General features: G+C 38.9%; 4 protein-coding genes across 9 annotated transcripts; all 4 read left to right on the top strand.

The window, feature by feature from the left end:
• Positions 1–2,634: 2,634 nt before the first annotated feature.
• On the top strand, positions 2,635–5,841 carry LOC148195764 (uncharacterized). The gene is made up of 4 exons (XM_088095284.1): positions 2,635–3,946; positions 4,169–4,548; positions 5,044–5,307; positions 5,593–5,841. Exons 1-4 carry the CDS (start codon positions 2,635–2,637, stop codon positions 5,839–5,841), a joined length of 2,205 nt encoding a protein of 734 aa, XP_087951410.1.
• Positions 5,842–31,166: 25,325 nt separating this feature from the next.
• Positions 31,167–38,967, top strand: LOC124835326 (nucleobase-ascorbate transporter 1). 4 transcript variants are annotated; one of them, XM_047310238.2, is made up of 14 exons: positions 31,176–31,322; positions 32,934–33,031; positions 33,286–33,462; positions 35,073–35,173; positions 35,251–35,326; positions 35,784–35,843; positions 35,931–36,118; positions 36,203–36,299; positions 36,595–36,681; positions 37,448–37,506; positions 37,605–37,696; positions 37,872–37,949; positions 38,023–38,183; positions 38,473–38,967. In XM_047310238.2, the coding sequence occupies exons 1-14, from the start codon at positions 31,247–31,249 to the stop codon at positions 38,683–38,685; spliced, it is 1,563 nt and encodes a 520-aa protein (XP_047166194.1). In that variant the 5' UTR covers positions 31,176–31,246; the 3' UTR covers positions 38,686–38,967. The 4 variants fall into 4 exon arrangements, with proteins under 4 accessions (XP_087950235.1, XP_047166193.1, XP_047166194.1 ...); XM_088094109.1 differs by lacking the exon at positions 37,448–37,506 and having other exon boundaries at positions 31,167–31,322; positions 38,473–38,614; XM_047310237.2 differs by having other exon boundaries at positions 31,172–31,322; positions 35,931–36,299.
• Positions 38,968–51,188: 12,221 nt separating this feature from the next.
• On the top strand, positions 51,189–52,056 carry LOC148195763 (uncharacterized). Of its 2 annotated transcripts, XM_088094122.1 has the most exons (5): positions 51,189–51,338; positions 51,417–51,521; positions 51,623–51,671; positions 51,752–51,847; positions 51,936–52,056. In XM_088094122.1, exons 1-5 carry the CDS (start codon positions 51,211–51,213, stop codon positions 52,023–52,025), a joined length of 468 nt encoding a protein of 155 aa, XP_087950248.1. In that variant the 5' UTR covers positions 51,189–51,210; the 3' UTR covers positions 52,026–52,056. The 2 variants fall into 2 exon arrangements, 1 of the variants encoding a protein (XP_087950248.1); XR_015780685.1 differs by having other exon boundaries at positions 51,625–51,847.
• Positions 52,057–63,684: 11,628 nt separating this feature from the next.
• Positions 63,685–70,335, top strand: LOC124840746 (G1/S-specific cyclin-E protein). 2 transcript variants are annotated; one of them, XM_047316862.2, is made up of 10 exons: positions 63,685–63,977; positions 64,103–64,227; positions 65,060–65,201; positions 65,281–65,562; positions 65,647–65,797; positions 66,468–67,472; positions 67,601–67,839; positions 67,932–68,005; positions 69,509–69,617; positions 70,039–70,335. In XM_047316862.2, exons 2-10 carry the CDS (start codon positions 64,172–64,174, stop codon positions 70,060–70,062), a joined length of 2,082 nt encoding a protein of 693 aa, XP_047172818.1. In that variant the 5' UTR covers positions 63,685–63,977; positions 64,103–64,171; the 3' UTR covers positions 70,063–70,335. The 2 variants fall into 2 exon arrangements, with proteins under 2 accessions (XP_047172818.1, XP_087950842.1); XM_088094716.1 differs by having other exon boundaries at positions 63,685–64,227; positions 65,647–65,794.
• Positions 70,336–72,089: the final 1,754 nt, after the last annotated feature.

Raw genomic sequence — 72,089 nt, 5'->3', positions numbered from 1 at the left:
ATTTCACAAAACTGGATTTCCTAGAATTCTCTCTCTTACCTGCACCACTCATCCTCTTCCTCAGAACTCAGATCCTTCATCTTCTCCAACCTCTCTCTAGAAACCTTAAAACTTCTCTCTACTGTTACTCATTCATCTTTTCTTCGTTTAACATTCAGAACCGTAGGAACGTTCCTTACGCCGTGAACTTCATTTTGGTCCGAACAACTTCAGATTCTGTTGACGGTAAGATTTCCAACTCATAAGCTCGTTTCTGGAATTCCTTCGAACCCAGATTCAGTTACATACAAGGGCTTAAGTTGATATCGTTTACGTTTCTTTGGTTAGGCTTAGTTGAAGAGAATAATAAAGATCTTGGAGGGTAGAAAACCATAAGTTGGGCAAGTCCAAGTGATACTTTTAGAACGAACACTGCTATCCAGGTAAGGGAAGCTTATATGTTTAATTTATACTGCATGTTGTATGATCTGAGTTGTATGTATGAAGTTTGAGCTGTTATGAACGTTCTCTGATATCGGATATGATTTCTGGGTTGTTGAACTGTATGTTGGTTTGATACGTATGAATGATGGATGAATATTGTAATGTATGAGTTATTAATATGTTGATTGTTGAATGTGAATTAATCTGGAAGTGAAAGTTATAAAGTTCATAGACTTGAGAATCCTTTGAAGTATAAAGTATATGTTAAAATGTTGAAATCTGGAAATTTGTTAAGTTTGAGAAATCTGAAACTTAAATCATCCCCTTTGATAAATGACGCTCGTCATCGTACGGACTTAGACCGTTCGGTTTCCCTTAAAATAACTTAGAATGGAATTCTTTCATTTGGAAAGAATTCTGCTCGAGAACGAGCGTCCCCATTTGGATGTCTGAGCGTTCGTTCAGCTCAACTGTTTATAAATATTTGAAACTTTATAAATACGTAACGCTCGGTCTTTAACCGAAGCGTTCGCCCTTATAGCGTTCGGCCTTCTGTCGAGCGTTCGTCTTTGATAGCGTTCGACCTTAAGTCGAGCGTTCGTTTTCGATAGCGTTCGGCCTTAAGTCGAGCGTTCGTCTTTGATAGCGTTCGGCCTTATGTCGAGCGTTCGTCCTTAAATGCGTTCGGCCTTATGTCGAGCGTTCGTCCTAAAATAGCGCTCGGTCTTATAACGAGTGTTCGTTCTAAATTGCGCAATGTCTCAGACCAAGCGTTCGTTCTAATTGAATAATCATTTGATAAAACAGCGTTCGTCCAAAGTATTAAATATTCAATTTTCTTTACGTTCGTTCAATTCCTGGCAGTGGTTTTCATATGCAAGTCTCTTCAAAAATAATTCTAAGTGTTCTTGATCCTCCATTGTGCATTAAATCTGGTGCGAGTTTTTATCCCAAATATTTTTCTAAGTACCAGTACACTTCAAAGTTGAGTCAGTTCATTTAATTGGTCAAACAGAAAGTTCGTTCGTTATATATTTTTACTGATTATCCAGTACTGTATTTGAACGTTCGTCCTATTTTCTTCAAAGGACTGAACGTTCGTCCTTTTGTACTCTTAAAGTTAAAGATGAGATTGATTATGAATTATGATAAATTACAGTGCGAACGTTATATTAAGTGATTTTATGATTATGGAATTTGAACGAGCGTTCCAAGGAGGAACGTCTCAGATATGTGGAATATTGAATTGGTAAAGTATGACTATGGTTAGCTAATGCTGGCTTGGTCCATCCTGATATTCCGTGATGCTCATCTTCACGTAGAAGGGAGTAGTCATGTGTGGGAATGGCAGGAGGTCTTTCGTATCCCTCACTTAGCAGGGGCGAAGGATTAACCTCGAGTGGCAGCTGTTGAGGGTATCCCAGTTACTACATCACTCGGGTGCAAGGACGCCTGTAGCTACATGGTTCATACAGTCCGGACAGTCGTCTATTATATACTTAAAAATTACTATGTTGGATTATGTTCAATTGTATGTTATGCGTGTGCATTGAAATGTTGAACGTGTATGTTGGATGTATGAATTAAATGTTATAAGCTTACCCTTTCGTTTTCCTTGTGTTGTCAATTGTCCATGTACGTTCGTCCTGTTTTGCAATGATCATCCGTTGTGGATGTGAGCAGATGGTGGTACGTCTCTGGAAGAAATACTGGAAGAAGAAAATTTGGAAGAGGCGAATCTAGTGGGAGTAGAAGTGAAGGCCGAGCCTTAGAGCGCTCGATAAATTAGAATTATGAATTGTTAGCTTAGTTGGACGTTCGGCTAAATATTTTGTAAAGCCGTTCGTCCTAATTATCCCTGAACCCTATTTTGAGCGTACGCTATTTGTATCTAAAACCGTTCGTTATTTAGCGCTCGTTGTTTTGAGTTGTATATTGAAACTCTGCAACCTTAAGTCGTTTGGCTTTTGAACTTGGTTTAATGTAAAGACTGCTTATTTACTGTTAATTGTAATTAATTCTAAATTATGGTAATTACTATATTTTGGGATGTTACATTAGTGGTATCAGAGCAGTTTTGTTCTATAAAAAGGACACTGTAGGATATGGGTGCACTGTGTTTTTGCTGTGTGCTTATTATATGTTTAGTGAGTTATTGTTTTTAACTCTTGAACAATTCTAACGCTCGTTTTCTGATGAACCAGAGAACCTATGGCGCCTAGACTTCCTCCTCCCCCACCGCCGAATGATACTGACGCGTCCAACAACGCTAGGCTGTTGGAATCCGTGATAGATAGGTTGCAACAGCAGAATAATACTCTGATGGAACAGAACGCCACTCTGATGCAGCAAAATCAGAACGCCATGCAGATTATGGAGGCCGCTCGCGCCAGTTCGGAAGCCACGCAGAGGCAATTGATGGACATTCTTGCTGCTACCAGAGGCACGCCAGGAGCGTCCTCTTCCAATGCCACCCAGCCCACTACGGAATGGAGTTTGGAAAGTTTTCTACAACATCATCCTGCCAAGTTCAATGGAAAGGGACTTCCGGATGCAGCGGATCAATGGCTAAGGGACATGGAGAGGATTTATGATGCCAAAAGGTGCCCAGACGACAACCGTTTGGCATTTACGGAATATTTATTAACTGGTGAAGCTAGCCACTGGTGGACGAGCGCAAAAGCGCTCTTGACGGACGCCCAAACTCCCATCACTTGGGAAGTGTTTAGGAATAAATTTTATGAAGAATACTTTCCAGATAGCGTTCGGTTTGCAAAAGAAGTAGAGTTTCTCCAATTGGTCCAAGGAGGGATGTCTGTTTCTGAATATACGAACAAGTTCAAACACTTGGTTCGTTTCAACACAATGGCCACAAATGAAGAGTGGCAGTGCCGGAAGTTTGAAAACGGACTGCGGAGTGACTTGAAGGTATTGATTTCAAGCTTGTGCATACGAACGTTTTCTGCCATGGTGGAGAGGGCCAAGGTGTTGGAGAAGAACATGGCCGAGGCGGAAAAGCACAAGAAGCAACATCAGGGTGTAAGGGGACCAATCGTAGCAAGGAATAATACCAGTCAGAGGAGATTCCCTTACGCTCGTCCAAATCAACTCACGAACGCAAGCGGATCGCAAGCATTGGTTCCTGCCGGACAGTATGGGCAGCAAGGTGGTATTACTTGTTTTCAGTGTGGAGGGCCGCATTACCGTTCGTCATGCCCTCAGTTGGTGGGTGGAAAACATTGCACTCGTTGCGGAAGGAATGGACATGTAGCGAACGAGTGCAACTCTGGAGGTCGAGCAGTAATGAGGCCACCAAATGCTGGAAGGAATCAGCCGAGAGGGGGACGAGCTCAAGCAGTGGGACGAGTGTATGCGATCACTGGAGCGGAGGCAGCGAGCTCAGGTACGCTCGTCACTGGTACCTGCTTACTTCATGGAATATCTTGCTGTGTGTTGTATGACTCGGGAGCAACCCACTCCTTCATCTCGAAGGCGTGCGTTGAAAAACTGGGGTTAGCAGCGAGTGAGATGCAGTTTGACCTGGTGGTGTCAACACCAGCAGCTGGTGAAGTTAGGACGTCTACCATGTGCGTTAGATGTCCTATTGAGTTAGAAGGGCGTAGATACAAGGTGAATCTCATCTGTTTGCCTCTCAAAGATTTAGAGGTAATTTTGGGAATGGATTGGCTGAATACCAATCGCATTCTCATAGATTGTGGAGCTAAAGAGTTAATTTTTCCTGAAGAAGACGAAGAGGATTTGGGTGTGACGCTCGGTCAGTTGAAAGAAGATATTATGGAGGGCGCTGCTTGTTTCCTCATCATGACGCATGAAGACCAAGAGCTGGGAAAGTTGAGGCAAGAACGAACGTCCGTTATTGGCAGAAAAGAACGAACGTTCGTTATTGGCAGTAAGGAACGAACGTCCATTTTGGAGGAGTTTCAGGACGTTTTTCCAGAGGAAATACCTGGGTTACCTCCTGTTCGGGAAGTTGAATTCACCATTGATTTGGTGACGACAGCCGCCCCTATCTCAGTTCAACCATACCGGATGGCGCCTGCAGAGTTGGTTGAACTTAAAAAGCAGATCGAAGAGTTGATGGAGAAGCAGTTTATTAGACCGAGCGTATCACCATGGGGAGCGCCTGTGCTTTTGGTGAAAAAGAAGGATGGCAGCTCTCGGTTGTGCATAGATTACAGACAATTGAACAAGCTGACCATCAAAAACAAGTACCCGTTGCCAAGAATTGATGATTTGTTGGATCAACTGCATGGGGCAACGGTATTTTCAAAGATAGACTTGCGTTCGGGATATCATCAGATTAGGGTGAAAGAGGACGACATTCAGAAGACAGCGTTTAGGTCTCGTTATGGACACTACGAGTATGTAGTGATGCCATTTGGAGTGACGAACGCTCCTGCAGTGTTCATGGATTATATGAACCGCATCTTCAGACCTTACTTGGACCAGTTTGTGGTCGTTTTCATAGATGATATTCTCATCTACTCTAAGACACAAGCCGAGCATGAAGAACACTTGAGGGCAGTGCTGAGCGTGTTGAGAGAAAAGGAGTTGTATGCAAAACTGTCCAAGTGTGAATTTTGGATGAATGAAGTACAGTTTTTGGGCCATGTGGTCTCGGCTGAAGGTATTTCAATGGATCCTTCTAAGGTGAGAGCAGTGTTGGATTGGAAGAGCCCGCGTTCGGTCACAGAAGTGAGAAGTTTTGTTGGACTTGCTGGCTACTACAGACGCTTCATAGAGGGATTCGCCAAGATAGTGGCTCCGCTTACCCAATTGACTAGAAAGGATCAGCCGTTCGCCTGGACTGATCTGTGTGAGGAGCGTTTCCAGGAGCTGAAGGAAAAACTGACGAGCGCTCCAGTTTTGATAATTCCAGACACGACCAAACCCTTTGAAGTGTACTGTGACGCGTCCCATCAAGGGTTGGGCTGTGTGCTTATGCAAGAGAGACGAGCGGTAGCATACGCGTCTCGTCAGTTGAAGATTCATGAACGCAACTATCCAACGCACGACCTGGAATTGGCAGCGGTCGTTTTTGCACTGAAAATTTGGAGGCATTATCTTTACGGATCAACGTTCCAAGTCTTCAGTGATCACAAGAGCCTCAAATATTTATTTGATCAAAAGGAGTTGAATATGAGACAGCGGAGGTGGCTCGAATTCCTAAAGGATTATGAGTTCGAATTGCTTTATCACCCTGGTAAAGCGAACGTTGTGGCGGATGCTCTGAGTAGGAAGACGTTTCACGTCTCGGTAATGATGGTTAAAGAGCTAAGTTTAGTGGAGAGTTTTAGAGACCTAAGGTTGCAGTTCGAGTTGGAGCCGAAGAGTATTAAATGCTGCACCTTGAGGATATCAAGTGATGTGTTCGACCGAATCCGGATGAAACAATGAGAGGATGAAGAATTGATGAAGATTTTAAGCGCGCTCGGTACGGATCAAGCCAAGCATTTCAATGCCGGAACGGACGGCATGTTACGTTACATGGGACGGACGTGCATTCCCAATGATGGCGAGCTGAAGAGGATTATCTTGGAGGAAGGACATCATAGTCGTCTCAGCATACACCCTGGTATGACTAAGATGTACCAAGATCTTAGACGCTCGTTCTGGTGGCCTGGAATGAAGAGTGATGTCGCTCGTTTTGTGGCATCTTGCTTGACCTGTCAACGTGCAAAGGCTGAACACCAACGACCAGGCGGCTTGCTTCAACCATTGGAAATTCCAGAGTGGAAGTGGGACAGCATTTCTATGGATTTCGTGACCCATCTACCACGTACGGTTCGAAATCATGATTCAATCTGGGTAATCGTGGACAGATTAACAAAGAGCGCCCACTTCCTAGCAGTGAACTTGAAGATGTCAATGACAAATTTGGCTAAGTTGTACATCAAGGAGATCGTTCGTCTTCATGGAGTGCCTTCAAGCATAATTTCTGACCGAGACCCGAGATTCACATCTCGGTTTTGGCGATCGTTACAAGGCGAGTTGGGAAGCAAACTGCAGATGAGTTCAGCGTATCATCCTCAAACGGACGGTCAGTCCGAACGTACCATCCAGACGCTGGAAGATTTACTGAGGACGTGCGTCCTAGATCACTTGGGCGCCTGGGATGAAATACTGCCGCTAGTGGAGTTCACGTACAACAACAGTTTTCAAGCTAGCATTGGTATGGCGCCGTTTGAAGCTCTCTATGGAAGGAAATGCCGAACGCCACTTTGCTGGTTCCAGGAAGGAGAGAACGTGCTAACTGGACCTGAGCTCATCCAGCAAACGACTGACAAAGTGAAGTTGATCCAGGAGAGATTGAAGACGTCCCTGAGTAGGCAAAAATCTTATGCGGATAGAAGAAGGAGGCCATTGGAGTTTGCTGCAGGGGATCACGTATTCTTGAGACTCAACCCAATTACTGGAGTAGGCAGAGTCGTTCGTCCAAAGAAGCTGTCGCCAAAGTTCATAGGACCGTACCAGATTTTGAGGAAAATTGGACCAGTAGCTTATGAATTAGCATTGCCACCTCAACTATCAAATCTACATCCGGTCTTCCATGTGTCTCAACTCAGAAAGTATATAGCCAACCCTTCTCATGTATTAGAACTGGAAGACATTCACCTACAACCGGATCGAACGCTGGAGTTGCAACCAGTTCGTGTTGAGAACGTTCGCACAAGGTTACACAAAGGGAAGGACGTTCGTTTAGTAAAGATAGTGTGGGACGCTAAGACTGGTGACTCAACTTGGGAAGTAGAGAGTGCGATGAGAGACTTGTATCCACACCTATTCACGGGTAAGTTATAAATTTTCGAGGACGAAAATTTTTGTAGTTAGGGAGAATGTGAGACCCTGAAAATTACTCTGTAAATTACCTGTCACATCACCATTAATACACCCCTCAATCCATGCTTATCTCATTTTAAAACCCATTTCCAAATCTGATAAACTCTCTGACATACACTGAAACCACGCCCATCATTCTCTGAAAACGCACATGGCTTCACATGCACACACGCCACGTGTTGCAGAAGAAGCTTCCAGTTCAGAATTTAGTGGGCACGTGTCAGCTTGGGGTACGTTCGCTCAAACGAACGTGAATTTCACAAAACTGGATTTCCTAGAATTCTCTCTCTTACCTGCACCACTCATCCTCTTCCTCAGAACTCAGATCCTTCATCTTCTCCAACCTCTCTCTAGAAACCTTAAAACTTCTCTCTACTGTTACTCATTCATCTCTTCTTCGTTTAACATTCAGAACCGTAGGAACGTTCCTTACGCCGTGAACTTCATTTTGGTCCGAACAACTTCAGATTCTGTTGACGGTAAGATTTCCAACTCATAAGCTCGTTTCTGGAATTCCTTCGAACCCAGATTCAGTTACATACAAGGGCTTAAGTTGATATCGTTTACGTTTCTTTGGTTAGGCTTAGTTGAAGAGAATAATAAAGATCTTGGAGGGTAGAAAACCATAAGTTGGGCAAGTCCAAGTGATACTTTTAGAACGAACACTGCTATCCAGGTAAGGGAAGCTTATATGTTTAATTTATACTGCATGTTGTATGATCTGAGTTGTATGTATGAAGTTTGAGCTGTTATGAACGTTCTCTGATATCGGATATGATTTCTGGGTTGTTGAACTGTATGTTGGTTTGATACGTATGAATGATGGATGAATATTGTAATGTATGAGTTATTAATATGTTGATTGTTGAATGTGAATTAATCTGGAAGTGAAAGTTATAAAGTTCATAGACTTGAGAATCCTTTGAAGTATAAAGTATATGTTAAAATGTTGAAATCTGGAAATTTGTTAAGTTTGAGAAATCTGAAACTTAAATCATCCCCTTTGATAAATGACGCTCGTCATCGTACGGACTTAGACCGTTCGGTTTCCCTTAAAATAACTTAGAATGGAATTCTTTCATTTGGAAAGAATTCTGCTCGAGAACGAGCGTCCCCATTTGGATGTCTGAGCGTTCGTTCAGCTCAGCTGTTTATAAATATTTGAAACTTTATAAATACGTAACGCTCGGTCTTTAACCGAAGCGTTCGCCCTTATAGCGTTCGGCCTTCTGTCGAGCGTTCGTCTTTGATAGCGTTCGACCTTAAGTCGAGCGTTCGTTTTCGATAGCGTTCGGCCTTAAGTCGAGCGTTCGTCTTTGATAGCGTTCGGCCTTATGTCGAGCGTTCGTCCTTAAATGCGTTCGGCCTTATGTCGAGCGTTCGTCCTAAAATAGCGCTCGGTCTTATAACGAGTGTTCGTTCTAAATTGCGCAATGTCTCAGACCAAGCGTTCGTTCTAATTGAATAATCATTTGATAAAACAGCGTTCGTCCAAAGTATTAAATATTCAATTTTCTTTACGTTCGTTCAATTCCTGGCAGTGGTTTTCATATGCAAGTCTCTTCAAAAATAATTCTAAGTGTTCTTGATCCTCCATTGTGCATTAAATCTGGTGCGAGTTTTTATCCCAAATATTTTTCTAAGTACCAGTACACTTCAAAGTTGAGTCAGTTCATTTAATTGGTCAAACAGAAAGTTCGTTCGTTATATATTTTTACTGATTATCCAGTACTGTATTTGAACGTTCGTCCTATTTTCTTCAAAGGACTGAACGTTCGTCCTTTTGTACTCTTAAAGTTAAAGATGAGATTGATTATGAATTATGATAAATTACAGTGCGAACGTTATATTAAGTGATTTTATGATTATGGAATTTGAACGAGCGTTCCAAGGAGGAACGTCTCAGATATGTGGAATATTGAATTGGTAAAGTATGACTATGGTTAGCTAATGCTGGCTTGGTCCATCCTGATATTCCGTGATGCTCATCTTCACGTAGAAGGGAGTAGTCATGTGTGGGAATGGCAGGAGGTCTTTCGTATCCCTCACTTAGCAGGGGCGAAGGATTAACCTCGAGTGGCAGCTGTTGAGGGTATCCCAGTTACTACATCACTCGGGTGCAAGGACGCCTGTAGCTACATGGTTCATACAGTCCGGACAGTCGTCTATTATATACTTATAAATTACTATGTTGGATTATGTTCAATTGTATGTTATGCGTGTGCATTGAAATGTTGAACGTGTATGTTGGATGTATGAATTAAATGTTATAAGCTTACCCTTTCGTTTTCCTTGTGTTGTCAATTGTCCATGTACGTTCGTCCTGTTTTGCAATGATCATCCGGTGTGGATGTGAGCAGATGGTGGTACGTCTCTGGAAGAAATACTGGAAGAAGAAAATTTGGAAGAGGCGAATCTAGTGGGAGTAGAAGTGAAGGTCGAGCCTTAGAGCGCTCGATAAATTAGAATTATGAATTGTTAGCTTAGTTGGACGTTCGGCTAAATATTTTGTAAAGCCGTTCGTCCTAATTATCCCTGAACCCTATTTTGAGCGTACGTTATTTGTATCTAAAACCGTTCGTTATTTAGCGCTCGTTGTTTTGAGTTGTATATTGAAACTCTGCAACCTTAAGCCGTTTGGCTTTTGAACTTGGTTTAATGTAAAGACTGCTTATTTACTGTTAATTGTAATTAATTCTAAATTATGGTAATTACTATATTTTGGGATGTTACAGAAATTACTTATTTTATTGATTATTTGAAAACATATTAAATTATTTATTTTATAGGAATATAATAAATAAATAAACTATAATTATCATATTAATATAAACGATATTAAGCATAAATACAAATGCCAAAATTTATTAAGATGGAAATCTTAATATATTTTTAATTTAAAATATATGAAACCTAATATTTTGTTATATTATCCCCATTGTATTTATTACCGTCTAAATTTTAGATTGTTAAAGAGTATGCAAAAGCAAATTCTGACAAGAAATTCAACGAATATCGTTATAGGGGAATAATAGGAATATCCAGTTATTAAAGAAAAAAAGACTTCAATTTTAGTACATTTTCCTCGAAGTTGAACATTTGGTGTCATTTTCCGGTGCTAAGAAGTAAGAGCACGTTATGTGGTGTGGACTTTTCAAAACTAGAAACGCGATTTTGAGCTCACCGGTGACTTCCAACCTGCCGTTTCATATTTTTCTTCCCAAACTATTTCTTCTTCTTTTGATGTGACGGATAAAATGAAGTCACTTCCAACCTGCCGTTTCATATTTTTCTTCCCCAACTATTTCTTCTTCTTTTGATGTAACGGATAAAATGAAGTCATTTGAACTATAAGTTTTTGACTGCCCATACCTATCCGTGTTTGGATTTGAAGAAAGATATAAAGGAATATCTACCGTAATGACCGGACGGTCTACATAGACATAATCGTTCGGTCACCAAAGAGATAATTGACCGATATGGACGGTCGGTTTCATAAGCACACACAAATAATGATTAAGGAGATTAAGGCAAATTACGAATTAAGCCTACCGGATCAGGATTGGGTTGAGATTAAAACATCGCTAATTCTAGGCCCACGCCAGAAAACTATAAATGTAAGTCAAAGGTACTGCCATTGTTACATTGGATAACCGGACGATTCGATTACTGACTTTGGCATCGGAGTATCTTTAACAGGTACACACCGGTCAAAATAGCGAACCAAAAACACAATGAGCAGGACCGGACGGCGAGGAAGGACAAATTGTGAAGGTGTTTAGTGACTCAGTCCCATAACCGAAACATTTTGGCGCCCACCGTGGGACCGAGTTTCTTCATTGACCCAATGGTGACCACGAGAAATATGAGTGTTGACGATCCAGTAGAGATGATTCGAATGTTGCAATAGAAGATGGAGGAGATGCAGCAGCGTCGCGAAGCGGAACTCATAGCAGTAAGGGCTGAATGTTTGACGCGAATTGCCCAGGAGAAGAAATCGGGAGCAAAAGAGAAGGAGGGAGAGCAGCGGGATAAGGAGCGCAGGAAGGTTATTGTGGAAGATAAAATCGAGCGTAGCGGCTCGCCGGATGAAACGTGGAAACCGACTGAGTAGGAAGTCGAAGGAAGTAAGGCTAAATCCGTTCATGCGGAGAGCGCCGCAACGAACAAGCAACTTGCAATAAAGACTGAGAGCTCATCCACTTTGCTCCCTTTCGTCTAGGCGATCATGGACGTCCACATATCAGAACAGTTCGTTCTGCCCCAATTCAAGATATACGACGGACAACGAACCCGGAGGCCCACATTAAGACCTTTTCCAACACAATGGCATTTCGCACGGGCAACGATATCATCAGGTGCCGAGCATTTTCTCTCTCACTGGAGGGGGAGGCGCTCGAATGGTTCAATTCAATTCCCCCAAACTCCATAGAGAATTTTGCGGGACTACAATGCATGTTCAACCTTCAATTCACAAGTAGTAGTACCCAGGACTTGACTATCTTCGAATTGGTCAACCTGAGGCAACGGAAGGAGGAAACCTTAAAAGCGTTCATGAATCGCTATCAGAAGACCGTTCGGCGGGTGAAGGGCTTAAGCCCGGAACTCGCCCTTCAATACGTCTTGCCTGCCCTCAAGCCTGGGCCTTTCAAAGATAGTGTTTGTCGACGAGCCCCTAAAGCCATGGAGGAGCTGCGAGAGAGAGCAGCCGACGAGATTAGGGTTGAAGACATGAAACAGTCGTATAAGAAAGAGGGTCAAGAAGTCAAGGGGATAAGAGTGACAGAACGAGGTTGGACGGTCGAGTCGGAAAACCTAGGGAGTACAAACAAAGAGAACCCAGGGGACCGCGTTTTCAGCAGTACACCCCGCCGAATGCCTCGCGAGCGAGGATATTTCAAGAGGCCTTGAACGCTGAGTTAATCAGAGAACTGAAGAAACGACCCACATCGTCTAGTGCGGACAACAACAAACACAGCTTATACCACAAGAACATGGGTCACACTACGGAAGAGTGTTTGACCCTGAAGGATAAGATCGAAGAGTTAATCTGAGCGGGACAGTTAAAGAAATATGTGAAGACTGATCGTCCCGAGGTACCACAACAGCGACCAAGGAGTCCCTGACGTACGAGTCCCCGAAGATCGGACAGAAGTGAAAGATCGAGGCATGGACGGACAGACCGTGCTCAGACCGAAAGGCGGCGAAGCCGCAGTAGGAGTCACGATCGTCCCCTCGAGGACATATTAGGGGGTTTCGCGGGAGGAGGGTCCTCATCGTCCGCACGGAAACGGCATGTACGGGCCTTGCAGTCCGTTCACGCGGTAGATAGGCCACGGAGAACGATGTCGCCCATAACTTTCTCAGACCAAGACTTTCACGCCCCCGACCCCGACCCCGACCCCGACCAGGATGATCCTATGGTAGTGATTGCGAAAATTGCACGCTACAGTGTCAGCAAGGTGTTGGTCGATCAGGGAAGCTCGGTGAACATCCTTTACTGGAAAACATTCTAGAAGATGGATATCTCGGATGACCTTATCGTCCCCTATAATGAACAGATAATGGGCTTCGCGGGTGAAAGGGTAGACACTCGAGGCTATGTAGATTTGCACACCTGCCTAGGGACCAGACGAGACAGCGAAGAGAAGAGGATCAGATATCTGTTGGTGGAAGCCAACACTTCTTACAACGTGCTTCTGGGCCGACCCTGTCTGAACGCCTTTGGCACGATTGTGTCGACCCCCACCTCACGATGAAGTACCCGTCTAAACGTGGAACGATTTGCACTGTCCGGCGGATCAGAGGACAACAAGAGAATGTTATGCGGCCGACTTAAAGCTTCATACCCGAACAGTCAAGCGAAAGGCAACTGGGTCGGAGGTGGCTATGGCGGACCTCGACCCGAGAACGAATATAGAGGACCAGCTCGAGCCGTTGGGGGACACACTACCGGTTCTAGTGGGAAAAGAAAGTTCCCAAACCACAACCATGGCAGGGAGACTAGACCCGGAGATGGAGAGGGAAATTAGGTCCTTCCTGTGGAGTAATAGGGACCTATTCGCATGTACAACCGCTGACATGCCGGGAATCCACCCGTCCATTATCACACACAAGGTGTCATTGTTTAAGGAAGCCAGGCCGATCACTAGAAGAAGAGAAGAATGGGGGAGGAGAAAAGGAGAGCGGTAGAGGTTGAGGTAGGCAAACTAAAGGAGGCCGGATTTGTTAGGGAGGTGACGTACACCACCTGGCTCGCCAACATGGTCATGGTGAAGAAGTCAAATGGAAAATGGCGCATGTGCATCGATTACATCGACCTAAATAAAAGTCTGCCCCAAGGACTCCCATCCTTTGCCCAACATCGACGCCCTCGTCGATGGGGCGTTCAGCCACAAGATGTTAAGTTTTTTGGATGCATACTCTGGATATAACTAAATCCCTATGTATGGTCCCGATTGGGACAAAACCGTGTTTATCACCGACAAGGCTAATTACTACTATGAAGTCATGCATTTTGGCTTAAAGAATGTTGGCACCACATATCGGCGCTTGATGGACAGAATTTTCGCAAACCAGATCGGTCGGTGCATGGACGTGTATGTTGATGACATGGTGGTCTGGTTGGCCGACTATCGACAACACCTAAAAGACTTAAAGGAGGTCTTCAGTCAGGTCAAGCGATACGGGATGAGATTAAACCCTGCCAAATGCACTTTTGGGGTGGCAGGCGAAAAATTTATGGGATTCATGCTCACTAATAGGGGTATAAAGGCCAACCCGAACAAGTGCACGACCATCTTGGAGATGCAAAGCCCTAACACCTTGAAGGAGGTCCAAAGACTAGTTGGACGTCTCATAGCCTTATCACAGTTCATCCCGAGACTAGCGAAGCGTGTCCGCCCTATCCTTAGAAGATTGAAAAAAGGACTGGTCGACAATTGGGACGCCGATTGTGAGAAAGCATTTCAGGACGTTAAAACGATCCTCATGAACCCGCCCACAATGAACTAGCCGACCCCGGGGCACGAGTTGCAAATCTATATGGGAGTCTCGAATACGGGCGTCAAGGCAGTTTTCCTGCAAGAAAACCCTGAGCCGAAGTTGATATACTTCACAAGCCGAACCTTGCAGGAGACCGAAACGCGGAATCAGCAGGTGGAAAAAGTAGCCTTCGCCTTGCTTAGCGCATCAAGGAGGCTTAGACCGTCATGGTTGGAATATATCACCCCATCTCCAAGATCTTAAGGAAATCAGACCTGGAGGGAAGAATGGTTGGTTGGGCGGTCGAGCTTTCTGAGTTTGGCCTACGATATGAACCAAGGGGGTCAGTGAAAGGCCAACACTTGGCTGATTTTGCAGCAGAGTTGCCCCCAACGGTGGGCGACGAGTGGAATCTGTACGTAGATGGGGCGTCCTGACGGTCTGCAAGTGGAGCAGGGATAGTGTTGGAAGGATAAAATGGTCTCCTACTTGAGCATTCTTTGATCTTCAAGTTCAAAACTTCCCATAATCAAGCGAAATATGAAGCCTTGGTGGCCGGGCTGGAGCTAGCCAGAGATATGAGAGCACGGAAAGTCTTGTGCCAAACGGACTCCCAACTGGTGGTAGGCCAAATGAATGGAGATTTTCACAAAGCAACGACTTTGACCAAAGAGTTCGAGAAGGTGGACATCCAGCACATCCCACGCGAAGAAAACACCCGAGAGGATATGCTGTCAAAGCTAAGCTCCTAGAAAGAAAAAGGGCAATTAACCACAATCATTCGCCAAGTCCTACTGCAACCATCGGTAGAATGTATGACTGCTGCAAGAGATGAAGGCGAATATTAGAGAACGGAGATCAGAGCGTTAATAACCCAGTAGGACGTAGGCCAATCATTGAGACCAACCAACGCCAAGAAGATTGCTCGCTACTTAGTGGTAGGGGACGACCTATACCGAAAAGGTTTCTCCACCCCCTTCCTCAAATGCCTCACTAAGGAAGAGGCACTATACGTTATGAACGACCTTCACAATGGCATCTGCGACTTTCACACCGGCCGTCGAGCTCTGAAAGCCCGGGTGCTGTGGGCTGGATACTATACTGGCCGACCATGGAGGGGGACACAAAATCCTTTGTTCAAAAATGCCTCAGCTGCCAGGCACACGCCAATAGCACGCACTCACCACCGCACGCTCTACATACCCTAATTTCACCTTGGTCGTTCGCTCAAAGGGGAATGGATATCGTTGGCCCTTTCCCCATAGGCCGGGCGTAGAAGAAGTTTCTCCTTGTAGCGGTCAACTACTTCACCAAGTGGGTGGAGGCGGAAGCCTTGGCTACCCAAACCACCCATGAGTAAAATCAAAGCAACACACCCCAAGAACCACACCTATACCGGTAGAGAACTCTACCCCTCATGCATAAGTTACACCATCAAAACCCCACCGTTTAAACCAAATAACGTGATCTAGGAAATAAACAACATCTACAATCACAACCATAGAATTTTAGCTCCCCTTACAACATTATAACAAATTGATCAATGCATTAAGAATAATACCAAAATAAACACCAAAATCACCAATATAACATTTATATCATAATAGTTAAGTCTTTATTACAATTCCATCACAACCAATGCGATAACCACACCTACATTCCCTTAAATGAATTCATGTTCAACCCATTAGCTCTGCACCATCAGTCAATTTAAGGAAACTCGTGTCTATCCAACCATCATTATAAATGTATGTCAACTTCCATATTTCATCGTATCATTCCTGTTTATCAAAACAAGATAATTCTTCTAGTCCTCCACCACAACTTTGGACCTATCTCCCCTGTTCCCAACTGTTCACCCCAACACTAAACTCAACACGAGTTAGAACCCTTCGGGCGAGACTTTCATCCCTTTCTACCCCCTCGCAAGAGGAAAAAGTAGCACTTGAATCCTAGTCCCTTCCACCGCCCCTCCAGGACGAAGAGACTCATCTCTTCCACTGCCACTTAAAGACGAAAAGATTCACCTCTACCCTCTCGCAAGAGGAAAGGTGACTACATTTCTACCCCCTCGAAAGAGGAAAGAGCAACACTCGAATCTCAGTCCCTTCCATCGCTCATCATGGATGAAGAACCCATCTCTTCTACCACCCTCATGGACGACGAGACACATCCCTTCCATCGCCTTTTAAAGACGAAGAGATCCATCTCTTCCACCGCCTTTTTAAAGACGAAGAGATTCATCTTTTTAGCCCCTCGAAAGAGGAAAGGTCACCACCTTTCTACCCCCTTACAAAAGGAAAGGTACTACCTTTCTACTTCCTCGAAAGAGGAAAGGTACAACCCCAAATTAACTATGTATAACCAGAAAACCATACTTAAAACATACCCACCATCACACCACGTGGTTGGTTCAACACCGTGACTCTCTCATTAAGCTAATCAATGATCACGAAAAACCATTACTGCTTTTCTCATAACCCATCCTGCTCCCCTACCTCACAAAGGTGAAAGAGAGATCCTAACTTTAAGGGTATCACTGCCACCACACTAGATAACTTCCTACTCTTGAAGAACATCACGCAGGAAGGGATAATCGATTATCATCCCAGATAATCGATTATTCCCGAAATCGCACTCAAAACCAATGCGTAGATAATCGATTATAACTAGTGATAATCGATTATTGTTGAATCGACACACATCCTGGACATGAATCAAGCATTCAAAAATATATACATCAATCCTAGATCACGTGGAAACATATTTAACACATCATACATGCATTCTAGCATACCCATGTACACATACTGAAACACATATAATACATCACTTGTATCATCCAGATCCAATCATTGACATGTTATACCCCCAATAATAGGGTGCAAAAGAGTCTCCGATAAAAACACCAAAATAGGGTTTTCGATAAGCCAAACTAACTAAGCATAATGCTTACAAATGATAACCAAGAAGATGAAAATTCTCCAAAACAGAGTTGCTAATGCGAGACTATTTTCTCCCAAACTAGACCTCCGATTGACGATCCAAACGGTATGAATGAAGAACCGTATGTTTGGAACCCACTGTCCAAAAATTAACACGATCCAACGGTGAACAACTTCAAAACAACGAAAACACCAGTGTAGGTTATATATTATGCGGAAATTACTTCTTCTCTTCCTTTCTCTCTCACTTGACTTTTCCTTCTCTTCAAATGACTCTAATGTGCCCTACTAATCTAACACATCTCCACTAAAACAAAATGAGACATAATGGTGCACATTATTTTGCCTATTCTCCACATAGAAAGAGATTCCAATAACCCAACACTTACAACATATATTTGCATGGAAACCCCCAAACATCATAACTTTATTCTCCCTTAGTATCAAACCCTCTATTGGGATAACCCAACAAACCACACATACATTCATAGGGAAAACCCAACACAAATATTATATAAACCCTATGCCCATGCATACACAAACCATTGCCCAAAAATAGCAACATATAGTCATAATCATAATCACATAAACATGTATCAACAAGGATTATCAATCCAAAATAATTAAAAACACATATAACATACAACCATAAACAAACAAAGGTAAGTGTACCATACTGACCGGACGGTCCAAAAAAGGCAACGTTGTATCAACCTAACCGGACGGTTAGACTAAATCGGCCGGTAGGTTCTCTGGGTCATTAAGACCATGATTAAGGTAAATAGGGATTAAAGCCATTGGGCTAGAATTGGGCCGTGATTAACTTTTCACTAATCACAAGCCCATGGCGAAAACTATAAATAGAGGTCAAAGGTAAGTGGTAGATAGGTGGTATTTACTGCACATTTATTATTGTTCTATTGAATTGTCGAATGGTTCGTATACTGACTTTGGCATCGGAGGATCTTTGACAGGTTCCCTCCCGGATGGAAGAGCAAGACAACGGAGCTTGGAGAGAGACCGGACGGCAAGAAGGAAAATTGTGAAGGAGTTTGGTGACTCAGCCCCATAACCGAAACATTTTGGTGCCCACCGTGGGGTCGAGTTATTTGTAAAACCCAATGGTGACCACGAGAAACATGAGTGTGGATGACCTAGTGGAGATGATTCGAATGCTACAGCAGAAGATGGAGGAGATGCAGTAACACCATGAGGCGAAACTCATAGCCGTCAGGGCCGAATGTTCGGCGCACATTGCCCGATAGGGGGCAGGAGAGAAGGGGGAAGGAGAGCAGGCTAAGGAATGTGGCAAGGCCGCACTGGAAGATCAAGCCGAACACAACAGTGGGCCGAACAAAACGTGGAAACCCACAGAATCGGAGGTCGAGGGAAGCAAAGTTAAATCAGTACACGCGGAGAGTGTCGCAAGGGACAAGCAGTTGGTTGTAAAAACCTAAACCTCGTCAACATTACTCCCCTTCGTCCAGGCAATCATGGACGTGCAGATATCAGAGCAGTTCGTCCCGCCCCAGTTTTTAAGATATATGACGGGACGATAGACCCGGAGGCCCACATCAAGACCTTTTCGAACACAATGGAATTCCGAACGGGCAACGACGCCATCTGGTGCCGAGAGTTTTCCTTATCATTAGAGGAGGAGGTGCTTGAATGATTTAACTCACTTCCTCCTAACTCTATCGAGAATTTCGCTGGACTGCAGCGCATGTTCAATCGTTAGTTCGCCGGCAGTAGCACTCAGGACTTGACCATTTTCGAGTTGGTCACCCTGAAAAAGGGGAAGGAAGAAACTTTGAGAGCGTTCATGGATCGCTACCAGAAGATCGTCTGGTGGGTGAAGGGTTTGAGCCCAGAACTCGCCTTGTAGTACATCCTACATGCTCTCAAGCCCGGACCATTCAAGGATAGCGTATGCCGACGCGCTCCAAAGACCATGGAGGAGCTAAGAGAGAGGGCGACCGATGAGATCAGAGTGGAAGAGATGAAACAATCGTATAAGAAGGAGAATCAGGAGGGTAAGGGAGACAGGACCGAAGGAAGGAAGTCGGTCGGTCAGTCTGGAAAGTCTGAATGGTTCAAGCAGCGAGAACCACCCAGAGGACCGCGATTTCAACAGTACACTCCTTTGAACGCCCCTCGGGCGAAAATTTTCCAGGAAGCATTGAGTGCCGAACCCATCCCAGAACCAAAGAGACGACCTACACCGCCAAGCACGGATGCTAACAAACATTGTTTGTATCATAAAAACATGGGCCACACCATAGAGGAGTGCGTGATCCTGAAGGATAAGATAGAAGAATTAATCCGGGCGAGTCAGCTGAAGAAGTACATGAGGGTCGATCGTCCCCAAGCACCCTTGAGTCGACCAAGTTCGGGACGAACTAGTTCGAGAAGATTGATAACGGTTGAAAAACCGTTTTTTTTATGCTTAAAATTATACCAAAAGCAACCTTTCAGACTTAGAAACTAGCTTGAACTCATATTTTTGCTTTAGTTTTGTGAATAAGAGAGTTGAAAGTGAATTTAATGGTTTTGTGCAAGATTCCCTTGATTGAATGATTTGAAAGAAGAATTGAAGTACCGAATGATTGGAGTGCTGAAAAGTCAACCAGAAACCAGAAAAGTCAACCAGTCAAACAGAAAAGTCAACCAGTCAACCAGAAAAGTCAACCAGTCAACCAGAATGCTAAAAAGTCAACCAGAATGCAAAAAAAGTGTGATCGAGTGGCGCTGAGCGGTAATTTGGCGCTGAGCGGCAGTTTTCAGGTGCCGAAATCACCACTGAGGGCCAAAACAACAGCTGGGGGGCAAAATGGATCATGCGCAAGTACCGCTCAACGGTAAAATAGCGCTGAACGCCATTCTAAATGGCCTTGGACCAGTTTTTTGTTAATTTTATGGGCTTGGGCCTAATTTTCTGTATTTTTTAAATAGTATATAAGATTTAGGACGTCCTAGGGTTTGTATCTTTGGCTGGGAGGAAGCAGAAACACACTTTTCACCCCTTGGGGTAGATTGGGAGATGGTGACGGCTCTCCTCTTCTCTTTCTAGGGTTTTTCTATCTTTCATTCTTTCATTATTGTTCATCTAGTTTCACCATGAATATGGTGAACTAAACCTTGTCTTGTTGTTGGGGAATCAATGTAATATTGTGAAACTCTCATATATGGAATTTGTGTTTAAACATCTTATTTTAAGATACATGCTTTATTTCATCATTAGTTAGGGTTTTTCCTCTTTCCTCAAAGCATGCATTGTTTAACTCATTCATGCATGATTATTGATTTTGTCGATATGGGAACGTACGGGGAAATCTAGATCCGGGGAAATTCTCCCAATAGCATATTGCCTAGACATAGGGATATGAGAGTTGGTTGCCTTTAAGCTTCTGTGCTTCAGAATTAATTATTAGGGATGCTAGGAATTGTATGAACTCGTAATTAAGGATAGACTTTCTTGCAAGGTGATTTAGAGAGTGACATTAACATTGATGAAAAGAATGATGAATTCCTAAAAGTATATGAGAGTGGATAAGATGAAATTGATTACCCCAACAACGTGTTCATTCATCTAATTCGTTCAAGTGTTTGTGTTCCTCTTTTCCATTAATAAAAACTCATGCATACATGTTTACTTATTGTCTTTTGCATTTGAAACCTCAAGAATTTATTCGCAAGTCTTAAATAATCAACAAATCATATAACTAACTAGGCCGTGAGTCCTTTGGGAGAACGATACTTGGTCTTACCGAGTTTATTACTTGATACGATTCGGTCACACTTGTTGAGGGTTAAACAAGTTTTTAGCGCTGTTTTTCGGTGTTCATAAATTTGTCATCAAAGACTAGAGAGACAAGAAAAGTCTAGACATGACCGGACAAATCGCCCGCGATCGGAGAGACGGCGAAGTAAGAGTCGTAGCAGAAGCCACGACCGTCCCTTGAGGGGGCATATGAACACGATATCCGACGGTTTCGCTGGAGGAGGATCTTCCTCATCTTCCCGGAAACGTCATATACGGGCCCTCCGATCCGTTCACGCGGTTGATAAGCCCCGACGGACGATGCCGCCCATTACGTTTTCAAACGAAGACTTTCATGCACCTGACCCCAATCAGGATGACCCGATGGTGATAACAGCGAAAATCACCCGCTAGAGTGTGAGTAAGGTGCTGATTGACTAGGGAAGTTCTGTGAACATCCTCTACTGGAAAACCTTCCAGCAGATGGACATATTGGACGACCTCATCGTCCCGTACAACGAGCAGATTGTCGGATTGGCGGTGAAAGAGTGGATATTAGGGGGTATGTTGATTTACGTACTCAACTAGACACCGGTCGGGATACTAACGAGAAGAAGGTTAGGTACTTGTTGGTGGAAGCAAACACCTCCTATAATGTACTCCTGGGCCGACCATGTTTGAATGCTTTCGGGGCAATCGTGTCAACCCCCCCCCCCTCCCCTCACGATGAAGTATCCCTCTGACAAAGGAATAATATGCATTGTCCGAGCGGATCAGAAGACCACTAGGGAATGTTATGCAGTAGGCCTGAAGCTTCATACCCGCACGGTCAAGAGGAGGTCGAGTGGATCTGAGGTGGCTATGCAGACCTTGATCCGCGGATGAACACCGAAGACCGGTTGGAGCCCCTAGGGGAGACGCAGCCGGTCTTGGTAGGAAAAAGCGCTTCCCAGTTCGGCGCTATGGCTCGTGGGCTAGAGCCTAATTTGGAGAAAGAAATTTGGTCCGTCCTGTTGAAGAATCAAGACCTATTCGCCTGGACGACCACCGATATGTCGGGGATCCATCCTTCGGTCATGTCACATAAATTGGCATTGTTCAAAGAGGCGCGGCCGGTAGCGCAGAAGAAGCGGCATATGGGGGAGGAAAAGAGGAGAGCTATAAAAGAGGAGGTTAGGAAGTTGAGGGAGGTCGGATTTGTCAAGGAGGTGACATACACCACTTGACTTGCCAATGTGGTCATGGTGAAGAAAGCCAGTGGGAAATGGCGTATGTGCACCGACTACACTGACCTGAGCAAGGCCTGTCCCAAGGATTCTCATCCTTTGCTGAGCATAGATGCGTTGGTGGACGGTGCCTCCAGCCACCGGATGTTAAGCTTCCTCGACGCTTACTCTAGGTACAACCAAATATCCATGTATGAACCTGACCGGGAAAATACGACATTTATCATTGAGAAGGCAAACTTTTGTTACGAGGTTATGCCTTTCGGCTTGAAGAATGTCGGGGCCACCTATCAGCGTTTGATGGATATGATCTTTGCTAAGTAGATCGATCGGTGTATGGATGTGTATGTCGACGATATGATCGTCCGTTCACCGGATGGACGACATCATGTGAAAGACTTGGAGGAAGTGTTCCGACAGGTTAGAAGATACGGGATGCGACTCAACCCGACCAAGTGCACATTTGGGGTGGCCGCTGGAAAATTCCTCGGGTTTATGCTCATCGCCAGAGGCATTGAGGCCAACCCCGACAAATATGCGGCCGTGTTGGAAATGCAAAGCCCGGTCACCCTTAAGGAGGTCTAGAGGTTGGTCGGCCGACTCACCGCATTATCGCGATTTATTCCTAAGCTAGCTGAGAGGGTGCGCCCGGTGTTGAGGAAAATGAGGAAGGGATTCAGCATTGTGTGGGATGCCGAATGTGAACAAGCGTTTCAGAATGTCAAGACAATCCTGATGAATCCCCCGATGATGAACCGCCCGTCGCCAGGAGAGGACTTGTAGATCTTTTTGGGGGTCTTAGAGTCGGCGATCAGCGTCGTGCTCCTCCAAGAGCAACCCGAGCCTAGGCTCGTATACTTCATAAGCCGGACCCTCCAGGAGGCCGAGACACGATATCAACAAGTAGACAAGGTTGCCCTAGCCTTGCTGAATGCATCCAGAAGACTCAGGCCGTATTTCCAGAGTCGCCAAGTCGTTGTCAGGACCGATTTCCCCATCTCCAAAATTTTGAGGAAACCCGACCTGGAAGGACATATGGTGGGGTGGGCTTTCGAATTGTCTGAATTTGGCCTACGCTATGAGCCAAGAGGATCAGTTAAGGGCCAACATTTGGCCGATTTTGCAGCAGAGCTATCCTTGGCGGTCAATGATCAATGGAACCTGTACATCGATAGTGCGTAGGGGCGGTCAACGAGTGGGGTCGGTATAGTTCTAGAGGGCCCGAACGGATTCTTGCTGGAGCATTCGTTGATCTTTAAGTTCAAGGTCTCCAACAACCAGGCGGAGTACGAGGCCCTGCTGGTCGGTCTGGAGCTAGCAAGGGATATGGGGGCGCGGAAGGTCGTGTGCCGGACGAATTCCGAGCTTGTTGTGGGACAAATGAATAGAGAGTTCCAGGTGAAGGAGGAGCAGCTCCTCCGATATTTCCACAGAGTGACTGCCTTGACAAAATTGTTTGATAAGGTCGACATCCGGCACATCCCTCGCGAGGACAACACGCGGGCGGACATGTTATCAAAGTTAAGTTCGGGGAAAGAAAAAAGGCAGTTGACGACGATCATACGCCAGGTACTGCTGCAGCCGTCGTTCGAATGCTTGGCGGTGTTGAAGGGTGAAGTCGGGGACTGGCGAACGGAGATTCAAGCACTTATGGCCCAACAAGATGTAGGCCAATCAATTAAGCCGGCGGACGCCAAGAAGATTGTCTGCTACCTTATGGTAGGGGACGACCTATATCGGAGAGGGTTCTCCACCCCTCTCCTTAAGTGCCTCAAGAAGGAAGAAGCACAATATGTCATGAACAAGCTCCATAATGGAATCTACGGATTCCATACTGGTCGTCGAGCTCTGAAGGCTCGGGTACTACAGGCCGGATACTACTGGCCAACTAGGGAGGAGGACACTAAGGTCTTTGCTCAGAAGTGCCTCAACTGCCAGGCCTACGCCAACAACACGCATGCACCACCGCACACCTTGCACACCATGACGTCTCCCTGGCCGTTTGCGCGATGGGGGATAGACATAGTCGGCCCGTTCCCAACAGGCCGGGTGCAGAAGAAGTTTCTCCTTGTGGCGATCAACTCACCAAATGGGTGGAGGCTGAACCCTTGGCGACCATCACGGTGTCGCAGGCGCAAAAGTTATGCTGGAAATTGGTGTGTAAATTTTTCTTCCTCGGGTAATCGTCACAAACAACGGCTGACAGTTCATTGATCAAAAATTAGCCGAGTTTTATGAGGGTCTGGGGATTAAGCATGTCACCAGTTCGGTGGAACATCCTGAGACAAACGGTCAGGTAGAGGCCGTGAACAAGGCCATCATGGCCGAACTAAAGAAGCGATTGGGTGAAAGAAAGGGATGCACCCCGCACGGAACAACCGGCAAGACGCCTTTCAACTTGACATATGACACTGACGCCATGTTACTGGTCGAGTTGGGAGAACCCTCCCTACAACGCCAGATGGAGGACCTTCAGTTGAACGATGAAGAGTTAAGGGTAGAACTTGACTCCCTGGAAGAACAAAGGGATCGGGCGGTATTAAGGGCTGAAGCGTGCAAGTGAATGGTAGAAAGAAAATACAACTCTAAAGTCCGGCCTAGGAACTTCCAGGAGAGCGATCTAATATGGAGAAAGACTGGGGAAGCCCGACGGACGGCCACTCAAGGCAAACTCGCGGCCAAATGGGAGGGACCTTTTCGAATTGCAGAAGCCCTAGGAAACGGAGCCTACAGGCTATTGCATCCGGACGGATGCCCCATTCCAAACACTTAGAACGCCACTCGCCTCAAATTTTATTTCAGTTAATAGTTATTTCTCATTGTACATTTTATTTTGAGATGATTAATACAATGATAGGGCGTCCCACTTTTGGCAAAGATTTCTACGATAAGGATATAATCCTGTAAGTGCTTAATCAAAAAGAAATCCAAGATGATGAACGGAGAGTTCCAAACGGAACCACTGTCAACTTGGCCGGGCGTTGAACGGCGAGTTCTTCTCGAAGAACCACTGCCACTCGGATCGTGCGAAATTCCAAGTTGATGAATGGAGAGTTCCAAATGGAACCACTGTCAACTTGGTCGGGCGGTGAACAGCGAGTTATTCCCGAAGAACCACTACCGTCCGGATCATGCGAAAGTCCAAGTTGATGAACGGAGAGTTCCAAACGGAACCACTGTCAACTTGGCCGGGCGGTGAACGACGAGTTCTTCCCAAAGAACCACTGCCGCCCAGACTGCACAAAATTCCGAGTTTATGAATTTCTATTGATAAAAGCTATTGATAAAGATAGCAAGATAATAAAATCAAACGACCGATAAGATAATAATAATAGCAAGCTAATCGGAAAGAATTTGTATTGATGCAAATGAGGGTATACAAAAAGTCAGCAGTGGGCCGGTAAAGCCAACACCTAACACACGTTATGATGTTGGCCGCCCGGCCACACGTATGATTACATCAAAAATGTTTTTGGAAAAAACAAAAACAACCCCTAACATAAAACCCAAAACCCTAGTCGGCCAAACAGTCGCCATCATTGCCCGCGACATCATCAAAATCAAGCCCAATCTCTTTCTCCGCAGCCTCAACGGTCGGAGGATTCTCCAACTCCGGTTGCATCTCCTCGGTGACCGGTGACTCGAGTGGGACCAAGACCCCACCGAACACATCCTTCTCTATGTCAAAACCCAAGGCAAACGACTCCTTCACCCCCATGAGGACGAACGCTTGACGGAGAGCTTTGTTAAAACCCTCCTCGTGCTCAAACACGATACCCACCTCCAACTCGGATATCTGCTCTTTGGCCTTCGCCAAGTCGCTCGCCAGTGCTCGGTTCTTTTGGAGGAGTCCGCCCTCCATTTTCTTCTAGCGGGCAACTACCACCTTTAGCTGCCCGCACTCATTCACCAGCCGGTCATAGTTCGCCCGGGCATCGCGAAGCCGATCCGTGGCTTCGGCTAATTCCTCCTTGACATCATCAAGCTCGGCTTGAAGCTCGTCATTCTTCTTATCAGACTCGTCTTGAGCCATCAGGACTTGCTCCATGGCCGCTCGAAGATCCTCAATAACCTTCTTCTCAACGAGTAGCTCGGCCCGGACGTCTCCAGCTCCCCTACGATCAGCAAACTCCCTGAGATACCAAGCCATAGAAGCCGCCCAGGTAGACATTTCCAGCATTGCATTAGTCAACTCCACCTCCGACAGCGGCTCGATTAATGTCCGGTGTATAGAACTCATATGAAAATTCATTCGTTCACTCATGTTGAACGCAGGGCTGAAAACCCCATCTGGAAGCGACCGAGAGGAGAACCTCTCTTTTCCTTTACGCCCCTACTTAGAGGTCGATCAGGAGGAAGACCCTTTTTTCTCCTTACGCCCTTTCTTGGAAGCAAATCTATCCCCCTCTTTGTGCCCCTTCCTCTTCCTAACAAAGCGTTGGGCAGAAGTGGTAGCCGCTTCAGATGAGGGATCTACGAATACGGTCGGAAGGCTATGTGGGGGCTCGCTTCCCGTAGTGGCAGCGACGCCTTCAGGAACATTAATGGCTAGAGTAGCCTTGTAGCCGGTCGGAGGAACTGTCGGTATCCGGCTGGTAGAAGATGCACGTTTGATGATAGGAGGACGGAGAGCGGACTGGGTGACCCGTTCTCAGATGCTCGAAGAGATAGCACCGACTCCTTTCCTCGAAGCCATGAAGTTAGATTTGTGGGGAGGGGGAGCAGACATGATATCTGACAAAAACATGAAAATTCAGTTAAGTTAACACCGACCTATTGAAAAAGACAAACTGAACATAAAATACCATATCGAACGCCTTTCGTTCACAATCCTCATGACGAAGGCATTTGACTAAGTTGCGGGCAGAGAGGCGACGAGAGAGAGCGTTGATAGTTCGAACGGCTTCCAAGTTGACCGAGTTCATCGTACCGACCGAGTAGGCTTTTATTTTCTTGGGGTTCCTTGTCCAATGAAAAGGGAACAAAGGATTTCCCGTCGCATCATGAAACTCATGACGGTCGACTTCGTCAATGATGATTTTAAAAAATTGATTCTTGAAATTCTTGTAAGAATCAGAATAAGGACGGAAGAGGGTTCTATCTTTGTTGGACGTCAAAGAAACCCAACCACCCTTCGGGAGCGGGCGAACGTCGAAATAATGAAAGAAAACCGGGATCGTCGGGGTTATTCCAATCGCCGAACACATCGCCAAAAACGCCTGGATGGTCGCCCAAGCATTCATATGTAGCTGTGCAGGGGCAACGTTCAACTCCCGGAGAACGACCATTTGAAACTTAGTAAAAGGCACCCAAATACAGAGTTGATCGAAAAAATTGGCGTACATAAAGAAGAGGTTTAATACCTCTTTTGGTCCCTCGATAGGGGGCAAATGTTCAATTGCGTCCTACGTTTTTTAAGAAGTTCAATGTGGTCCCAACTTGTGAAAAAAGAGTACAATTAAATCCTTTTTGGTAACGGCGTTAATTTTTTAACGGGCTAGCTGACAGGTGTACTGAAGTTTGCAACGTGTGTAGGGAAGGTTACCACGTGGCTGTGTTTAGGGTTTACAACATGGCTGTGTGAGGCAACAGTGTTCTTACATTGCAATGTTTTTTTTTCTTTCTTTTTTTTTTGAAAGCTGGATCAGAAACAGTCCCAAGGCCTTTTCGTTCTTAAACCCTTATATATATATATATATATATATATATATATATATATATATATATATATATATATCCCCATCAAACCACCCAAAACTCATTATTTATAATTGTGCCACAAGGTTAAAGCGAATTTACAAACAAATATACAGTTAAATTACCAAGAAATAATCTACTTAAGTTCATCAAAATATCATTTCCAGTACTTGGAATATTGAATTTACAATAAATCATTACAAACAGTCGTCGGTGATTAAGTTTCAAATGTGAACATTTAATGCCTGTGAGAATTGTTCATCTTAGAATTACAAAGAATTCTAAGATAATTCATCCTGCATATAGATAATTCTATCTTTCAGACCAACTAGGCTACTACAGACAACTAACTAATTGATGAAATTACAAAGAATAAATCCCTTGCATGCTTTTCAGAGTGAGAATTGCTCATCTTAGAATTGGAATCCAACTCCTAACGGTGTGAATGCATCAATTAGAACCCAGGTGAGATTCCAATATACCGGAGGCGCTCACCTCCGCCCAGACGGCCACCGCGCCACTGCTTCTTCGAATCAGCTACCGCGCCATCACCCCTACCGGTCTCGGCGTCGACGGCGACCTCAAGCGCCACCAGAACCACTACCGCTAGCCACAGCCTCAGATCCCCTTTTCCTCCTTGCTCATCTCCGCGCGTGAGAGCGTCTCCCATCTTGCGTCCTCGCCGCCGCTGCCGACGACGGCCTTCGCGAGTTGCAGCGCAAAGCGCCAAACTCTCCCATCTCTTTCTCTTCTTTATTCGCAAAAGGGGGCAATTTGTTTCCTTCTTCTCCGCATTTGGGAACGGCAACCCATGGAGGGTTTTGCCTCCGCTGCACGTGCGCCACCACTAGGTTACACATGTTTACCCTCACATAGCCACGTATTAACCTCACACAGCCACGTATTAACCTTCCCTAAACACGTTGCAAACTTCAGTACACCCTGTCAGTTGGCCCGTTAAAAAATTAACGTCGTTACCAAAAAGGATTTAATTGCACACTTTTTACACAAGTTGGGACCACATTGAACTTCTTAAAAAACGTAGGACACAATTGAACATTTGCCCCCTTTCGAGGGACCAAAAGAGGTATTAAACCTAAAGAAGAAATCGTCCAAACTCGACCCCTTCCCATGATAAACTCACTCGTTCCGTAGGCTTACTCCCGCCCGTATCAATCGGGAATCCTCCACGTCTCTGAAAATGTAGAGTCGACCGATTCTCCACGTTAACGCCTTTTTAGTACCATACTCTGATGCAAACAAACTGGCATCGTGTGGTGCCCAGTCGTACCCCGGAATAACAGTCCCGTCGTCGTCCGGTTCCAATGGCGCGTCATCTACGGGAATACCACCCTTGAGAAGATGGTTGGGTATCCCTAAGATAATCCTTTTATCCACATCCATGGGGGAGTTAGGCTCCGACGACTGATCCTCATTATTTACAGGAGAGCGTAACCCTAGTGGCCGGTCGGACTCTTCCAAAAAGGAGGACGACACCGAGCTCGGAGAAGAACCACGCTTGCCTTCACCGCCCGTCGACCCCTCGCCACTTCTGCCCAACGACTCCAAAGAAGACTCAACATGGACGACTGCCATTTATTACCTGAGGGAAAAAAGAATGCTCTGAAAACAGAAGAAGAAGAGAGTGAAAATGACAGCGTTTTCACCCTCCTATTTATAGGAAAAATTTTGTAATCGTCGATACATCCTCACCGTCAAAATTCATCACGATTAACGGTCCAGATGGGGGGACGCTTCAACTTCCGCCTCTATGCGCACGACACGTGTATTCCCGCCCAAACCCATTTTCAAAAATTGGTGAGCAGAAGCCCAACAAAGTTGGGCTAGTAGCCAAGTTGCATGCCCTCCAGCCCAACGAGTGTCGAGGACGAACGGTCAACAACAGGAGCCCACACACCCATAACCAAGATATCAGTCGACCTTAAACCCAACGTTCGCTACGTGCACTAGGGCTTGGGGGGCTTGTGTACCATACTGACCGGACGGTCCAAAAAAGGCAATGCTGTATCAACCTAGCCGGACGATTATACTAAACCGGCCGGTAGGTTCTCTAGGTCATTAAGACCATGATTAAGGTAAATAGCAATTAGAGCTATTGAACTAGAATTGGGCCGTGATTAACTTTCACTAATCCCAAGCCCACGACGAACACTATAAATACAGGTCAAAGGTAAGTGGTAGATAGGTTGCATTTACTGCACATTTATTACTGTTCTATTGAATTGTCGAACGGTTCGTATACTGACTTTGGCATCGGAGGATATTTGATAGGTTCCCTCCCGAACGGAAGAGCAAGACAACGGAGCTTGGAGAGAGACCGGACGACAAGAAGGCAAATTGTGATGGAGTTTGGTTACTCAACCCCATAACCAAAACAATAAGTTTTCCTATACCTTGGTCAATCAGAATGTTTTAGCTGCAACCTTAAAACACCACCAATATTCTTTTACACTAAGAGTTTCCCGTTGCTCTCTCTCTTTTTCTCCCAAAACGCCAATCTCCTTTCTTTCTTTATTTTGTCTCTTTGATTTAGAGTTTCTACGGTTTCTAAACATCAAATCACCCATTTCTCTATATCTTAATATTTATGAATCAACCCAACTCTTTCTCTACTATTTTCTTACGTATGATAATACATTTTATTCTAATTTATTATGATTTTATCAATAATATATATTATTATTATCTAGCCATAATATCTAATTATATATAATAATATCTCATGTCATTTAAAATATTTACAATAACTAATAATAATAATATTTTTTTTAATATCTAAATTCACTAAGATTATATATCTTATTTTCTTTAGACAGTTTCTGTTTTTTTATTAATATATAAAAAATAATTATATATTTTTATTAATATATAAAAAATAATTATATATATAAATATATCAGAAAAATAAAAAGTATAATTGAACATCAGTCAACTCGTTTAGAAGCCTTATGACCAACATACCTCACCTTCAAATTTGCGGGGCACATCTACTTTGTTAAATTGAGTTGAAGGGGTAATTCTGTAAATTATCACTGTTTCAAATTAAAAAAAAGTAATCAAGAAAAGAAACTGAAATATGAGAAAACAGAAGAGAGTATAACACAAGCGCAAACCTTTCTTTCTGGTTTACTTTATTATGTAAATATGAATATAAATATAAGCAAATATTCATACTTTTGCAGTTCACTTTATATCTGCACTTTATTTTGTTCTGAATTCTTCTTCTCTGTTTCCTCCTTCCTTCCTTTCGTTTTCTTTTTCACATGTGTTTGCTTTTCTACTTAGTTTCCTTTCTCCCTCGAAGTTCTTTCTCTGAATAAGCTTCAACAATGGCTGACATTACCCACCCGCCAATGGAACAGCTTCAGGACCTCGAGTACTGCATAGACTCCAATCCTCCATGGGGTATCTTGTTTTGTTCCTCTTTCTCCCTCATTATTGGGTTTGTTTGTTTTCAACATTCCACACAGAATTCACACTCATGCTAAACTCAAAAAGGGTCCTTCTCTTTCAAACTTGCTTATTTCAGTCCTCATTTTACACTTTATTTTTCGTTTCAAATGTTCCTTTCCATCCCAAAACAAGAGTTTGTTAGTGTGACCTGTGTAAGCTTTTTCCTTTTTCTATTTGCGACCTCCTTGACGACGCTTTCTTAGGCAAGTTGATTCCTTTTACGGTAAAGAACTCCAATGGGTTGAAGAAATGAGTGAAAGCTCTTTTCTTTACGTGAATTGAAGCTCTTTCGTGTGTTGGGGTTTTCTGTGATATGTCACTTAACGTTTGTTAGAAGTGTAAGACTATGCTGTTACATTAGTCCCGAAAATGTGGATTTACAGTTCAAAACTTTATGTTGTCGTTTTGATAGAGTGAGACTCTGCACTTTTCTGTTACACTGTTTTTTTAAACATGTTCTTTTATTAGAACCTATTCTTCTTTCTGTTTGGCTATGATTGCTCAGGAGGTTATTCTTTTATTTGAAACAGTGATAAGTAATAACCATACAAAAATAAAACTATTAATCATGACCTTATATTGCAGTTACCATTATGCCCTGTCATTTTAAAACAATTTCTACTACTGTAACAATGTCTTGAAAGTTATGGCCCGCCTTATACTAATGTATTCTTTACGCACATTTTTTTGAATTGTTTTTCTATTGTTTTGATGTTCTGGGGTTCTTGGATTTTTTCAATGGGTTATCTGAAACTAGTTAAGTTTGTGGGACATGGTACACTGCAGCTAAGAACTGAAGGATCTAGTCTGTTCTGTTACGATGAAAATGAAAAATATATGATGATTTTAATTTTCATGACCTTACGTTAAGTGCTGCACCGGCAGTAACTTCCTTGGAATTTGGATACTCCTTTTTCTCAGTTATGAAAAAAGAAGACAATTTTTTTTTTCTGTGGCATGATCCTCCGTTAATTATGTTGTTGTCCAACAGTTTTGTTCAAAAGACTTGTACTTTTTCTAAGGTCACTCTCGTGCTATTCACTAAACGATGAAATTTTGAGATCCATTTCTCAGCTGGTTCTTTAAAGAGTTAGTATACTTATAGTAAGCTCCTTTATTTATTTTTGCTTGTTGAAAATAAAATATATGTTTTTTTCTTTCATTTGGTCCTTTGCTAGAGAAAGTAGGTTTAACTTTTCTGATGGTTCTATGAGGAGAATAAATATGGAAGATAGATCAATAGAATTTAAACGTCTTCAGTTTTCAACAAGTGGGTATCTCTTAAGGCTCATGATACATTGTTCATGAGAAGTGAGTATCTAGGGCCACTTCTGATTTTGAAAACTAAACCTTATTTTTTGTGCTAAAGTAATAGACAAATTCTCCAGTGTCGGGGATGGTGATATTGCAATCGGTCTGATGTTCTGCATAATTTAAAGGATATATTTTGAAAGTTAAAATCTACAGTTTGGGGGGTGATTCTCTTACATTCTAATTGTTGCTACCGAGAAATCAATTATCTATTACTTTTCTACTTCCCTCACTGAATAACTTGTATCGCAGTGGAAACTATCCTATTAGCATTTCAAAATTATATATTGATGCTTGGCACAAGTGTGATGATCCCTTCAATGCTTGTTCCAGCTATGGGAGGAAGTTCTGTAAGTTGAATTTGTGTTATTTAGTTTAGATGTTCTTCATTCACAAAGTGACACTTAGACATGCATTTAGTCTTCTAGGATTTAATCTTTTTTGTCCAATTTTATTCTAAGCGGTTTTTTCTTTTCATGTTAATATTTTTGGAAGGGATCATATTTAGTAGGATCCAACATTTCATGTGTAAATCACTTGTTTCTTTTCATAGTCATTTGATACCGATTTTAAATGTTACTTATTTTGTTTCTTGTTTAAACAGGGTGACAAGGCGCAAGTAATACAGACACTGCTTTTTGTAGCCGGTATTAACACACTTCTCCAAGCACTCTTTGGAACGAGACTTCCAGCTGTAGTTGGAGGCTCGTTTGCATATGTAATTCCAATTGCTTATATTATTAGTGACTCGTCCTTGCAGCGAATTAATGATCCTCATGAAGTAAGTTTCCTGCTCTATCTATTCATTTTCTTTTTATATTTTGAAAAACATAAATTTAAATATTGGCTTTTAATTCTTAGCATTAAACGACTGATCAAGAAGCATCAATTGCACAGATAATTTTTCTGTGCTCTCTTTCTTCACGAATTTTGGATACGTGATGGGTATGCTCTAAATGTTTTTTGGAAACTGCCATTTTAAAAGTTTCATAGAAGCCATTCGATGTTTGTTCAGAATTTAACCTTCTTAGTAAACATCGATGAATAATAATTTGGAAGGGAAAATAGGAGAATTTTAGTTGCAAATATGCTAATTGTTGATGAGCTGGTGTTAGTATATATGAACTTTTGTTTAATCCATATTATGAGGTTGTGCATGACTGGTAGAATCCCATGCTTTTAAGTAGTGCTGTCAAAACGGATTGGAACCTGTGAGCCAACCCGGCCCATCACAGGTTTAGGTCGGGTTAGGTTAAAAAAAATTTGAGATATCGATACGAACCAATTTTGACCCGGCTCACTAAGAACCCGGCACACCCGGGTTGAACCCTTGGTAAGTCGGGTTGGTTCACCAACCCACCTAATTTTTTTAATAGGTATTTTTTGTTGGATTAGTCATTTTACAAAATATTGAAAAATATTGAAATGGAGGCTAGTGAGGAATTACTTTTGTATGGAATAATTAATCAACATGAAAAATCCACAAATTTATACTTAGTAACTCAATTTTTATGTGAAAACAAATTTGAATCACTAGGAAGCTACTCAAAATTTTGTTGAGAAGATTTTGTGATATCTTTGTGTGAATAAAATATTATGTTTGATTGATCATAAATATAATTTAAGATTCTTCCTTTATTTAGATTTGAATTAGATTTTTTTTTAATTGAAAAACAAAACTTGTAATTAAGTGAGTAAGTGAGGCAACCCATTTAACCCATCAACCGTGATGGACTGGATCGAATTCAAATTTTTTCCATGATAAGTGAACTAGGTTAGATTGACTCACTAAGTAACTAACCCGTGATGGGTCGAGCCGGGTAACCCAATTTGACAGTACTAATTTTAAGCATCATGTTTGATTTTGGGGGTTGAAATAGCCGTCTACGGATTTTGGATGTGATGGATGACAGATATTCTCCGAATGCATTTTTGGGAAACAACCATTTCAGAGGTCACAGAAGCCCGAATTTGATATTCTGCACTAACATCTTACAATAATAATTCAAAAGGGAAAATAGGAGGATTATAGTTGGGGATATGCCAATTGTTAATCAACTCTAAAATTACTTGCCAGTATTTATGAAATTCATTGAATCCATATGACGAGTTTTAGATGACTTGTAGAATCCCAGGGTTTTAAAGCATCATGGTACTAGGGAAGTCCCAAATCATCAAACTTGACTTTAGTCTCAATTTTTAATAGGTTTTCTGGTTTAAAATTATATGTTCCAGTGACGTGAACTAGATGTTTGGATAGATCATATTGGCAACCAAAACTAATTTGGGGATCTTCCATAAAGTTATTGAAGTTTTCTTTGAAATATACTTAAAATAATTTCTTATTTGATAGGGTATTGAAAGAGATCTTGCAATCTGATTGGTTTGCAGAGATTTTTACAAACCATGCGCGCTATACAAGGAGCTCTAATTGTGGCCTCTAGTATTCAGATAGTCCTCGGTTACAGCCAAATATGGGGTCTTTTCTCAAGGTATTTTAGTTGCTTGTGTTCAAAATTAGAAAATAGTAAAACAAGTTTTCAAGCATTTATTATATGTATTTCTCCAGATTTTTCAGTCCTCTTGGCATGGCACCTGTTGTTGGATTGGTTGGATTAGGGTTCATTCAACGAGGATTTCCTGCGGTAGGTGTGGCTCAATCTATTTTATTTTTCATGGTTGTTAACACTTACAAAATGGTGTGGCTCAATATATTTTATTTTTCATGGTTGGAAACGCTTACAGAATGATCTAAAGATGTAGCTATTTAAATGTCTATCTTAGAACTCTAATACCATTCTGATAAGCATCTTAGCACTTGGAGAACTCACCCTTAAAAGCTAGCAGTTAACAGAGGAGAACCAAATACTTGAATACTCCACTGAGCATCACATACTATTTGATGTGGGGGTTTAGGCACCCATAATATCAAAGTTTAATCTAGATTGTCTCCCTGAAAACATTGCATAATTTGGCAACTAGTACTAGTGTGGACAGAGTTTTCTTTAGAAAAATATTTGATTAACCATGCTCACTATAGCCTGATAAAAACAATATTTCCATACTATTTTTCATAACTTTCTTTATTACTTTTGGTTTCAGTTGGGGAACTGTGTAGAAATTGGCATACCAATGCTGTTGTTGATTGTTGGGTTGTCACAAGTAAGTGATTTAGTATAACCAGAAAATGGTGTTCACAAAATTATTAAAAATTTTCCTTCAGGCAAGCTAATTTGGTGTAATTTGCAGTATCTAAAGCATGTGAGACTGTATAGAGACATTCCTATCTTTGAGCGTTTTCCTGTTTTGATTTGTGTCACAATTGTTTGGATATACTCTGTCATCTTGACTGCCAGTGGAGCTTATAGGCACAAAGCCACCATAACACAGAACAGTTGTCGCACAGACAGAGCTAATTTGATATCTACTGCACCATGGTACCCTGAAAAACTAATTTTGTATAATCGATTTTCATTTGTTTTGGCGAGTTCTAAGTTTACTTATTTTCGTAAATCTAATAGGTTCATGTTACCATATCCTCTCCAATGGGGTCCACCCACTTTTTCTGCTGGTCATTCATTTGCAATGATGTCTGCAGTTATTGTATCAATGGTGGAGGTACCTTTTTCCTTCCTAGTAGTTTCTTATGTTGTTCCCCTTCCCAGACAACTGTTATTTGGGTTTGCTTTTGCCTATCTTCAGATCAGAACATTACTATATTGCTTCTATAACTTGATTATGACAGTATTCTCATCTTGAAACCTGCTTAAGTTGTTGTAAAGTATTTTACCCCCAATCATGGTTAGTAGAGACAAAGTAATACTTTCAGAGGAGATTTATAATCATAACAAGAATCCCTTCCTTCATTTGGTTGAATTTCCAACAATGGCTTGACGATACAATTTTCATGCAGTCAACTGGTGCATACAAGGCAGCATCTCGTTTGGCAATTGCTACTCCACCTCCTGCTTATGTGTTGAGTCGAGGCATTGGTTGGCAGGTAAGTTTACTTTGACAAGGGGAGGGCATGTTTGAACAAACATCCATGTAAGGATTTATGAGAGAAAAAGATAACAAAAGAGATGAAACAAGTTTTCCATTTGCTAAAATTAGCTCATGTACAAGTTAAAACATAAAAGCTTAATTAAGTTTTAAGTTCCTTATAAATTTAATTATTTTCAATTAAATCCTTATTAAAAAAATTTGTTCTATTGAGTGCCTAGAATTTTTAACTAGGGTGATATGGTCATTATCTTGCATTTTCATGTTTCCACATGAAAGATAAAAAATAACATTTTGGATATGCAATACAACTAAATTTTTTGATGAGAACTCAATTGAAAATATCCAAATTTATGAAGAACTTAAAATATAATTATGACATTTTTTATTTTCCATGTGGAGACATGTAACCAATGATAATGCAAGGTAATGGTCATGTTACGTCATTGACGGAAAAATCAATTGGCAGATACTCAAATAAAAAATATAAAACTTTTGGACACACAGTAACAGAGACCCTATTGAAAATACCCAACTTTATGAAAGACTTAAAACTTAATAAAGCGGAACATAAAATTTTACAAAAGTCATGAGAGAACTTTTGCATTAGCTAATTTTAACATTTGGTGAAACTTATTTCATTTTTTCCCTCTTATTTCTCTTTTCTAGAAGTCCTTATAGAGAAGTTTGGTGAAACAAACCCCTAGTTAATTATAGTAATAATAATTATAGATGTATCTAAGAGATTATTTTGTTTATTTAAGGGGATTGGTATCTTGCTTGACGGTCTCTATGGAACTGGAACAGGTTCCACTGTATCTGTGTAAGTTGCCCAATAGGAATCGCTAATACTAGTTTGATCCCTGAATATGACCGTTAAATCTTTCTATGATAGCTTGATGAGCTTTGATGATTGGTTAGGGAAAATGTGGGACTCCTTGGTCTAACCCGTGTTGGAAGTCGCAGAGTTGTTCAAATTTCAGCTGGTTTTATGATATTTTTCTCTACTTTAGGTAAGTATTGATGTTTCAGACACAAGTTTTGACTATGATAAGAGCAATCTGGTTCCAAATCATTTGATCAATCAAAGTTGTTTCACTTGTATTACAACAGTAGGCAATGAGAGAAAAGAAGACAGTTTTGCTTACATGATCTTGTGCTTTGTTTCACTTGTATTACCACCTGCAGGAAAGTTTGGAGCTGTGTTTGCATCCATTCCCTTCCCGATATTTGCTGCAATATATTGTGTTGTGTTTGGCCTTGTTGGTAAGTACTGAGATTGCATTGTAACAAGCTGTTCCTGCTCATATATTCACTAATGCTTTTCCATACTCATCAGCTGCAGTTGGCATATCATTTCTTCAGTTCACAAACATGAACTCTATGAGAAACCTTATTATCACCGGGCTCACACTGTTCCTCGGAATATCCGTCCCTCATTTTTTCAATCAATATTGGACCAGTTCACACCACGGTCCTGTTCATACTAATGCTGGATGGGTGAGTGTTTGTTAATAGCTATGGACCTTTACATTTGTAATGAGCAAAATCGATTTCTTCCCCTTTCATGATTTCTCATAACTACTAGCTTTGCTAGTTACTCACATTAGGACCAATGTTTTAGGCTTTCCTAGTTACTATCACTAGGATAAATCATTGTCGTAATTATAGTAACTAGAGAAGTTAATGATTACAACAAAAGAATTTCCTCACTATATTGACTACTGTCACATTGTCTTAATTAGTAGTTTTGTCTAAATGCTAGAATGATACTTTTTATTAATTGCAGTTCAATGCTTTCTTGAACACCATATTCTCGTCGCCGGCAACGGTAGGTTTGATCGTGGCAGTGTTCCTTGACAACACTCTTGAGGTTGAGAGGTCGAAGAAGGACCGAGGAATGCCGTGGTGGGTGAAGTTTAGAACATTTAGAGGTGACAACAGAAACGAAGAATTCTACACTTTGCCTTTTAATCTCAACAGGTTCTTCCCTCCTACATGATGGAAAATGAGAACCAGCCAAGGTAGTTTAGGTTTTCTTTGAGTTGCACATTCCAGAATTCGTTATGACTAACAAATGCTGTTCTTCCTTTATCAACACCCGATTTTTTTGTTGACCATCTAAAACCTTGGTCCAGCAGAGGATTGTAAAGCATTTGGGACTATGCTGTGTAGATTCAATAAAGTAGAATCAGAAGTAAATTTATGAATAACAACTTGTATGCCAACAATTGAATTTAGTCGATTTACTTTATTAATATCATGGCATGGTTTGGAAGGTAACTTTGCCTATGGTTGCATAGTTTATTTAAACTGTGTTTCTTGGATCTCAAATGATTCTTGAGTCTCTTTCATTTATTCTGAAATAGGATTTCTAAAATGTTCTATATATTCTAAGAATGAATGGAAGTCTGTCCAAGAATTTTATAAGGCGCAGGAATAAAAGTCTTGGGTTGAAGAAAGTTGTTTATACTACTTTTTGTGGATATACCCTCTGAAACTGATACTACTTTTTCCAAATAAATTCAGCTAAACATGTATTTTGTTATATTTGTCTTTTGGTTAGTTAGTTCATCATCAAAAGTTATTTCTGCTTTATACTATTCTTGTATACAATGTTTTGTGGAAAACATTTTATCGGAAGGTATGATCGTGTTTCAAAAATTTCGAACAGAATCATGTGTTGGTTAAGATTCAATCGAATTTAGAAGAAGGCTTAGATGTAATTTGTAGACTTTTATAGTGATGTGAATTCAAGTACATTAATGAAGTATTGTTTTGTCTCAAAAGAAGTATTGGTGGATTAAGATAAAAATGCGTATATAAACTATTATTTGTTTTATCTTTTAAGTGATATTATACTTTTTGGACTTATTAGAATATATGCTTAGGTTTGCTTAATTTAAAGTTTCAAAATTATATTACTTGCCATTAAATAATTTTTTTTTTCTTATTTTTCAAGTCATGTAAAAAAATATGGATAATCATGTCAAAAGTTGAATGAAGTCATGAAAACCTAAAAATTGAAGAATCTAAATTGCTTAATGTACTGTATAGACCGATCTACGTCATTCGGTCGGTCAACTACATAGAAAGTCAACTTCGAAAATCTCAAACAGTTAGTCGAACGGTCACCAACCGACTTAGTAACCTTTCGGTATGTTGCACATCAATAATTTCACAATTTGATTAACAAGGTAAAAACATGCTTAGATGACATTGGATAGTGATTAGACCAACCTTAATCAAAAGTTCATTTCAAAACCTATAAATACAGAGGTAAGATAAAGAGATAGGTGATTGTATTTATTGAGGATTTAAGACTTAACTGTGACAACAGATCAGTAGAACTATAAAACTGACTTGAAGAGAGATAAACTAAGATAAGTAATTGGTTAAAAGTGTGAAGGTATAATTCTCAACCATTTTGGCGCCCACCGTGGGGCCCGAGAACGAACAAGAAAACTCAATGGTGACCACGAGAAATATGGGAGATGAGAAGGATCCGATGGAGTTTATTAGGGAGATGCAAGCTCAAATGCAAGCACAAATGTAAAAGATGCAGCGAAAACATGATGCCGAGATAGCCGCACTTTAGGCGGTGCATGCTGTCACCCAGTTGGAGCAATCTACTCAACACTCGGTATCTCTGATTCCAACCCCATCGAAAGACAATGATCATGGGGATGGACCAAGCATGGCCGGGCAAGCAATGAGTAGGACTGGCCAGGAAGCCAGCAGGGTTAACCGAGATAATAAGGGGGAAAGAGAGGCAAATAACAAGGCAACTAAGGTACCCGTCCCAATCAGAACCGTCCAGGCGGAAAGTCTGCTGCCTTTCACCACCGCTATCATGGAGGCCCCTATGCCTGAGAAGTCAACACCTCCAATGTTCGAAAAGTATGATGGGTCGACCGATCCGAACGATCACTTTCTGTCCTTTGTGAATTCCATGGCGTTTTACTCGTCGAGCAACCTGGTGATGTGCAGATCGTTTTCTCTATCCCTTAAAGGGGAAGCGATGACGTGGTATGACACTCTTCCTCGAATACGGTAGACTGTTTTGCCACCGTTTAGTCCCTCTTCGGCAAGCAGTACGCTTCTAGGCGTGTCTAGGGGCTAACACAGCTCGCTTTGATTAGTACCAAGTAGGAGAAGGAAGAGTCTTTAAAGATTTTTATGAAAAGGTATAATAAGACACACATCAACCCCTGAGTTTGTAATACCCTTGAAATTTGTTGTAATTAAGATACTAGATATTTTTGAAATAAAAAAATAATTTTATGTATAAATGCTACAGTAAAATGCTTCAGTAAAATACGTATAGTGCTACAGTAAAATATGTACAGTGCTACAGTAAAAATACCTCGTGAATCATGTGTTTCTACAGTACTGCTACAGGAAAATGTAGTACAAGCTACAATACCACTACAGTGAATAGTAGTACAGCTACAGTATTGCTACAATATTGTAGTACAGTTGCAGTACTGCTATAGGGAATAGTAAAATGAATAGTAAAAATGAATAGTAAAATTTTTTTTGCTATAAATAGCAAAGGGGGGAAGGTTGAAAATTTACACAAAAAACTCAGAAAAATTTTGAGAGAAGAGAGTTGGAAGAATTTCTAGTTGCAAAGGGGACATTCTGGAAGTTTTTGGGGAACGAGGAGATTAAGTCTGTAATAGAGGTAAGGGAAGCCACTCTTGAATCTTGAGTATACAATACTTTGCTTTTGTCTAATCCTAAAGCTTGAATATGGAGTATTTTGTTTCTGGATGATCTTGAATTTTGAATGAGAACATGCTTCTGTGATGAGACCCAAGTTTGATGGTTGTAAAACGTGATATTGATTCTGTTATGCTAATTGTACGTTATTATTACTTAGAACATTTAGTTATTCCTTTTGCAATTTTGGAAGGATGAGAAGTTGTCTAACCGGCTCTGCCAGATTCAACTTCTTGTTTCCCCAAACCTTTTATTGTTTCTTATCTCTTTATATTGTATTTTTGGAAGGACGAGAAGTTGTCTAACCGGCTCTGCCAGATTCAACTTCTTAGTTCCCCAGACCTTTTATTTCTTATTTATTTATATTGTATTTTTGGAAGGATGGGAAGTTGTCTAACCGGCTCTGCCAGATTCAACTTCTTGTTTTTCTAGAAATTTTATTGTTTTATCTATTTTTTTTATTGCATCTTTCTGGAAGGATGGGAAGTTGTCTAACCGGCTCTGCCAGATTCAACTTCTTGTTTCCCTTGAACTTTTATATTAAGATTATTTTGATGGCAGGGGAGCTAATCCTTTCTTACATATGATATTTATACATATTATGATCATGAATATGAGTTATGAACATGTTAAAATTTTGGTAATGGTAGTTATCTATTCACTTGTGTAAATTTAGTTTTCATGATTATAATTTTTCTTATTTTCGAGTTACTGTGGTAAAACATTCCTTTTAATTGTTTTTACCGTTGGATTTAGCTAAAATTTTAATATATGAATCCTAAGACCTATTTCTTCATTTTGATCGTTCGGATCATTAATTAAGAGTCTATACTTGGAGAAATAAGTTCTGCATGTTTGAGTAAATTAATTACCCTTATTATTGTGTTACTGAGTCCTCTCGGTAAAATATAGATTTTGTTCTATTTGACCGTTAGATCAACCTGAAAATTTGATATATGATTCCTAAGATATATTACTATAATTTGACCGTTCGGATTCATAATTAGAAGTCTATGTGTTGAGAAATAAATTTCGAAATTTTGAAAAGTATGATGAACACTATATTTTTGTTCTTAAGTTATTATGGTAAAAACTTCATATATATTTCATTTACCGTTACATTGAGCCCAAACTTTTATATGTAGTTCCTAAGATATGTTGATGTATTTTGGCTGATCTATGACCTTTGATTGGTGAAAATATGTTGAGTTATACTCGTTATGGGAAAAACGAGTTTATAATATGAAGTATGATATCTGGCAATATGTTTAATTTATTGACACCAAAACGGGTTATTGTCAATTTATGATTAAAGAATGAACATGATTGAGTTAGGTGGATAAGAGGGTATGAATTGTTGATTTTATGAAATGTTGGAGTGGATATAAGAAATCATTACTTATGAAATGATGTTTACTACTGGGAGTAGTATGTTCGGTTTATACCATGAGAGCTTGATATGAGCAAAGTAACACCCGAGGTTTATGAAAGCAGGAAAAAAGCGGTCTGACCATAAGGCTTTGACATAAACATATGATTCGTAAGTTTTATAGAAGCAGGCAGAGAGAGGTCTGACCATAAGGCTTCAGAAAGTAAGACATAGTATACAGGTAAGGCTTAAGGAAGCAGGCAGAGAGCGGTCTGACCATAAGGCTTCGTGAGTAAGCATGGTATACTTGTAAGGTTTATGAAAATGAGAAAGATGATTTTGAAGAAGTTAAGAAAAAAAATGAATTAATGACATCGGGATAATGGTATTTATAAATTGCAGAAATACATGATTGAAACATTTATATTATAAGTAAGTTTAATGATTGTATGATATGGTTGGCTTACCCTTATTTTTTTGTGCCATGATCATATAACTCATGTTATATGTGAGCAGATAATGTTGCAGATGCGGTTGAAAAAGCTTAGAGATGATGAGAAAGATGCGGGGAAAAACTTTCAGGGATTTTTGTAAAAAGAATAAATTTGCATTGGAAAAATATGTTGTGTAAGACTTATAAGTTTAATTTCGAATTTATGTTAAGTGGTGAAGACTATATTGTTTAAAGTTTGTAAGTTTGGAATTGTACTTTGGAAGAATTGAAATAAAGTTTGATTGTTTATATCAGATATCAAATTAATTTAGTCTTTACTACCAGTAATACCCTTTAAATTATTTGGGTGTTACATAGTCACTAGTGCAGAAAGGGGTTTTAACGTCTCCCAATAGACGTCCGTCCACAAAAGCCCCAACGTATATAATTGACCGGTGGCATATTAGTAAATAAGTGGAACTGTAGACGTCCGTCCTGGGGCTAGCCGGACGTCTATAATGTTATGAACGTCCGTCCTTGGAGACGGACGTTTATAGGCTGAACAAAGTGAACACGTGTCAGCCCTTTGGACGTCCGTCCTTGGTCGCGACGGACGTTTATAATGTTATGGACGTCCGTCCTGGGGGACGGACGTTTAATAGGCTGAACTAGTAAACACCTATGAGCTCTTTGAACGTCCGTCCTTGCCCGAGACGGACGTTTAAACTTGAGTGAACGTCCGTCCTAGGTGACGGACGTTTATTGTGCTGAACAGTGAAAATCCATGTGCAGGCTTTGAACGTCCGTCCCTGGCTGAGACGGACGTGTATACTTGAGTGAACGTCCGTCCTAAGTGACGGACGTTCATTAGGCTGAACAGTGAAAATCCATGTGCAGGCTTTGAACGTCCGTCCGTGGCCGAGACGGACGTTTATACTTGAGTGAATGTCCGTCGTAAGTGACGAACGTTCATTTGGCTGAACAGTGAAAACCATTTGCAGGCTTTGAACGTCCGTCCCTGGCCGAGACGGACGTTTATACTTGAGTGAACGTCCGTCTTAAGTGACGGACGTTCATTTGGCTGAACAGTGGAAACCATTTGCAGGCTTTGAACGTCCGTCCCTGGCCGAGATGGACGTTTATACTCTAGCGAACGTCCGTCCTCGGAGACGGACGTTAAAAGGCTGAACGTTTATAGTTGAACGTTATACCCATTGCAGCCCTTAGACGTCCGTCTCAGGGGGACGGACGTCTACGAGGCTGAACGTTTCAATTTCCCAAGTAGGGAACTTACACGTCCGTTTTGGGAGGGCTCGGACGTCTATAATAAACACAGACGTTTGTGCCCCTATAACGGACGTTTAAGGTACTGACAGGGTGGTTGGATATTTAATTCTCTTCAGGCCCTCAACGTCAGTCCTACGAGGGCACGGACGTCTATAATATTATAGACGTCCGAGCCCGTATAACGGACGTTTAATGTACTGACAGGGGTGGTTGGATATTTAATTCTCTTCAGGTCCAGAGACGTCCCATATGCGGGGCCCGACGTTTAGACTATTATAGACGTCCGAGCCCTCGTAGGACGGACGTTGAGGATCTGCCATGGGGAGTTGAAACGTTCAGTTTGTTCAATATAATAGACGTCAGCTCCCCAAAACGGACGTTTATCATATTACAGACGTCGGCCCCCCCAAGGACGGACGTTTAAACCCACCCGCGAATATCATTTTTAAATCATCAAAGACGTCACATTAGTGACGAACCTGACGTCTATACTCTTATAGACGTCCGTCCACAAGCTCGCCAGACGTCTAAGAGTATAATATCGTGCTCCCGCGAACCAGTGACCAGTTAACGTTTGGAAACGCACTGTTCATCGTCTTCCTCCGCAAAACGCTGCTGCGCCATTGATTTCCAGGTGAGTTTTCTCGTTTTTGGACCGTTTAAATTCATTTTCAATCCGATTACATTGCTCTGTGATGAAATACCTTTGATTTGAACCGATTAAAAATCGTTTTCGGTCCGTTTTTTTGTAGACTCTTGCGTGTTCTTGGAGGCTTCTTTGACTGTTTTTGGACTGCGTTTTAGGCCGTTCACTCCTCCGTTTTCATCATTTTCATTTCGAATCTACTTTCCAGGTTAGCTTGTTGGTTGAAATTTTGTTGTATGCATGTAATTGAGTTTTGTGAATGCACGTTTTTTACTGTAAAATGTGACTGCGTAATTGGCTTTTGAATATATCTGTATTAGTTGTGTATTATATAAGTATCAAATCATTGAGTGACACTTAGTTCTCGTTTGAAATTTAAGACAAACGATTAATCTTTTAATCGTTTGTGTTAAATTTTGAATTGTCCGATTGGACAGTTTGAGAAAATTAATTTCCATAATTTGCAATTCCATGTCATTTGGAGTTTAAGGATAAGATTGATAAAATTTCGGTTCAGTACTTGTGTTGTTCTCCGGATGCATATTTGATTGTGGTCATCGTTGACTACTCTCATTTCGTGTATTTCGGAGACCAATGCGAAATGCTGCCGAAATCTTATCAATTTTATGATGTAGACTTCAATGCACGTGGCTGATATAATTATGAAAATTAGTTTTTTTGAATGGGTAGGGCCTAACCTTGTGAGAGTTAAAACACTTGAACTAATGATTTTACGAACATAGTATGGATCGAAGCTGGATGAAGGAACGTCGCATCAGTGAAGAGTATGAGAAGGGTGTTTCAAAGTTCTTGCAATACGTTGAACAAAATGCTAAGTCCGTCAACGGGAAATATTTTTGTCCTTGTGTGCGTTGTCTTAATCAAATACGGCAAGACTTAGGCAATGTGCGTGACCATCTATTCATGTACGGCATAATGAGGACTTATACCGTTTGGACTTGGCATGGAGAACTACTGGAGCAGCAAACCACGTCACGAGGAACGGATTATGTGGAAGAATGGATGAGTGACCATTTAGAGGACATGATACGTGATGTCGGTGAAGAAAATTTTGTAAGGGCTAATTTGTATGATTCTCTTATTAATGATTCAGAGCAACCGTTGTTCCCAGGATGCTCGAACTTTACACGTCTGTCTTCAACTTTAAAATTATTTAGTTTAAAAGCAAGGAATGGATGGACCGATAAAAGTTTCACCGAGTTGTTGGAGTTGTTGAAGGAGATGCTTCCAGAAAATAATACTCTACCTATTCGTAATTACGAGGCCAAAAAAATTTTATGTCCAATGGGTCTTGAATATCGAAAGATACATGCTTGTCCTAATGATTGTGTTTTGTACACAAAGGAGTTTGCTTCGTTAAAGTATTGTCCAACATGTGGTTTATCCCGTTTTAAAAAGAAATCTGACAGAGTCACTGGTGATGAAGGTAATGATGGTGCACCTGCTAAGGTGATGTGGTATTTGCCTATAATACCTAGGTTCAAACGTATGTTCTCTGTTAAAGAAGATGCAAAGAACCTTAAATGGCACTCTGACGAAAGAAAGTGCGATAATCTTCTTCGACACCCTGCTGATTCTCCACAATGGAAAAAGATTGATGACAAATTTCCTGAATTTGGTGCAGATCCAAGAAACTTAAGGCTTGCACTTGCAACTGATGGTATGAATCCTTATGGAAACTTAAGTAGCAAACACAGTTCGTGGCCAGTTATGTTGATGATTTACAATCTTTCTCCTTCGTTGTGCATGAAGAGAAAATATGTGATGTTGTCCATGATGATATCGGGTCCTAGACAACCTGGAAATGACATTGATGTTTACTTAGCACCTTTAATTGATGATTTGAAATTGTTGTGGGAAGAAGGCATCGACGTGTTTGACTCACATGTTCAGGAACAGTTTCGTTTGCGTGCAATGTTGTTTTGCACTATAAATGATTTCCCAGCATATGGAAACTTGAGCGGTTATAGTGTTAAAGGTCATTTTGCATGTCCCATATGTGAAGAAAACACTAGTTACCTTCAGTTGAAGCATGGTCAGAAGACAGTATATACAAGACATCGAAAATTTCTTCCTCGTAATCATCCTTATCGTAGATTGAAAAAAGCATTTAATGGAAGTGCTGAGGATGAGGTTGTGTGCAGACCCCGGAATGGTGAAGAGGTGTACAACGAAGTGAAAAACATTGACATTGTGTTTGGAAAACATCATAAAAGTACCTATGCAAAGAACATCTGGAAGAAACGATCGATATTTTTTAAGCTTCCATATTGGTGTGAACTTGATGTTAGACATTGTATTGATGTGATGCACGTTGAAAAAAATGTTTGTGACAGTGTTATCGGAACTTTATTAAACGTCAAAGGGAAGACCAAAGACGGAATAAAAGCAAGACAAGATTTGGCTGACATGGGAATCCGATCTGAGTTACATCCACAGATAATAGGAAGACGCACCTATCTGCCCCCAGCCTGTCACACACTTTCCAAAAAAGAAAAACAAAGTTTTTGTAACTGTTTAAGAAGTGTGAAGGTTCCGCAAGGTTATTCTTCAAACATTAGTAACCTTGTGTCTATGCAAGACTTAAAGCTAGTTGGTTTAAAGTCTCACGATTGTCATGTATTGATGCAACAGTTGTTACCAGTTGTTATTCGAGGTATATTACCTCCTTCTGTTAGGGGTATTCTGACACGTCTGAGTTTTTTCTTTAATGCCATTTGCAAGAAAGTTGTTGACCCTCGAAGTTTAGATGAATTGGAAAATGAGGGAATAAGACTACTATGTCAATTGGAGATGTATTTTCCACCTTCCTTTTTTGACATCATGGTACATTTGATTGTTCATCTAGTCAGAGAAATTCGAATATGTGGGCCGGTCTTCTTAAGGTGGATGTACCCAGTTGAAAGATACATGAAGATCTTAAAGGGATATGTCAAGAATCAGTATAGACCAGAAGCTTCAATCATAGAGCGATACGTTGCAGAAGAAGCCATTGAATTTTGTTCAAGTTATATGCCATCTTGTGAACCCGTCGGTCTTCCGAAGAGCAAAAATGAAGGAAAATGTGAAGGTAAGGGTGTTCGAGGTGTGAGAATTCAAAGTGTTAGCAGAAAAGAAATTGACCAAGCTCATTTGTACGTCTTAAACAACACTGTTGATGTGATTCCTTACATTTCTGACCACGTTAATGAAATAAAGGCAGCAAACCCAAAAATGAGTGAAAAATGGCATCTTAATGAACATGTGAAAACCTTCTTGGGATGGTTTAAGAAAAAGATGTATGCGACTCCACATGTTTCTGAAACTTTATTGAGGTTATCTCGTGGGCCGAACACAGAGGTCATTACATATGGTGGGTACTATATAAACAATATTTCATTTCAGACAAAGGTAGAAGATGACAAAAGCAGAGTTCAAAATAGTGGCGTCACACTACAAGCTGAGGCTGTGCACTTTGCTAGTTCTAAAGACAAAAATCCAATCACAGCATCCATCAGTTATTTTGGAATAATACAAGAAATATGGGAAGTTGATTACGTTACTTTTAGAGTACCAGTTTTCAAGTGTAAATGGGTTGATATAAATTCTGGTGTCATGATGGATGACCTTGGTTTCACATTGGTAGACTTGAACAAGATGAATTACACTGATGAACCATTTATCATGGCTAGTCAAGCAAGACAAATATTCTACGTAAGTGATCCATCGAATAACAAATGGTCAGTGGTTTTAGAAGGTAGAAACATGCATGGACATGAGGATGACGATTCTCTTGATATACTTGAGACAACATCTGTTGCATGTAGACCCACTGAAGACCCAGTTGATGACGTTGCCGATGTAATGCAGGCAATTCGTAGTGATCACAACGAAGGCATTTGGGAAAAAACAATTAATTAATAGGTTAATATTTTCACTTTTATTGACTTTATATGTATGTTCATCATAATTGAATTATTACTAACGTTGTATAATTTTTTTAGGTATGTCGGCCTCAGACTCAGGATCGGGAAAGAGCAGACGTGGACGAGGCGTCACCCGAGTGGCAGATGTGACATCCGGACGCGTGGATGGTCAGAGGAGGCATGTTGACATTGACCCCAGATCAGGTCATCCATCAGGGCCAAATGCTGATAGGTTTAGGAGTTATCTGGGCAAGTTAGCAAAAAGTCATGTCTCTATCCTTCATGCATGTTGGGATGACGTCCCAGAGGTCGACAAGAACCTCTTATGGCAAGATGTTCAGGTATGTTTATACTTCATGCAATTTGTGATATACTTATCTGTTATGTTTTCTTTTGGTAACAAGTTTTTGGTTTTAAACAGCAACATTTTGATATTCCAAACACAATGCAAATCAGAAAGAAAGTGTTATCGCATATAGCGATAAGATGGAGGGATTTCAAGACAAGGCTGACACGACTATATGTCTTTGGAGATAGACAACATGAAAATCCATCTCAGCATTATACCTTCACAGAGGAGGATTAGATGCAGTTTCGTGCATCTAGAGAGTCTGAGGAATGGAAGGTATGTTTCTTAAGATCGCCTTTCATTGAGTTTTTATGATTATACACTTACTTATATACATGGTTTCACAGGATAAAAGGTTAGCCGCCCAAGAAAGACAAAAGTTAAACGACGCACCCCACTTGTTATCACGAGGTGGATATGCAAAATTGGAGAAGAAACTGAGAAAGTCTAAAGCCGATGCCTTGGGACTTGAGTCGCCCGACCTAGCACCTGCACCTGCTAGGTACGAGTTGTGGAAGGCTGCTCGGACTAAATCTGATGGGAACATGACATCTTCCTCAGCTGCCTTGATCTCACAGAGAATTGTAAGTTCAAATTATAAGCAGTTATTTGATTGTGTATCTATCACAGCATGTCTTCTAAGTAACTTGGTTTTTTTATGTGCAGGATGAGTTGGTTGAGCAGCAGACTCAGGGCACATTTGCTGGCCAAGGTAGGGACGACATTCTGACAACGGCCATTGGAAGGCCCGAGCACCCAGGACGTGTACGTGGAGTTCCTGGGGCGATTGGTCTTCGTGAGTATTTTGGCCCTACACAGAAAACCCCCCAATCAATGAGTCAGGAGACACTGAGGCAGATGGATCTTCAATGGGAGGAAAGACTCAACCAAAGCATGAGATCAATGGAGCAACGATTCATGGAGCAGCTACAAGAACAAAAACAAATACAAAGAGCGCTTGAAGAAAAGCTGCATTCCATGACGCAAGGCGACATGGGGGTCGATGAAACTCCCACACCACCTCGTGTCAGCACTAAAGGATCATGCTCTGCTGTAGACCCCACTCAGTATAGCGGTCAATATGAGCTGTTGGTTGATGGGGATCCCCCACGCATTGTGGCTGTCGGACGAGTGCTTGAGGGAGGGGAGACCATTCATGGTGTTGCCATATTACCCCAGCACGTGCGTGTGACCATTGACGAGGTTCGGGATCCCCAGGCTCAGGTGCCTGTACCCACTCCAGAAATTAACTTTGTGGGGGAGGCCATAGGATCATTTATTGCATGGCCTAGAGCATTGATCATGTCCCACATCGCTACTCCACAGGTATAATGTCTTTTAAAATAGTATTTCTATGTTTATTCTTCATATAATTGTTGACAAAGCTTTGACGTAAATTCTTATCTTCAGTTCACACGTCCTCAGAAGCAGCCAATTCATGATACAGTCATACATGAAGATGATGAGATGGCTGAAGCGGAGGATGATCCTCTATCAAAGTTAGTGACAAAATTACCCAAATTAAAGAAAGCATCATTATAAGTCTACTGGGATTTGAGGGTATTTGGTCTTCCCCCACATGTGCCAGTTTATATCACATTTTCTGATGCATTGGAGGTGATTGGGGGAGACAGGATGTTGAATATTTCCATCATTCAACTGTGGTGCATGTAAGTTACTCAATTTGGTCTTTCATATTACTTTTATTTACATTGTTATATAGTTTCTAACAACTTAACTTTGTTGTTTTAGGTACATGGACACAATCGTTGTAGACCAAGGTCGGTCTTCCATGTACGGATTTGTTGAACCTCAGACCATTCAACCGTCTGGTAACACACTTCAAAACAGACAAGATTATTTGCAAACATGGATGGATGAGTCAAAAAGAGACGTATACCTTGTGCCATACATTGACGGGTAGGTGTTGTTATATGTGGTCAGTTTATTATTATAGTTTCGTTAATTAGTTGAATAACTATTTGTCCTTCGTGATAGGTCGCACTGGCAGCTGATGGTAATCCTTCCCAAACAATGTAAAATTATATTTTTTTGTTCGTTGCACAGGAGGATGAAAACTGAGTTGAGAACCATGCTTCAAGGGTAAGTGTTTCTCCAAAAATGACTTTGAATTTGATGTTCACCTTCAACTTTTATGATAAAATAGTCATATTAATTATACTTTGTGTTTTCAATCTGTACAGAGTTATTGGTAAATCTCGTGGTCAACTGGTTCAAGTTTTGTATCCAAAGGTTGTAAGTCATTTAACGTTTCCTTTTCATTTATGTTATTGAATGATCTAAATTCTTAACTATTTAGTTTGTTATTTTAGTGTAACCACCAGGTAGATTCATGGGAATGTGGCTTCTATGTGATGTGTTGGATTAAGACCATCATTCGAGCAGTCATTACAGATGACTGGAATGAGGTAATGATGTATACCTTCAATACATTACAAATCATATTCATCTACAACTATATATGAAACAATAATGAATCTTTGTTGAATTTTGCAGCGCTTCAAGACTACATCGCCTATTACAGAAGACACAATTAAACAGATAAGGCAGGAGTGGACCGCTTATCTTCTGCAAAGATGGAGTTAGGAATAGTTATATTTCTTGTTGAACATTGTTTAGTTTTTTAGTTAAAGTTTTATGTTGATAGTTTGGTAGTGGATTGAACTCCACATTAAGTAGAACTTTGTTTATATAAAACGCATTTTTATATTATTGCAAAATTGTTCTGGGACATTTTTCTGCTTTTCAGGTGTGGTTTTATTGAAAAAATAAACTAATTTTTAAAAAAAAAACGCCCAGTAGACGTCCGTTAGTGCACAGTCGGACGTCTACAGACGTCTGTCAGTGCACACACGGACGTCCACCCCCCAGCTCCTACCTAAAACATTTCAGCAAGGTAGACGTCCAGGGGGAGGAGGCGGACGTATATATAGACGTCCGTCCAGACACAACGGACGTTTATATAGGCGTCCGTCCAGACACAACGGACGTTCATGTAAACGTCCCTCCTGACACAACGGACGTTCATGTCGACGTCCGTCATGACACAACGGACGTTCATGTAGACGTCCGTGCTGACACAACGGACGTTTTACAGAGACGTCCGTCCTGCCACAACGGACGTTCATGTAGACGTCCGTGCTGACACAACGGACGTTTACAGAGACGTCCGTCCTGCGACAACGGACGTCTGAGCGACGTCACCCACATAAACGTCGGACGTACGCCGGACGTCAAAAGGCCAAAATATTGGACGTTAAAACCCCTTTCTGCACTAGTGAGTTCATCTTGAAAAACCTTTTGTCATAACTCGTTATGATTAGCCGCGTCTCTCCCTGCCCCTCGTCCTTCTCAACACCCTCAATTATTACTCCACCATAAACAAAATTTTGCGGACCACTCTGCAAAATTGCTTTATCTTCATGCATGACGATCGCGCTACCACTTGGACCCTCATTTGGCTCGGTTGACTAAGCGAAGGAAGAAGAAGACTTTGAGGCCGTAGGGGACAAAACACTATCGTCATCGCCTTGTCCACCCCTCCCCGAAGACTCCTAAGATGAAGACAAGTTCACAGTAGCCATTATTACCTGAGCAAGAATAGATCGAATAGTGCTACAAGAATTTAGATGAAATAAAGGTGAAAATGACGTGAAAGACCCACCATATATATAGGTGGAGAATTATGGACCTAGGAGTAACCCAGTTGTCGGATGAAATATGATCCAACGATTCAGTTCAAACAACTTTGTAACTTCCTTCCAACGTAAAATGAAAAACCTCATCCAACAGTCTAGTTTAAATGACTATGTAACTTCCTCCCAACGCGAGAAACGAGGAACTCCTGCCAACGGTTATACTATCAAAAATAAATCACCCTAAAAACTAGATAGCACATACATATAAGCTAGAATTCATGAAGCCCCTTTGTTGATTCTTATCGGCTCGGGGTTGGGGGCCCGTGTACTATATAGACCAGCTGGTCTACGCCACCCGATCGGTCAACTACATAGAAAGTCAACTCCTGGAATCCCAAAACAATGTTAGTCGAGCGGTCATCAACCGACTTGGTGACCGTTCAATATATTGCACATAAAAGATTTCACAATTTGATTAATAAGGTAAAAGCATGCTTAAATGACATTAGATCGTGATTGTGCCAACCTTTCAAAAGCCCATTTAAAAACCTATAAATACATAGGTAAGATAAATAGGTATGTGATTGCATTTATTGAGCATTTAAGACTTAAATGTGACAACCGATCGATATAACTAAAAAATTAATTTGAACGTCAGAATGCCTTTAACAGATATCCACCTGCTCAGACTTGAACTTTACAAGAGAAGATTCAACAAGATAGTGGAAGAAGAGAGATAAAATGATATAAATAACTGGTTAAAAGTGTGAAGGTATATTTCTCGACCCTACATACCGAAACACATAACAAATTTTAAGGGCTACAATTACAAATAACTAAAAGTTAATGGACAAAAAAAAATTTAAACACCAAAATATTATAGTTTGTAATATATGAAAATAAACTTAGAAGATAATATTTTTCATTTCTTGTTTTTTTTTTGTTAGAAAAAGAAAAACTAACAAATAAAAACATGTGAAGGATTTATGATAATGATTAATAGTATGATGTGATTACTATTTCCTTTAGTTAATTTCAATATCATCCATCTTACTATTTTTTGAGTGCTTAATTAGGTAAAGACATGATAAGTGCATGATTTATGTGTGTTATCATTGTGTCACACGGATCACCAAGATACTTCTCATGTCATTAGTTTTTTAACTATGCCAATGTGATAGGAAAATTTATTTACTACATTTGAAATGATGTTAACTGGATCATGAGCATGGATTTATGAACAAGTAGCAAGATCCTAACTACGGTTTAATTGTCTGTTTTTACTGAAAAGGACCTCTTGCTGTTGAGAAGGAAGAGATCTACTTGTAAAAGATCCTCTGACCCTGAAGTCAATAAGAGAGTTAGATCTTTATGTGTAAAGTGAGTATAAGTGGTTATGAGAGTGGTTTATTCAATGGGAAATACTAGTTGTATATGTACCACCCTAATTTTAAGAGTCACTAAAACGCCTTAAAACTTATATTTTTTTATCGCAATTACAATTAAGCATTTGAAATTGAATTTAACACCATTCAAAATAACCATTACGTAATCAAAAGTAAGGTTAAATCCTTTAAATCCATAAACTCAAATAACTTCTTAAAATATAATATAAAATAACTTTATAAAATCTCCGCTACAAGTTTATCCCATCTTTCTTACATCTACACAACACTTGAAGCATTTGCATTAACATATGCTCTCGTATAACACAAACTTTATATGATCATCGCCACAAACAGAAACAAATATGGGTAAACTAATAGTAAAAACAAATGCATAGTAAAACAACAAACATATTACATAAGGACATCCAAACAATCATTCATAACAACAACTCTTTTTCTTGATTATAACCAAAATCTCTTTTCGGACCATAACCAACAACTCTTTCTTGACCATAACCAACAACTCTTTTCTGATACATTCCTCTTAGTGGTCTAACATCAACAACACCAACACCCACAACAAGGTAGTCGAGTCGTCCTATCATCGCAACATCGAACCCATCTCCCTTGATCACCAAGGTCTTAGGATTAAAGACTTCAGAGCATCTCACATGGAGCACTATCTTTATATGTAAAGTGAATATTAGTGGTTGTGATAATGTGTATTCATTGGGGAATATTATTTGTATTTGTAACACCTTAATTTTTGGAGTCACTAAAATGCCTTAAAACTTAAAGTTTTTTTTCAATTATAATTAAATGTTTGAAATTGAATTTAACACCATTAAAAATAATGTTACGTAATGAGAAGTAAGTTTAAATCCTTCCAATACATAAAATCTGATAACTTCTTAAAATAAAATATAAAATAACTTTATAAAATCCCTACTACAAGTTTATCCCATCTCTCTTACATTTACACAGTACCTGAAGCATCTATGTTAACATATACTCTCGTATAACACAAACTTTATACGATTATCGTCACAAACAAGAACAAATATGAGTTAGCTAACAGTAAAAACATATGCATAGTAAAACAACCAACATATTACATAACATAAGGACACATATAAACAATCATTTATAACAACAACTATTTACCTGATTATAACCAACAACTCTTTCCTGACCACATACCAACAGCTCTTTCATGACCATAACCAACAACCTTTTTCTGATACCTTCCCCTTAGTGGTCTAACATCAACCATTCCAATACCCACAACAAGGTGGTCGAGTCGTTCTACCATCGCAGCATCGGACTCGTCTCCCTTGCTCACTAAGGTCTTACGTAAAAACTTCGGAGCATCTCACATCGAGCATTATCTTTATATGTAAAGTGAATATAAGTGGTTGTGAGAGTGTGTATTCACTGGAGAATGTTATTTGTATTTGTAACACCCTAATTATAGGAGTCACTAAAACGCCTTAAAACTTAATTTTTTTTCGCAATTACAATTAAATGTTTGAAATTGAATTTAACATCGTTCAAAATAACCATTACGTAATCATAAGTAAGTTTAAATCCTTCAAAATAATAAACTTTGATAACTTCTTCAAATAAAATATAAAACAACTTTATAAAATCCATGCTACAAGTTTATCCATTCTCTCTTACGTCTACACACCACCTAAAACATTTGCATTAACATTAGCTCTCGTATAACACAAACTTTATATGATCATCGCCACAAATAGAAACAAATATGGGTGAGCTAACAGTAAAAACATATGCATAGTAAAACAACCACAACCAACATATTACATAACATAAGGACACATTCAAACAATTATTCATAACTACAACTCTTTTCCTCATTATTACCAATAACTCTTTCCTAGCCACAACCAATAGTTCTTTCATGACCATAACCAACAACTCTTTTCTGGTACCTTCCCCTCAATGGTCTAACATCAACAATACCAATACCCACAACAAGGTGGTCGAGTCGTCCTACCATCGCAACATCAGACCCGTCTCCCTTGCTCATCAAGGTCTTTAGAGTAAAAACTTCGGAACATCTCATATTGGGGACTATCTTTATATGTAAAGTGAATATAAGTGGTTGTGAGAGTGTGTATTCCATGGGGAATACTAATTGTATTTGTAACTCCCTAATTAGTTTAGTCATTAAAATGCTTTAAATGTTTGAAATTACAATTACATGATCAGAAATTGAATGTTTGAAATGTTTTCATAATTACAATTAAATGTTTGAAATTGAATTTAACACAGTTCAAAATAACCATTACATGATCAGAAGTAAGTTTAAATCCTTCAAATACATAAACTCTGATAACTTCTTAAAATAAAATTTAAAATAACTTTATAAAATCCCGCTACTAGTTTATCCCATCTCTCTTATGTCTACACAACACCTAAAGCATCTGCATTAACATATGTTCTAACACAAACTATATACAATCATCATCATAAACACAAAAAAATATGGATGAGCTAATTGTAAAAACATATGCATACCAACACAGTACATAACAAAAGGGCACATCCAAGCAATCATTCATAACAACAAATATTTTCCTGACCATGACCAACAACTCTTTCTTGACCATACCCAACAACTCTTTCCTAACATAACCAACAACTCTTTTTTGATACCTTCCTCTTAATGGTCTAACATCAACAATACCATTACCCACAACAACGTGGTTGAGTCGTCTTGTCATCGCAACATCTCACACCGAATACTATACTCAACAACAAGCCAGAGCTATAGAGTGAAACATATTTTCCTTCCTGACTACATTTCACAAGCGAGAGGTTACGACACTCGAACCCATCCTCTTTCCGCATCGCTTGGCCGAAGAGGATTGCTTTCCCTCATCGCACATGAATTGCTGATTTTGTGTACCTTTCTGTTGAAAATATTGGCTACACTTTTGTTGATTTAGAGTCTTTGAATGAACTTCTCCGAAATGATTTCTAGGAGAGAACGAAAAGAAATAGACTCTTCATAAGTTAAAATTAGCTCATGCACTGTTAAAAGATAAAGATTTAGTGAAGTGACACGAGAAAATTTCTATAAATTAAGTTGCGTATGAGATAATTTTATCTTATAGAGAATGAAACATTATAGAGAAGTTTTACAGGAGGATTTCAACATTCGATCATTACATAACTGTTTATTATTTGAGTACACATCTAATTACACTTTTGCTACTTCTTGTTGCTAAACAAAAGCAGTTTGAGTGCTAGTTTATATTTTCATGACAATTATAATAAAAGATTAAGAGATGAATTTATTTCAATGTTCTAGTTTTTGTTATATGCATACTTCTATTAATCTGAATTCTGAAGATCTCTATTTGATTCGGTCATTAATATATCAGAACATGTTTTATGTACTCCCTTTTTTATTTACATCAAAATTCCATGTTTCAAAACTACGACATTGTACTTACAAGTGAAGAGGCGAGTTAATGGATTGGTTGTTTTCATACTGTCTTAATATTCATTCTCATCTTATCATATCCTATTTAACTTATTAAGTAGTGAAGACCTTATATTCATTGCCTTGGAAAGTTAAACCTTATATTCCAAACCTTTTTTTTTTCTACTCATAGCTTCTATTAGAAAGTTAACTAGAAAGATTTTTCTGTCATGGATTTTTCTTATTAGATTGTGTGGTTGTTTTGATTGGTTAAATTAATAAGGTTTGTATCCTCAACTACATTTTATAATTTAGGTAGGAGAGGGGCACATAGAAGATTGACAAAGAACATACTAAATACAAAAAATTTAAATCTTAATTTTTGTTATTAGATGGATTTTACATTGCCTAAAATCGTAAAAACTCTCACACTAGATACTTTTAGAATTGATCATTTACCTCCTTACATGAATATGTCGTCAACTGAGAATAGTAAAGGACGGTTAGATGTGTGGGGAAATTTTACTAACCAAAATTCTTATTCTGAGAAGGAGGCTAAATGTAATTATTGTGGTGATTTGATTAAATATTTGGCTGGAACAAGTGGGATGAGGAATCATTATTTGGCGAGATGCAAAGAAAATCCTATAAAGAAGCATTCAAAAGGCAAAAAATTTCATCGTCAACTATAGAAGTTAGTGTTGGCCCTTCACCAACTATTTCTAGATATGACCAAAATGAATCTCGAATGAAGTTGGTGAAGATGTTTGTGAAGTCTGAGCTTCCTTTTCGATTTGTGGAAAATGAGAACTTTCGTGACTTTGTATGGTCCTTGTAACCACGATTTGATTTTCCATCCCTCACAACATTGAGGCATGAAATGTGGGAACTCTATGAAAAGGAAAAAAGCAAAGTTGAAAATGTTTCTATCAAAGCAGTGTGAGAGAGTTTGTTTAACTATAGACACATGGACTTCAATCCAAAACCTAAATTACATGAGTTTAATAGCTCACTTTATTGATAATGATTGAAAACTTCAAAAGAACATTTTTGAATTTTTCTCAAACAACAGGACATTCAAGGGAGCTCATTGCTAAACATGTTGAGGCTTTTTTGAATAACTGGGAGTTGAAGAGAGTTCTTAGTATCATTGTGGATAATGTTAGAGCAAATGATGTTGGGGTCCAGTACCTAAAAAGAAAGATGTTATCGTTGAACTGTCTCTTCTTAAAGGGAGAATATGTCCATATGTATTGTTGCGTTCATATATTAAGTGTGATTGTGAAGGATGGCTTAAAAGAGATCAAAGATTCAATTTCAAAAATCCGGAGTGTAGTTAAATATGTGAAATCTTCTTCATCTAGATTTGCTAGATTCAAGACATGTGTTGAACAAGAGGGAATTTCTTATAAAGGTATTGTTTGTCTTGATGTTGAAACTAGGTTGAATTCAACTCACTTAATGTTAGAGGCAAGCTTGAAGTACAGAGAAATGCAAGATAAGAAATTTGATGTTGAAATGGCCAAAAGTAATGGTGGTGTGCCATTAGAAGAGGATTGGAAATATGCGAGGTATGTTCTACCATTTGTAAAGATGTTTATGACTCTACCCTACGCATTTCTGGTTCTTCTTATGTCACCAGCCATATGTATATGAATGAGGTGTTTGGAATTGTTAAAAGGATTCAACAATATTCTGAAAGTAGTGATGTGGGCATAAAATTGATGGCAATGAGGATGAAAGACAAGTATGAAAAATATTGGGGAAATCTTAATAGAATTAATATCTTATTATTGATTGTTGTTATGCTTAACCCTAAGAGTAAGTTTTTTTATTAATTACTTCATTGACTACCTATTTGAATCTAGTATGGCCAGTAAATTGAAATCAAAATTATTGTCATATTTAAAAACACTTTATGAACAATATCAAGGTATTGAGGAGGGTTCTCAAAGTAGCCAACAAGAATCTCAACTAAATGATGATGATGATGATCCTCATGGCATGAGTTTCTACCTAAGAGCTACAGGAGGTAGATTTGATTATATATCAAAGCTTGATAAATATTTGAGAGAGGATCATTGAACTGCATTGTACTATAAGTGAACTAAAAACTAGTTCAATTCAGTTCTCCCGAACTATCTTTTAGTTCAGTTCAATTGAGGTGAACCATTTTATAATTAACTACAAATCTTTATAGTATAATGCAGTTTAGTATATTCTGCCCACCTCTAATGAGATTCTTATTTTGACAAGGAATTGAGTATTATGTGGTGGTTTCTAAACCCCACACCGAGTTGGTATGTTTAAGAGTATTTAAGTGTTTGAAAATAGGATCTACTTTGTAGACTTTGGGGCAATAGTCCCCACAAAATTTTAATCTTTTAAATATAATGTAATTATAAATTTCTCCTTAAATTAGAATTTATCATAAAAAAGTAATCTATTAAATGGTATTGCTCTGTTAAACTAATTATTGCATACTTCTGCACATGCAGGTCATCCTTGGTTGAGGGATGACAGTCGACTACTCCCTTAGATATATTAGTTTATAAACTTGTGAAGGCTTATCTTCTTGCAACACCACTCAAACGTCCACCATCCCCCTCAATCATATGAAGTTGTCGTGGAGGACGAAAAGTTCTTCTACAAGCAATAAGGAGAACTCCTTAACACCAATGTAGTAGAGAAGGCCAATTTGATTCAAACGGAGAGTTGTAGGACAATGATCAAGTACAACAAGACGAAGAATCCTTTTAATTTGCCTCATTGAGAGATTTTAGACTTTATTTATTACTGTGTTTAAGCATTTATCGACTTTAGACTTTATTTATTAGTATTAGACATTTAAATTTTACAATATTTGAATTTTATAGCTTTTATGTATGAAAATGGTTGTATATTAACATTATTTATTTACTCAATATTTTTTAAATATAAATTGTTTGTCACAATATGTTTATCTCAATCTATGTCTAGATCTGAATAATTATTTCAAAAAAGAATTTATTCAACAAAACTAACAATTATGTTACTTACGAATTACATGGATTTATTCATAGACAAATTATATACGAATTTATCAGTAGATGATTATCTACAGATAAGTCTATAGATTTATATACAAATTTAATTTGTAGATAATTCATATATAATTACTTACGGATAAATTTGAATATAATGTTATTTATAACCATTTTCGTATGTAATATATAGGTAACATTATTTTATTTATAAATTTTTTACTTTAGATATAAATTTTAGTAGTAAATAACAACTATTTTTTTTTTGTGTGTAGTATGAGGATGACGTTTATCAATTCATCCTACCAAGATTAATGATAAAATTTACAAAAAGTATGAAAAAAAAGAATCTACAGTAAATAGAAACTTACTCTACAAATATGCTTTTTAACTCCTCAACTATTATGAGGATTAAATTCTGAAAGAGATGTAAAGGTGAAAATTGAGAGCATGAATAAATGAAAAAGAAAGTAACGGAGGATGAAGAGAAAAGTGTGAGAAATGAGAGTGGTAGGTTATGTGACAACTTCAACAAGAAAAGAACTAAAAAGAAAATAAGACCCAAGTGGTCTATTATGCATGTAAGAAGTTGGATACTTAAGATCAAAATGCAAAAAGGTCAAAAAAAAGTTAGAAGAAACAAAATTCCTCTAAAAAAGAAGGTTTTTATGTCAACATAGTAAGACCTTGATGACCTTGAATGGAAAGAAGAAGTAGAATAACTATTAATCTTTGTCTCGTGTAGTGATTCTCATTAGATAGATGTTTAATCAATCAGATAGTTTCTATTTTCAGCTTTTTTCATTTAGGTCACTCACTTTTTTTTTTGTCTCAATTGCGTTCCTATTTTTGAAAAATTGAAACAATTAAGTCCTTACAGTTAGTTTCGTACTAACACTGTTAAAGAGGATTTCATGTGTCAACTCGTGTTTTTTTTTAATTTTTTAAATATTTTTAATTATTTTTATTTTATTTTTTTTAAATAAAAATTTTGTCCTGTGTCAAACTGACATTATGTCATGTGGCAATAGTAGTATGACATAGCACTAACAATGTCACGTGTCATTGTATTTGTCTAAATTTGGTCTCTATATTTTTATTTTGTCTCAATTTGGTCCCTATATTTTTATTTTGTCTCAATTTGGTTCTATGTTTTTTTTGAAAAATTAAATAATTTTGTTCCTCTCCAAATTCAAACAAAATCTATTTTGTATATAAATCTTTACAAATTTTTTTATACAAATTGATATTTTTTTATTAGAAAAATAAAAAAAATTACGAGCTAACATATAACACATTTTTATTTATATAGTACTAAAGAAAATAACTTAGTTGTATTAAAGTTTTTAAAATAAAAATAAATTGAGAAAAATAAAAATAAAGAAAGTCATTTAAAATTTTTCTACAAAATTAAACAACAAATGAAATCATTTAACCTAAATAATATGAATAAGCAAACTATAAAAGTTAACATTTCAATAATAAATATTTTTCTGAAGGTGATCTATACAAAAATAATCTCAGTACTTCTTCAACAATTCATAACTCGTTTTCATTTGGGAAGGAAAAAAATTTTAATTTAAAAAAAAATCGAACGAGAGAAAATAAAAATACAAGGACAAAATTGAAAAAAAAAATACAAGGACAAGTGCACTATCATTGTCATGTGACACAATGTCAGCTTGACACGTGACAAATTTTTTATTTATCAACAAAAAAATAAAAAAAATAAAAAATAAATATAAAAATAATTCAAAAAAATTTAAAAAATTCAAAAAAATCATGAATTAACGCGTGACACCTCTTTAACTATGATAGTATGGAACTAACAACAAAAACTTAATTATTTTCAATTTTTTAAAAATAGAGACTCAATTAAGAGAAAAAAATAGTGAGAACCTATTTAGGAAAAATCATAAAAAGTAGGAACCACTCAAAAATATCATGAGCTTATCTTAAACTCATTTCTTATTTTTTCAATTTATTGAAAATCCAAGAAAGATATGAATGTTGAGAATAAATTAGATAATATAGTAACTTAGATAAAAGGGAAAATTAAGAGGAACAAAACTTAAAAACTCGTACATCTTTTACACTTAAAAAGAGAGACCCATATTGAATGTAACATTAAACATAATTTGTTAAATGGTAAAAAAATGTTATGTACTAAATAAGAAAAACTATGTTAAGAATAAATGAGAAAATATATCAAAATTATTATTTTCAATCTAAATATTTTTATCTTTCCATTTTATTTTTTATTTTCACGAAGCAACTTATATTTATTTTTATTTTACTTTTCTTAATATCAGTTTTCTCCTATTTATAGAGAATCTCAATGATAGTTTTTTTTTCTCACATAAGTTTCTTTGGCTGGCTTTGTATAAAAATAGAAAGAATCTTATTCTAATACTGGTTAGAAAATTATAAAAAGTTATTTGCAAAAGGATTAGATCCCTCCATTATATAAGGTAAGTTTAGCTTCTACTAATTAGAATTCATAAAAGTATAAGTAAGTTAATCAAACACATTTCTAATACATGTTTAAAAGTAATTTCTTAATTATATAATAATTACTATTCCGAGGAATCATAACCTCATAACAAACGAACTAAATGTTTTTGATGGCTGTAGAATTAATCTTGATGCAGTGTGAAAAGCCATAATATCCAAACAAAAGCACTAAATTCTTGTCCTCTTCCTATTTTTAAGGTTTTAATAACAGCACTAACAAACAAAGCATCGAAAAGAGTAAAAAACACAAGGAACGTGCTCTTGACAACTACTTTCTCTCTCTGATTCTCCTCGCGCTCTCTCTACGGTGAACCAAATTTATTACAAATTAATTAGCATCATCGCCATCAGAAAAATTAGTTACAAACGAGCATATATGCACTCTTCTTTCAACCTTTAACTCTTTGGATTTTTCTCTCTTTTTTTTCCCTTCTCTTTTATATTCTTTGTTATGAAGTTACTCGCTCCGGGTTCCATTGCCTTTCGTTCTTCTTCGTTTTCATGGAACACCCATTCCTCTGGTCCTCTTTCTACGCCTCTTTTTCTTTTAAGGGAAATTGAGAGAATGATTGTGGACAATTAATGTTTTTTTTTTGTTTTTTTTTTTGTTTTCTTTCTGTTCTTTTGTGTTTGGAAATTGGAGCAGGTGCTAGTGAGAAATCTGGAGAAGAAGGTTTTGGTAATAAGAAGGGGTTCGAGGGTGTTGTTTATCTTAATGGGGAAAGGTGACGATGGACGCTGCATTTTTTCTCTTACGAGTTTGCAAATTGGGTATGTTTTCTTTCTTTCTTTCTTTTTCTTCTTTTCGTATTCATGATTTGCTCTGATGATGTGCGATCGTGGTTTGTTGTATATTTTATCACATGATTAACGAATGGCCTCTGTTGTTAAATTGATGCTGGATTGAATGTATTTATTTGTTTACTTTTCGGGTGAAAGGGTTTGAATTTTATTTGATGATGCATGATGCGTTTGTTTTTCTCCCCCTTAATTTATTAATTATTATATCTGAGAAAAATTATTACTTCCACGCCCTCTCCTTTTGTATTTTTTAAATTAAATTTTGTTGTTTCTTTCATGATCATGAGCTCTACACAGTGTTGTGCATCTTTTTTATTTATTTTTGGATACATTTGTGTATGAGATTTGAGTTCACTATGCTATTTTACAGTCAACTGCAAATGGTATTCCTGATCTTTTAAGGAAAAATATCGTGATGTTCTGAACTCTGTTGCCAGTTTACCTGCATTTTCTGGTTTCATAAAATGCAATGGATCAGGAACGTTTTTGGCGAAGTTCTTTATGTAATTTTTCAGTTCTTACTAAGTTTAGATTGTCATATTATGTTGAATAATATATCGTGTGGGACAATTGGAAAATGTGGAAGTGCAACTGTTACCGCTTCTACTCAACCTGGAGTTACAGCAACTTAATGATTCAGCATTTAAAAATTTTCTTTGGCTATTCAAGAACATTTGTCACAGCTGGGTGCTTGTTATCTGCTGTATTTGAATTGATCAACTATGCTGGGTTAGCAGAGTTGTTTTCTGTTTCTGTTTTTCTAATGCTGATTTATTTCTTCTTCGTGATGTGTATTCTGCAGAGACTTGCAATCTTATTTTGCAGATCTTAGCCTTTTCCTCGCAAATGATAGCAAAAAAATGTATATTTTGGTTGACAATAGACCATGGTTGAGTGACCTTGGTTCACGGGGCATACACATTTGGCAATTAATGGTTACTAAGGTTTGTAAACTCATTATTGAAAGTGATTTTCAAGTAGTTGTAGTCTTAGAATAAGAATTATATAAGTATGTTTTTGCAGTCAAGGCTATCTCCCTTTGCATATTCCAAAGCTAGAAGAGAGAGGAGTGAAGGCAAGGAAGTTTGTCCTCAATCAAGCTCAAGCAATTCAAAGAAACTTATGAGATGGTTCTCATTGATTGAAGCAGTGGTGTTATCAAGGAAGAGAGTTTTGTTGCCTGTGAAAAACTTAAGGAATTCTTTACAATTGAGCAGTGAGCTGCATAGAACCCTCTATGGTTTTATCATATTTGAAGTTGCATGGTCTAGTGTTCGTGGTATCAACTACTATAATGAGCTTCAGGTACTCTCTTTGGCATGTTTCTTGTTATGTTCTCATTAGATTCTACACAATTTCATGTATTGATTTATTTCAATTGTTTTGCAGACGGATACATCACTGGCTATAGAAGCTAAACTGATGAAAAGATGGGAATTTGATAGTATTGCTCAAGCTGCAAGGTGCATGTCTTCATGGTTCTCAGGAACCCCTTCTGAACAGATGCTTCTAAAAGAACACCTGGATTCTGCCTCAGGTGGTAATTGGGATTCTCATAATTTTTTTCTTACCTAGTGTGCATAATGCATATGGATTTAGGATTGCCTTTATGGCTGTAGCATTTGTATTTCATGTGAGTAGGAATATAGTAATGTATGAAGCATGCACCTATTTGTATTTCATGCAAGTAGAAATATACTTATGTGTAGGAAGACATGCATGCATGCATGTCTTGCACATGCACTCACTATATAGAAAATTGCTGTAAGTTACTTAACACTTAAGTTGTGTTGATAATAGGACCCTGTGTATGCCGAGATATTACCTTGTTTGAATGGTTATAAAATTTCAGAAATAAAGGGAAAGGAAGGATCTCATCCCCACTTAATCTTCTTCCTAAGCATCCAATCTTATTTTTCCTTTTCTGAGGTGGGGGCATGAATAGTGAGACTTATTAAAAACTTTTAACCTTTTCCATTCCTGTCTTTTTAAACTCATATCATAACTCTTTATCCCCCATGTTTCATCCTTTTCATTGTTTTTATAAACCCTTGTTTTGTTGTGGCTATCAACTTCCAGCACACATAGCCTAATTGTGAAAGGTTTCACATTCTAACTTACATTATAGCAACTAAAGGCTATAGAAATTCTTTAAATTCTAAACCAATGGGTTTTCAATGAACATTACTTCTTTGCTGCAACTTTAACAGGGGAAATATTTTATGATGCCAGTGAAGATTTTTCTGGTGTTGTATCTGTTGATGATGACAACGAGGACAATGATAATGTCTGCAGAAATGTCACTGTTGAAGATATGTTAGGTACCAATGTTGCAGTATATTCTGATGATATAGAAGACACAACAGATATGTTACACACACCTCCTCCTTCTGGACCTTATAAGAGACGAAAATTAATGAATTCCTTTAGTGCTGGAGTTGAAGCTGATGGCTACTCTGCAGGTGAAATTGATGACTCATTGGATTATTCTCAGACCTCTAGCTGCTTTTCTGATGAAACAGCTGAAGTCACTCAAGATGATTCAGTTGAAACCACTCAAGATGTTGCAGATAAAGCAACACAATATAGGGATGTTCTACTGTTATTTAGGTTTGATGATCACGACCTCCCATTTAAACTAAGGGAAGTCATTATATCTGATCTGCGATTGCTTACTTTGTTGGAGGCTGGTCTTCCATCTTGGGTCATCTTCCTTCAGTCATATCCAGTGTTATGCAATCTTTATCGTCCTTGGATGTGCCCACTTGCAAGACTTTTATATGTTTTGATATCATTTGTTACTGTTCTCATTGGATTCTATGATTTATACAAGAATGTTCCTGTTCTTAAGGCAACTGCATCTCGTATATGTGGGCCTCTTTTTGATTGGATTGAAACTTGGGAGATGGTTTCAAGGGTCAAATACTTAGGGACAATGCTGTTTCTACATAACTTCCAAAAGGCTGTTAGGTGGTTTCTTGCCTTTTCACATGCTATGAGGTCATTCTTTTCAGTTCTTGTTCAACCTCTTGTAGAATCACTGGTGGAGATTTTTGGATTTCTTCTCCCAAGCTTGAAGTTTTTGTTTGACATAGCTGAAAGCATCTTTTCTGTTATTTGGCTAGTAGTTGATACATCTTTTGATATAGTGGGAAATGTACTGGAGCTACTGTTTTCCCCTTTTTGGTTTGTCTTCAATGTTGTTTGGAGCATCGGTAAGTCATATGTTTTAGCTTTCTGGTACTGTCTATTATTTGTTAAGTTTATACTTGTTTTTGGCAAATCAATTGTCATCTGATATTCTACTAACTGCCTCCGTTTACTTTTTTTGAATATACTGCAGCTACATGTATCTTATATCCTTTATTTTGGGTTCTCTGGGAATTACTATATGCTCCTGTTCGTCTCATCTTGATGATATTCAGATTTTTGCCCTCAACATGTTTGTACATTTTCAATACACTTGGCAAGATGTGGCAGTTTTTTAGCAGCATTTTTCAGTTTGTAGCAACTTCTGAAGCTACAGTGACTGCCTCTGAAGTATCCATGTGGCGAACTCTTTGGAATGATCTTTTTTCCCAGGTTGTAAGATGGCATTACAATATTATTTTGGTTGTCAGTGGTTTCATTAAAGACTATCCTAATTTGGTATATTTTCCTTTTTCCTTTTCTAGATTTTCCGTGCTCTCAAGAGCATAGTCTATGGGTTTGTTGCCTTCTTCACAGCCTGCAATAGGCATCGACTAAGGTACAATATTCTGTTTTCAAATTGAAAGAACATAAAATGGCATTTCAAGTAAAATGTTGGTCGTGTGATGGTTGAGTTATGCATTATAGCTTAAAGGACAGTGGTTGGTAAACTTGTCTTGAGAAATTGTGGGTTTCATTAATTTTGGTCGATGATCAATTTTAAATTTTAAGAATAAGGTGTTGGTGGTCGATCGTAAATATTGTGTTTGTTAAACTCTAGGAAGGAGATAAACATTAAGCCGAAACCATCTGTTTCTCAAATAACAGTCTCTGGCTTTGTTTACATTTAAAAAAGAAATCAATATAATATATAGAGGACACTTGATATCTTGTAATTACAAAGATATGATTCAGAAATAAATAAAAACATTTCTAATAATATATATATATATATATATATATATATATATGTGTGTGTGTGTGTGTGTGTGTGTGTGTTATATAATTATATAAGCTAGACATTCTTGGTCATACAGATTAGTTCCATGCTTCTATAATTATTACACTCCCACAAACTGGAGCATATAAATTGAACATGTGTAGCTTGCTATGATCAATCATTGGTCCTCTTAGCGACTTGGTGAATATGCCAGCCAGCTGTTCACTAGAGTTGACAAATCTAGTGATGTTATCCCCAACTCGAGTTTTTCTCTTATGAAATAACAATTTGCCTCAATATATATGGTTCTTTCTTGAAAGACAAGATTAGAGCTGATGTCAAATGCATTATCTAGTTGTCACACAATGTGCCTTGTGAGAACTTTCTTCAAATTTGAGCTCTTTAATGAGTTCCTCGTACCTCATGTGGATCTTCTCCTTTGGTTCTGAAATGCGAAACACAATCCTTCCAGAAAAATCACGGCCACACGATCCTCCGAACGAACATCCTTGTATAATCGTTTCAGTGCACCCAACTTTTGATTCATCCTCCACGTCTGTTTGCTGCTTGGCAGGGCAAACTCAGGATCGTGCAAGTTTACTCGCGATTTTAATACCACTAGGAAAGTGAACAGTGAGACACAATAGGAAAAAAAACAGAAACTGAAAACATTTACAATTTCTAAAGTGTGTAAACCTGAGTAGTGGCTCCATAAGGAAAGCAAGTATTAGAATTCACTTCTCGTTATACTCTTGATACTATGTTGAGAAGACATGACGAATGATTTGTTTAGACCACAATCGAGAGCTATTCAATTTATAGGGGAGAAAACAAAATTATAGAATAATTATTTACCCTATTTTAGGCTAATAACATAAAAAAATACAGAATCCATATAATTGATCCTAATATCATTAGTTACTATATCCGTAAGACTCTAAAATCAACAAGATTCCAACAATAGGACTTTAGGAAATTTGGAGATGTGGAAATAATGCTTTTTTTATCTGTTAGGATATTCCCTGAGATATTTTATTATGTACAACAATAATAGTTCTGAACAATCACTAATCAATGAAGTAATGTATGTGTCTAACCTTGATTTGACGTAATTCTATGCAGCATCTATAATCATGTACAGGAGTTTATCCGAAGACTATATCGTGCTTGCCAAAGATCGCGGCAAGGTAACTCTGGAGATCGTGGAAAAAATGGTTTGACACTGAAGTTGGTGAGAACTCTAAAACTGAGTGTGATGCAACTCCTGTATAACATCATTTGAAATAATTAGCTGTGACTTTTCAAATTCTCATTCCATGCTGATTGATATTTATTTTAGAGGTAGGTGAATATCAGGTTTGAGCAAAACTAGCTAATTGAATGATTTTAAAATGGGATTCTTTGAAACTGCATAAAACAAATCAATAACATGTTGCTTCTACGAAATTTAGTTAGTTGCTTCTCCTCAAGTCAGAGCATTGCTCCATCTTACTTATATTAGTTTGTTGTTGAGGTTAAAGATCTTTATTTTTTTAGACTTTCAAAACCCAAATGTCTTTGATGGCATTCCCTTGCACTTTCATGTTGCTTCTGTGTGTGGAAATAAACTATCATTTCAAACATTTTTATAATCCTTAACGCTTATTTTGCAGGCGGAAGAAAAGAAGAACGTTTGATTGTATTTGACAACAAATTTGACATCTTTGACGATCCTAACGTCAACACAACACGTCATTTGGGTAAACTCAATAGACTGCTGATAGCAATTTAAGATTTTTTCCATCGTAACAAATTTTGATTTTACCTTTTCTCCGAGTTTCTTTCCTACATTTGTCTATTTCTTGATGAGTTTTACAGTACAAATTACATTATGTACATTATGTACAGTACACTTGTAAATTATACTCAATGTATATTTTTTTCTATATAAAGGTATCAATTGGAGAGTATGACATTCCAACTAGGTTGGTACTTTATATCTTAATAATTATATGTTCCTTGATGATATTTTTTATTGAAAAAACAACAAAAAGAAAAAAGGATAAAAACAAAAATACGACTAAAACTTATGTAATCAAGAAAATTTATACTAAATCAAACTCTTCTAAAAAAATCTTGCTTTAGACAAGAAGGTATATTTTAAAACCAAACGAACTTTTGCTTCAAATCCACACGTAAACTTGCTAAACTATTAACACATTTATTACCTTCTCTAAATATGAGAGATTTTAAAATTTAAGCATTCACTCCTGGCTGACAACATTTCCATCATCCTCTATGATACCAAAGAACAATATTAGGTTTAGCGAGAGATAAAACTAACATGGTCAAGCCATAAAGAAACCCAACCTCAACCGCAACCAACTCGATAGAAAGCATAACACTTATAATCTTAGCCTTCAGATCACTATCAATACTATGAAGAGAAGCCACCTATGTGTTCCCCTTTGTTGCCTCTGAAAATACTAGTAGGAGTTACAAAATCAGGATTTTCATAAGTTGTATGAAGAGAAGCCATCTTTGTATTCCCTTTGCTGCCTCTAAAAACACTAGTAGAAGTTGCAAAACCAGGATTTCCGCCCTAAAACTTTTAGAAGCTTTGCTAACATGAATATTGATATTAAAAGTCTTCAAAACAACAAACTCATCAATATTATTATCCATCACCTTTGTAGAGATTACCAACCATCCCAATCCCTACTATAATAAGATTCTTAATAGAAGGAATGTGAGTCAGATCAACAAACTTTTGAAAATTTCTCATTTTGCATATACCTTAAATCACATGAATGAAAAGCGGCCATTTTGCATACAATACATAGCATTTAAACGTACGTTGGAACCAAGGTGATTTAAAATATTAAAAATAAATAAATTAGAAGTGCATCAAAAGTGGTTCTAAAATATTAAATATCCAAATTAGAAGCGCATATAAAGTGGTTTTAAAAATATTGAAAGTAAACAACACAAAATTATATACAAAATGATTTTAACTATTTTTAAGACAACCAAATTAGAACTGCATTTGAAGTGTTCGCAAATGTTAAAATAAAATAACCAAATCTAAAGTGACTTAAAGTATTAATAGTAAAATAAGTGTTGTGAAAAGTGAAATAGAAGCTTTTCTCAATCTCTTCTTGTTAATAATAAAAACGTTTGGTAATTAAAGCTTAGGTTAATGTGTTTGTTTTTGCTTTTCTCAATCTCTTCTTGCGTAGTTATCTAATTTTGGTCCAAATAAGATGGTGCAAAACATAAAATGTTAAGACAAAATCGTTCAAACATTATACCATCTAGCAACTCAGGTGTTGAAATTTAATAAAAACATTAAGCGAAATATTGCTTGGTATGAAATGTTGTTTTAAAGAAATAGTGTTTGAAAGAAAAATATTTTAGACCATCTTTTATAGATGAAAACAAGCTTATAATAACGTCTTCTAGACTATATTGTTTGATGAACAAAGTTTTATAAACAACTTCTAATAAAATGGAGCATCTTTCTTAATGAATAATCTAGTAGACGATATGGGTAACAAACAACACCTAAACGTCTAAGTAGACAATATCTTACAATCAAGCATTTTATGAACAAAATTGTCTATCTCTATGTTAACACTGAAGCTTAAAATATGTTTTATTCAAAACAATGTTAATTCAAGCAAGCATCTTATAAAATGTATTGTCTGACAAAAACAGCTAAACG

This window comes from Vigna umbellata, chromosome 7 (genome assembly GCF_029865625.1).
Source record: "Vigna umbellata cultivar VRB3 chromosome 7, Vumbellata_1.0, whole genome shotgun sequence".
In the NCBI taxonomy this organism is placed as follows: domain Eukaryota; kingdom Viridiplantae; phylum Streptophyta; class Magnoliopsida; order Fabales; family Fabaceae; genus Vigna; species Vigna umbellata.
The sequence above is the reverse complement of the archived record's forward strand: the minus strand, read 5'-3'. Positions and strand labels throughout refer to the sequence as shown.

Bases quoted from the DNA above. Each gene is read 5' to 3' on its own strand.
- LOC148195763 (XM_088094122.1), top strand. From the start codon at position 51,211: ATGTACGGATTTGTTGAACCTCAGACCATTCAACCGTCTGGTAACACA. The intron at 51,522-51,622 runs GTAAGTGTTTCT...CAATCTGTACAG, and splicing joins TTGAGAACCATGCTTCAAGG to AGTTATTGGTAAATCTCGTG. The intron at 51,672-51,751 runs GTTGTAAGTCAT...TTGTTATTTTAG, and splicing joins TTCAAGTTTTGTATCCAAAG to TGTAACCACCAGGTAGATTC.
- LOC124840746 (XM_047316862.2), top strand. From the start codon at position 64,172: ATGGGGAAAGGTGACGATGGACGCTGCATTTTTTCTCTTACGAGTTTG. The intron at 65,563-65,646 runs GTACTCTCTTTG...ATTGTTTTGCAG, and splicing joins ACTACTATAATGAGCTTCAG to ACGGATACATCACTGGCTAT. The intron at 69,618-70,038 runs GTGAGAACTCTA...CTTATTTTGCAG, and splicing joins ATGGTTTGACACTGAAGTTG to GCGGAAGAAAAGAAGAACGT.
- LOC148195764 (XM_088095284.1), top strand. From the start codon at position 2,635: ATGGCGCCTAGACTTCCTCCTCCCCCACCGCCGAATGATACTGACGCG. The intron at 3,947-4,168 runs GTGAGATGCAGT...TTTTTCCTGAAG, and splicing joins AAAACTGGGGTTAGCAGCGA to AAGACGAAGAGGATTTGGGT. The intron at 4,549-5,043 runs GTATCACCATGG...AATGAAGTACAG, and splicing joins AGCAGTTTATTAGACCGAGC to TTTTTGGGCCATGTGGTCTC.
- LOC124835326 (XM_047310237.2), top strand. From the start codon at position 31,247: ATGGCTGACATTACCCACCCGCCAATGGAACAGCTTCAGGACCTCGAG. The intron at 36,300-36,594 runs GTACCTTTTTCC...ATTTTCATGCAG, and splicing joins TTATTGTATCAATGGTGGAG to TCAACTGGTGCATACAAGGC. The intron at 37,950-38,022 runs GTAAGTACTGAG...CATACTCATCAG, and splicing joins TGTTGTGTTTGGCCTTGTTG to CTGCAGTTGGCATATCATTT.